The sequence below is a fragment of the Salvelinus sp. IW2-2015 genome, linkage group LG30 (genome assembly GCF_002910315.2).
Source record: "Salvelinus sp. IW2-2015 linkage group LG30, ASM291031v2, whole genome shotgun sequence".
Lineage (NCBI taxonomy): Eukaryota > Metazoa > Chordata > Actinopteri > Salmoniformes > Salmonidae > Salvelinus > Salvelinus sp. IW2-2015.
In genome coordinates this window covers 7721564-7787953 of record NC_036869.1, presented here as the reverse complement: position 1 = coordinate 7787953, position 66390 = coordinate 7721564, and the positions used below count along the sequence as shown (strand labels likewise).

General features: G+C 42.5%; 2 protein-coding genes across 2 annotated transcripts; one reads left to right on the top strand and one right to left on the bottom strand.

The window, feature by feature from the left end:
* Positions 1–14268: 14268 nt before the first annotated feature.
* Positions 14269–32498, bottom strand: LOC111955296 (mediator of RNA polymerase II transcription subunit 10). The gene is made up of 4 exons (XM_023975490.2): positions 32232–32498; positions 31024–31107; positions 15479–15581; positions 14269–15005 (listed from the first exon to the last, which is right to left on the bottom strand). The coding sequence occupies exons 1-4, from the start codon at positions 32351–32353 to the stop codon at positions 14910–14912; spliced, it is 405 nt and encodes a 134-aa protein (XP_023831258.1). The 5' UTR covers positions 32354–32498; the 3' UTR covers positions 14269–14909.
* Positions 32499–36825: 4327 nt separating this feature from the next.
* LOC111955116 (ubiquitin-conjugating enzyme E2Q-like protein 1) lies at positions 36826–51500 on the top strand. The gene is made up of 3 exons (XM_023975204.2): positions 36826–37096; positions 37411–38329; positions 50838–51500. Exons 2-3 carry the CDS (start codon positions 37598–37600, stop codon positions 50967–50969), a joined length of 864 nt encoding a protein of 287 aa, XP_023830972.1. The 5' UTR covers positions 36826–37096; positions 37411–37597; the 3' UTR covers positions 50970–51500.
* Positions 51501–66390: the final 14890 nt, after the last annotated feature.

Sequence of the window (66390 nt, the reverse complement as noted above, 5' to 3'; positions counted from 1 at the left end):
CAAAACAGTGAGCGACTGTTATGTTATCTTGTGATGTGTCGATGTGTGTGGTGTGTGTGTGTGTGTGTGTGTGTGTGTGTGATGTGTGTTGTGTGTGTGTGTGTGTGTGGCAGCAGGTGTCGGCACGACCTTGAAGAGGTTCAATTACAGCAGGCGGTTGTGTTGGGTAGTGTGTGAGATGGCTTATGGCTCTATTGCTCTTTTTTGGACAAGACGGTCAAATCTGTTATGTGTGACATGCTGAACACAAGCATTTCCTCTCTCCGACTGCTACCGCTCCTCCATTAAAGATCTGTGCTGTGTGTGTGTGTTGAAGCCGTGTGTTGTGTGTTTGTGTGTCCTAGCTAAAACATAGGGACACAAGCTGAACAACAGGGATCTATTTCCAAACACACCTCTTCAGGTCTGAGGTCAGATGTGAATGACAGTATTGTTAGCGGATGTGCCCTGGTAGAATACCAATTAGACGGAGACAGATGGTCAGACGGAGAGGCGAACACACACTGCATATACACTACAGTGTACGGTGCTTAGTATATCTCATCTGTAAAGCCCAGAATCAACAGTATTGTAATGAGATCTGGTAGAATAACTAAATCAATACTCATTACACAGACCTGGACAAATATCACCATCATCGTCATACATAGCAATACCACTGACCATAGGATTTAAACAGACATGGAAAGAGATAGGAAGAGAGAGAAAGAAGAAAAGACGTGGATGGGGAAGAGAGCGAAAGAGAGAGAGAGAATGGGAGCAGAGGTAGAGAGAGGAGAGAGAGAGAGGGGGGTGGAGATAGGGTGACTAAAAGGGTGGAGAGAGAGATGTGGAGCGAGGTTAGAGAGAGGGGAGGGAGAAGAGAGAGAGGGGGTGGAGATAGGCGTACTAATAAGGGAGGAGAGAGAGGGGGGTGGAGAATAGACGTATTAAAAGGGAGGAGAGAGAGAGGGGGGGTGGGAGATAGGTGGACTAAAAGGGAGGAGAGAGAGGGGGGGTGGAGATAGACGTACTAAAAGGAGAGAGAGAGAGGGAGGGGTGGAGATAGGCGTACTAAAAGGGGAGAGAGAGAGGGGGGTGGAGATAGACGTACTAAAAGGGGAGGAGAGAGAGAGGGGGGGGTTGGAGATAGGTGGACTATAAAGAGGGAGAGGGAGAGAGAGGGGGGGTGGAGATAGGCGTACTAAAAGGGGAGGGAGAGAGAGGGGGGTGGAGATAGAACGTACTAAAAGGGGAGAGAGAGAGAGGGGGGGTGGAGATAGACGTACTAAAAGGGGAGGAGAGAGAGAGGGGGGGTGGAGATAGACGTACTAAAAGGGGAGAGAGAAGAGAGGGGGTGGAGATAGACGTACTAAAGGGAGGAGAGAAGAGGTAGAATACCGTATAAAAGGGGAGGAGAGAAGAGGGGGGTGGAGATAGACGTACTAAAAGGGGAGGAGAGAGAGGGGTGGGGTGGAGATAGACGTACTAAAAGGGGAGGAGAGAGAGATGTGAGCGAGGTAGAGAGAGGGGAGGGAGAGAGAGAGAGAGGGTGGGTGGGATAGGCGTACTATAAGGGGAGGAGAGAGAGGGGGGGGTGGAGATAGACGTATAAAGGGGAGGAGAGAGAGAGAGAGGGGGGGGTGGAGATAGCGTGGACTAAAAGGGAGGAGAGAGAGAGGGGGGGTGGAGATAGACGTACTAAAAGGAGGAGAGAGAAGGGGGGGGGAGATAGACGTACTAAAAGGGAGGAGGAGAGAGAGGGGGGGGTGGAAGATAGGCGTACATACAAAGGGGAGGGAGAGGGGGGGGGTGGAGATAAACGTTACTAAAAGGAGGAGAGAGAAGAGAGGGGGTGGAGATAGGCGTACTAAAAGGCTGATCTCTCTCTTTTCGGGGGTGGAGATAGACGTACTAAAAGGGGAGGAGAGAGAGAGGTGTCTGTAGGAGAATAGAAGTACATGTAGGCCAATAAGACATGTGGGTTTGACGTCAAGCCTGTGGACACCTTTTTCATCCTCTTCTATAAAAATGGATTTGTGTATAGATCACAACTACAGCATATAGCCCACTGTATAGAACAGCGTGGGTTGGAATCATGAGTGGGCATTGCAGTGACTAGATGGTAGTTTATAGTATCTCAACAAAATCGCCAAAATAGACTAATAATAAAACTTTTCAAATGTATTCCCATCCTATGTTCTACCACGAGAAGAAAACTAAACAAATCCTGCTCCCAAACGGCAAATCCTTTTCCAACTTTTTTTCTCATGTCTTTTTACATTTTCCGAGCACCAGTACACAATTGTTGATGTGCGTTTTGCCTTTTGTCAAGTGTCCCCATGTCTGCCACACATGTAAGCCTTTATGAAGGCTTGGTGGTGTAAACTAGCACAGATACGTGTGCTATTAGTGCCTGAAGGCGTGGTGGTGACCCCTGCTTAGTGAATGGCTACTGCAGAGATAATGACTGGGGGAGGAGGTGGGAGAGGAGGTGAGGGGAAGAGAGAGGAGGATAGCCTCAGACTAGTAATGACCCTCCTGTGCCTTTTATGAGTGTGTGTGTGTGTGTGTGTGTGTGCGTGTCTTTTATAAGGGTGGGCTCACAACGGCCCCCTAGCTATGCTTTAAATTAGACTGCTGTTCCCTGTTACACCCCTTCAGTCCCGAGGGGGACAGATCTCTCTCTCTCTCACACACACACACACACTGCAATAACCAAAACCTGCTTTCAAAGATACAACTGGAATCACACATGGACACCCACACACAGTAGACAGTGATTAATGATGTTGTGTGTACCACCACATCTGCTGCCAGGGCCAGAGCACAGCATGAGCCGGAAACAATATGGCCATCACAGCCCCATTACACCAGGGGGTAAACCGCCCCTCACACACACAGACCCCGACACGACCCATACACACCCCACATGGCCCAACCCCCACCATCCCTGGTCTCTAACAGCCGATGGCGAGGTGTGTGACGTCCCTGAACACTTGCATGACCCTCGACCTACCTTGCACTCTTAGTGGCCTACATCCAACCCCAACCTTACTGCTAGCACACACCCCAGACAACAGTCGGCTCTCTCAATGTRTCTTTCTCTCTCTGTCCTGTCTGCCGTTCTCCTGGCCTGGGGAAAAGGTTGGCTCTTGGCGAAATGTGCATGTGCCTATGTGTTGCCGTCTCCCTTGTGTGTGTGTGATGTCCCTACCAAGGGCCACATATGAGCACAGCAGCAGGGGCCACATGGCCAGACAAAGCCTGGGCGTGGTGGGCAGTTTTGTGAGGCCTGACTGATGCGGGTGGCGCGCTGTGTGTATGTGTGTCCGTGTGTTTATGTTTTCTCTGAGGACAATAGTAGGCGGGGCTAACAGCTGACTATTGAGGAATTACTACTGAGACAATGTAACATTTTATTCAACCATTTGGGACGCCCCTCTATTCACCCCTTCTGTTCATGGGGAGGTCACCTACAGAGCAAAGCAGAGGCCTTTTTTCCCAAAAGGACCCACACATAGGCATCAGTGGAGGCTGCTGAGGGAAGGACAGCTCATAATAACAGATGAATAGAGTCAATGGAATGGTATCAAACAACTCAATGATGGGTTTCCCATGTGGTTGATACCATTCCATTGACTCTATTCCAGCCATTATTATGAGCCGTCCTCCCTTCAGCAGCTTCCACTGCTAGGCATAAAGTCATAAGAATCTCAAATCACATTTTATTCGTCACATGCACCGAATACAACCGGTGTAGACCTTGCAGTGAAATGCTTACTTACAAGCCCTTAACCAACAATGCAGTTAAGAAAATATGTTTTTTAAAAGTAAGAGATAAGAATAACAAATAATTAAAGAGCAGCAGTAAATAACAATAGTGGGGCTATATACAGGGGTACCGGTACAGAGTCAATGTGCGGGGGCACTGGTGTCGAGGTAATTGAGTTCATATGTAAATGTAGGTAGAGTTGTTAAAGTGTCTATGCATAGATAGTAACAGAGTAGCAGCAGCGTAGGGGGGGGCAATGCAAATAGTCTGGGTAGCCATGTAATTAGCTGTTCAGGAGTCGTATGGCTTGGGGGTAGAAGCTGTTTAGAAGCCTCTAGGACCTAGACTTGGCGCTCCGGTACCGCTTGCCGTGCGGTAGCAGAGAGAACAGTCTATGACTAGGGTGGCTGGAATCTTTGACAATTTGAATCTTCCTCTGACACCCCCTGGTATAGAGGTCCTGGATGGCAGGAAGCTTGGCCCCAGTGATGTACTGGGCTGTACTACCCTCTGTGGTGCCTTGCGATCGGACGCCGAGCAGTTGCCTTACCAGGCAGTAATGCAACCCGGTATGTAAATTGGAGTGGGTGTAGGGTGTCTGGGATAATGGTGTTGATGTGAGCCGTGACCAGCCTTTCAAAGCCCTTCATGGCCACAGACGTGATGTGGTTGTGTGGAATGGAAGGAGTATGGTGCCCCTCTGACAACCAATGTTCCTTTTTTTGGTGCACTGAGCAAATTTTAGGTATTGTGTGTGGAAACTTGAACATTGTGAGAATTTTGTGCAACTTCCGGCACGCGTTTACAGTACCCTTACAGTTTTAGACAGTAGCCAATAGGCTATTGTGGCTATTTGAGCATAATATAGGTCTACCAACAAAACCATTGGAGCAAATCCCATAACATTTTCACATGGAAATAGTTTTTGATTTCTACGATATAGCCTACAGTAACCTATATGTGGTGTTCAATGCAAGCCTACTTTGCATGAGACGTTTAAAAACGTTTTTACATTATGAAAGTCTTGACATTAATTATTTTTTACTTGGTCTGTAACACCATGGGCAAATAGGTGACTATAAATTGCCTTGTATTGTGTTGTATGATGCAAGAAACCACTTTACAAATTCAAATGAATTATTATTTCTATATAGAGAATAAGACAATGTAGCCTACCCCTCTGCCTATTGGCTTATATTCAAGCCTGTCTCAAAATACAACTCGGCCCCATTAATTAGGCTTTTTACCTGATCGGCTTTTCAAAGACAACGTGTAGGCTACATTTAAAGCTTTCTGCTCTTGTCGGAAGCAGTAACTCCTTTTCCATTGCTGACATATACTAATAACATGGTCTAATAACTCCCTAACTAACAAATAATATCCACAAATGTGCACACGCGCGGCTCTACCCTCTGATCTGAAAACTGCTCGTGGGCTACCCTGCCAATATAATTGTACTCCGTGGCGTTCTGGCTATGCCTAAAACAAAATCAGACTCAATTTCGCAAATTAAGATTGGTTTTGGATCTTTGCATTGAAAAGGAACTGATATAATGTTGATTCGATAACAGATAAAACGTTGATCTATGTAGTGCAAACTAATGGAGCGAACTCAGTGAAGTTCAATATCTTGCGTCTCTGCGCAATCTGGCATTTCTTCTGCGTAGCAGTCCTGCGCAGTTTAGAAGGAACAATGCTGTCAACTTACTTAGATGTGTATAGCTGTCCTAAAATGGACACCATAAAAGTAGAGACTACAGTACTTATCTGATTAACATCACGCAAAAACACATGTTCAAACAAAGAGTATTCCACACACACACACACACAGGCAAAAACAGTCTGAGCCAGAATGTCTGAGACAAAATAACAAGTAGAATTTGAGAATCATTGTTGCTATCATTCACAGCCATTGTTTAAATTCATGGAATTAACCTAGAGTTATTTTATGCATACCTACCACGTTTCCCCAGACATTATTACAGATAGATGATTACATATACATCATCAAAATGATGGTAATAGCATATTCGATCGCATCATCACAAAGCGCTGGAGCAGCATGAAAGTGATCTATCCTCTCCATTCATCCAGTCGTGTGTGTATGGTGGGATTGCAATGACAGGTTCTGTAAAACGCAGACCATTCAGTGTTATTAACACACACTTAATGCTAAGACGGGGAGCAGCGCTCTAACACCCACAAACACACACTTAACACTGAGATAGGGAGAGAGCAGAGCTGTCTACAAAGGTAGAGATTAAACAGAGGGAAATTAAAGGATTATTTTATACATTTCTCTTCTCTCTCCCCATCTTACAATCTGCTCCCTCTGTCTGTCTGTCTATCACTCCCCTCCTCCCTCTTCCTCTGGTCACCCTGCACCAACTGCTCCTCAGCAAATCTTGTCTGATTGTAGATTAAACGGGGACCCTTGGGCAGGGTGGAGAGAAGGAGGATGATGAATGGGGATTAGAGAGAGAGAAGAGTGGAGGAGAGAAAATAAAATTGTTAGAATATGAAAGCAGGCACAATCCTGAAAAAAAATAGAAATTATTCCATGTATTAATCCATTTATAACAATAAAGATGCAATCAGTCCTTTCTCCCTACACAGTATTGCTTAGTTTGAAAGTAATGTGGGTTATCAGTGGAGTCTGGGTGTGCAGATGACAGCAACTGGTAATTTAAGGTTTCATTTAGCATTTAGTGTCCCATCCTCCTCACTGGACAATGCTACACCCCTGTGTAGTTGCTCTCTCCCCCTTTCTCTCTGTCTACTCTCTCTCAATCCCCCTCGCATTCTCCCCCTCTCTTAACCCACTCTCTTTCCCTCTTCCATCTCCATTCTCTCTCAATCCCCTCTCTTTCCTTCCATTCCTTCTCTTTCCATCTCTCTCATCTCCTTTCTCTCAACCCGCCCCCCCCCCCCGGATAGTTATGTCTTCTTTCCCTTGGTGATTAATGTTACCAACCTGTGTGTAAATGGACCTACAGAGGTAATAGGTAACTGTCATCCATATCATTCTCTGACTACAAGCTTACTGAACAGGTAAAGTGATCCTAGAGATCCTCACTGCCTCTCAGGTGACCTGACAAAGTTCTGTTCTAAGGCTGGGGGAATTAATAGCAGTTTGTGTGTTTGTCGGTCTCATCCAAGCTGATTATATTGGCTGCCTCCATTGTCCTCTAGGGCTYTAATATGAATAACAAACACACACCACAGCTGGGCAACAGACACCTACTGCCTTCTCCCTGAATATGCATTAACACACACACACACAGCATGGGCTATTGTCTCTCCATCTAGCCAGGGACCGGAGAGAGGGAGAGGGGGAGGGGTGTTACCATAGTAACAGGAGTGACAGAAGGAAGAGGTGGCCTGGCTTGTGACTGCCTTCTGGCCCTTATTGAGGAGGTGATGGCTGTCACGTGTGTGTGTGAGGGGAGGGGGGCATTGTATTAACACACACACAGTATACTAATAACAAGATAACTAATGTAAAACATACTGTGTCCGTAAAACGTATATAGGGTAAAAAGTATAGAGGTTAAGAACTTTTGTGAAAGCGCACAGTTTGAAAGATATGGCAAATAGAAATCAAACCARATGGACATCCGAAATAGATGGGAGAGGTTGAGGAAGGACTGAAAACAAGCAAAATAAAACTATTGTAAAATAGACTATGTCCATAAAATGTATATAGTATGTATAAGCTGGAAATGCAGGCCTAAGCGTTGTTGTTCACTAGTTTGCTCCAATTGGGGGAGGGGTGATAGGGTTGGAGGGTAATAAAGGAAAATATACATTTAAAAAAATTATAAATATGCATGTATGTGTGTGTGTGTGTATATATATATACTGTATATGCCCAAAAATATATGGGCGATTGGAAGTGACGCAGACAATTACATTGATGGAAAAATATATAGTGCCTTCAGAAAATATTCACACCCCTTTACTTTTTCTACATCTGACGTGTTACAGCTTGAATTTAAAATGGGTTATTATTATGGAGATGTTGTGTCACTGATCTACTGTTTGTCCAGTATACAAAGTMTTATGTTTGGGTCAAATCCAATACAACACATTACTGAGTACCAATCTCCATATTTTCAAGCATAGTGGTGGCTGCATCATGTTATGGGTATGCTTGTAATCGTTAACGACTGGGGAGTTTTTCAGGATAACAAAAGAAACGGAATGGAGCTAAGCACAGGCAAAATTCTATAGGAAAACCTGGTTCAGTCTGCTTTCCACCAAACACTGGGAGATTAATTCCCCATTCAGCAGGAAAATAACCTAAAATACAAGGCCAAATCTACGCTGGAGTTGCTTATCAAGAAGGCAGAGAAAGTTCCTGAGTGACTGAATTAGTTTTGTCTTCAATTTACTTGAAAATCTATGGCAAGACCTGAAAATGGTTGTCTAGCAATGATCAACAAMCAATTTGACAAAGCTTGAAGAATAAAAAAAATATTAAATGGACAAATCTGCTCAATCCAGGTGTGGAAAGCTCTTGGAGACTTCCCCAGAAAGACTCACAGCTGCAGAGTATGCGAGTGGAGKGGAGCTGGAGCAGTGTAACCAATTTGACTGGAGCACAGAGTGGTATTTCCAAAGGCTGGAGCGTCAGCCTTCTTGCCCGCTCCAATGTTGTGTCAATAGCGCTCCAGTAGCACCCACTTCATGAACTCAGGGCATGCCCGTCCCAGCATGCATCTGTAGTCTACTTGTGTGCTGCTATAGCCCCWTGCTTTAGTTACTGTCATGGAGTTTACTACATATTTTCATAAAGAAGCTGATAAAACACACAGGTGCAAAATCAAGGTGACTTACAAAGATGACGACCAAGCGCAAGAGAGGGAGTGCGGTGATGTAGTGTCCACAAAGAATCATTGTGGAACCTGAAAAGACACATCCCGAAAGCATGATGGTGTACTTACTACATGCATATGCTAAAAGAAARGATCAAGGTCAGTAGCTAATTAAGTGTGTCCTTGTAGCAAAGTATTTATAAACAAAAACATCTGATCTCTTAAAAGTTTATTTAATTTCTGTTCTATTGTCTATACAATAGGTCATAATTGATTTTGGGCCAATATGCCTGGCATATTCCAATTTAACAAGGAGCTTTCCGTTTTGATTGGGTTATTTTGCGTAAAAACCTTTAGGCCTACAGTACCAGTCAAAAGTTTGGACACCTTCTCATTCAATGGTTTTTCTTTATTTTTACTATTTCCTACATTGTAGAATAATAGTGAAGACATCAAAACTATGAAATAACCCATGTGGAATCATGCAGTTACCAAAAAAAGTGTTAAACAAATCAAATTATATTTGATTTGAGAATCTTCAAAGTAGCCACCCTTTGCCTTGATAGCAGCTTTGCACACTCTTGGCATTCTCTCAACCAGCTTCATGAGGTAGTCACCTGGAATRCATTTCACTTAACAGGTGTGCCTTCTTAAATGTTAATTTGTGGAATTTCTTTCCTTCTGAAWTCGTTTGAACCAATCAGTTGTGTCCAGGTTGGAGTGATATACAGAAGATAGCCCTATTTGGTAAAAGACAAAGTCCATATTATGGCAAGAACAGCTCAAATAAGAAAAGAGAAATTACAGTCCATCAGTACTTTAAGACATGAAGGTCAGTCAATCCGGAAAATGGCAAGAACTTTGAAGGTTTCTTCAAGTGCAGTCACAAAACCGTCAAGCGCTATGATGAAACTGGCTCTCATGAGGACCGCCACAGGAAGGGAAGACCCAGTTACCTCTGCTGCAGAGGATAAGTTCATTAGAGTAACCAGAAATTACAGCCCAAATAAATGCTTCACYGAGTTCAAGTAACAGACACATCTCAACATCAACTGTTCAGAGGAGACTGTGTAAATCAGGCCTTCATGGTCCAGTTGCTGCAAAGAAACCACTACTAAAGGACACCAATAAGAAGAAGAGACTTGCGTGGGCCAAGAAACACGAGCAATGGACATTAGACCGGTGGAAATCTGTCCTTTGGTCTGATGAGTCCAAATTTGAGATTTTTGGTTACAAMCACCATGTCTTTGTGAGACGCAGARTAGGTGAACGGATGATCTCCGCATGTGTGGTTCCCACCGTGAAGCATGGAGGAGGTGTCATGGAGTGGGTGTGCTTTGCTGGTGACACTGTCTGTGATTTATTTAAAATTCAAGGCACACTTAACCAGCATGGCTACCACAGCATTCTGCAGCGATATGCCATCCCATCTGGTTTGCGCTTAGTTGGACTATCATTTGTTTTTCAACAGGACAATGACCCAACACACCTCCAGGCTGTGTAAGGGCTATTTGACCAGGAAGTAGAATGATGGAGTGCTGCATCAGATGACCTGGCTTCCACAATCACCCGGCCTCGTCCCAATTGAGATGGTTTAGGATGAGTTGGACCGCAGAGTGAAAGAAAAACAGCCAACAAGTATTCAGCATATGTGGGAACTCCTTCAAGACTGTTGGAAAAGTATTCCAGGTGAAGCTGGTTGAGAGAATGCCAAGAGTGTGCAAAGCTGTCATCAAGGCAAAGGGTGGCTACTTTGAAGAACCTAAAATATATTTGGATTTGTTTAACACTTTTTGGGTTACTACATGATTCCATATGTGTTATTTAATAGTGTTGATGTCTTCACTATTATCCTACAATGTAGAAAATAATAAAAAATAAAGAAAAACCCTTGAATGTGTCCAAACTTTTGACTGGTACTGTACACATACCGTGGGGAGAACAAGTATTTGATACACTGCCGATTTTGCAGGTTTTTCTACTTAGAAAGCATGTAGAGGTCTGTACTTTTTATCATAGGTACACTTCAACTGTGAGAGACGGAATCTAAAACAAAAATCCAGAAAATCATATTGTATGATTTTTAAGTAATTAATTTGCATTTTAWTGMCTCTCCGTTCCTTCTTAGGCTCCCTGTCTGGCTCCTGACCTATTTAGAGTGTTTAGATGCTGTTTAATATGACATGTAGGCTATTTGAAATTGTGAGCGGTTCTTACATTCACCTTTTCATGTTTATTCAAATACTTGTCATTCAAATCATATGGTTTGGTTTCCATACTTCAAAACCAAATGGTAGGTCCAGGTAGTCACAAAAATAGATGGGTGTTGGTTCAATTGTGAATGGAGCGAATTTGGAGCAGCAGTTTTTCCCTGTGAGTGCAGAGCGGTTGGAAAGGACATGGGGCACCAGAAGCACAGCTCCATGAGTAATGAGCTGGATTTCCTACAACTCCACTCACATACTCTGCCAAAGGTGCTTCTACAAAATATTGACTCAGGGGTGTACTTACGTAATACTAATGTAAATGTTTGTATTTCATTAGCAAGATTTTCTAAAAACATATTTTTACTTTCATTATGTGGTATTATGTGTACATGGGTGAGAACAAAACACTATTCAACCCATTTTGAATTCAGGCTGTAACAAAAACAGAGAGAGAAGATTTTGAATTATGTTGCTTTAATTACTTAACACTACTTTCTACATTTGCCATCTATAGTTTACAATAGGAATACGGTTTATACTTGATCTAATAAATGGAACTGTTTGGAACAACCATTATTATTTTCAGTACTCTCATTGAACTAGATAGCATTCAGTGTTATAAAAGTTACTCAAGGCCAGGAACTGCATATAACAAAGAGCAAGGGGATCCACCTCTAGCAGAAAGACTATTTCAATCAAGAAACCTCACATTCCCGCTCTCTTTCTGTCTCACTCCTAGGGGAATGCTGAAGACAGACAGAAAAAGGAATGTGGCCATCATAAAAGAGAGGAGGTAGGTAACCTAGGTAACGGTCGAGAATGTTTGATTCGGGGGCGACTAGCCTGCGTGCACACGAGGAGTGAAACAGAGGAAGAAAAACTGTTACCTCAAACAAGTAATTCACACATGCACAAAGCCAGCACCACTCACCCAGTGCATCACTGGGGCCAAGCTTCCTGCCATCCAGGACCTCTATACAAGGCGGTGTCAGCGGAAGGCCCTAAAAATTGTCAAAGACTCCAGCCACCCTAGTCATAGACTGTTCTCTCTGTTACCGCATGGCAAGCAGTACCGGAAGGCCAAGTCTAGGTCCAAGAGGCTTCTAAACAGCTTCTACCCTCAAGCCAAAAGACTCCTGAACTTCTATGCATAGTCACTTTAACAACTCTACCTACATGTACATATTACCTCGACTAACCGGTGCACCCGCACGCTGACTCTGTACGGGTACCCCTTGTATATAGTCTCAATATTGTTATTTTACTGCTGCTCTTTAATTATTATACTTTGATTTCTTATTCTTATTTTTTGTAGGTATTATTAAAAAAAATCTCAAACTGCACTGTTGGTTAGGGCTTGTAAGTAAGCATTTCACTATAAGGTCGACACTTGTTGACTGAAAGGTTTACGCTTGACCTATGATGCGTCATTGCAGGTGATTAAAAAAAACACCTGAAGAGAGGAGCGCGAAATGCTGACGGCATATAACAAGTATAGGACAAAGCGAGGTAGGGGAGGAAGATGAGGAGAAAGATAAGAGGAAGATAATTAAACAAAGATGCCCCCGCACATATGACACCACCKGTTCCCCTGAGGACAGATTGCATTGTCATGTCTGAAGACAGCACTGAGGTCTCTGTCACTAACGTGCCAATTACTAAGCAACCAGGCATCTACACTGAACAAAAATAAAAATGCAACATGTAAAGTGTTGGGCCCATGTGTAGGTCATGAGCTGAAATACAAGATCCCAGTCATTTTCCATACACACAAAAAGCTTCTCAAATTTTGTCCACAAATTTGTTTATATCCCTGTTAGTGAGCATTTCTCTTTTGCCAAGATAATCCATCCGCCTAACAGGTGTGGCATATAAAAAAGCTGATTAAATAGCATGAGGGGGACAATAAAAGGCAACTCTAAAATGTGCAGTTCTGTCACACAACAATGCCACAGATGTCTCAAGTTGAGGGAGCATGCAATTGGCATTCTGACTGCAGGAATGTCCAACAGAGCTGTTGCCAGAGAATTCAATGCTAATTTCTCTACCATAAGCCACCTCATTTTAAGAGAATTTGGCAGTGTCTCCAACCACAGACTACGTGTAAAGCATTGTGTGGGCAAGCGGTTTGCTGATGGTGGCAGTGGGGTTATGGTATGGGTGGGCATAAGCTACAGATAACGAACACAATTCCATTTTATTGAAGGCAATTTGAATGCACAAAGATACCGTGGCGAGATCCTGAGGCCCATTGTTGTGCAATTCAGCTGAAAACATCCGTTTGTCCATGGCCTGCATACTCACCAGACATGTCAACCATTGAGCATGTTTGGGATGCTCTGGATCGACATGTGAGACAGCGTGTTCCAGTTCCTGCCAATAATCAGCAACTTTGCACAGCCATTGAAGAGGAGTGGGACAACAACTCTTTGTGAAGGAGATGTGTCGTGTTACATGAGGCAAATGGTGGTCACACCAGACACTGACAGGTTCTGATCCACGCCCCTACCTTTTTTTTCAAGGTACTGTATCTGTGAGCAACAGATGCATATCTGTATTCTCAGTCATATGAAATCCATAGATTAGGGCCTAATGAAAGTATTTCAATTGACTGATTTCCTTATATTTACTGTAACTCAGTAAAATCTGACATTGTTGCATGTTGCATTTATATTTTTGCTCAGTGTACAACTGGGGTAAGGTGTTTAAGGTCAAACATATTACGTCCTTTTTTGGTGCAAAGTATTTCAAAAATAATGTATGCTTTGCTTTGTTTAATTGGATGCAAACATCTTGAAGCTACAGCATGCATGTTCAATCTTTCCTATTGTTTGCAGTGATTTGTCTTAAGGTCTTGTAGTTGACAATAAAGTCTCCATTCTATCCCGTTGTCTTCGTCTTTCTAATCCGGTGACCAGGCTCCCAGTCTTCAAGATGAATAAAACCCCCTGCTTCACTGGACATAATAATAGGGAACATCCTGCTCCCCCCCACCCCAGGGAGTTGGTCTTCAGGCTCAGGGGGAGTGTCCCTGTCTCTCTTCCCCAGCAGGAGGCGGCATGCTGGGCCATGACCTACCCGGATGACGGTTCCCTGGTCCTGAAGGCTCCACGCTTCTGGAGCATCTGTCTCAAAACAACTCCACACCACAGAAAGTATGCGCTCGCGTACCCCCTTCACCATGGTGATGGTCTGATTTGGCCACATACTGTAGGGAGAGAATGTTTCCAAATGGAAAAGAGAAATTGAAAAGCATTTCCATTTGACAAATTCTATTGGTTAAAAAGAAAAAATATCCCTTTTCCTTCTTTAATGCCCACTGAACACAACCTCTTACAATGTAACGTCCTTGGTGATTTGACCCTTGTGTGAAAGAATATAATGTGACATTGACGCCTTTACTTCTTATACATTGAACTTTAATTGTAAGTCTCTGTTCATGAATTGTGGTCTACAAGGCGCTAGCATGGCAGTAAATACCAGACTAATCTTTCAATCACAAGCCCATTTATTTGCAAAACAACAAAAACTAAAACTAACAAGATAAAATCAAAACAAATTGAGGGTTGCAAACCTCTGGGCTAGTTTCTTGCCCATGAACAAGACCCCTTTTGATACCTGAGCTTGATACAAAACGGAGTCACAGTCCAGGTCTGCAGTGTTGTACAATGATGTTTAAGTCTCTATAAAAAAGGTTCTGTATGAGTATAAACATTATGTACACCTTGTAGGTGGGATCTCAACACAGCATGAGGAAACAGTTTGCCAGATATCAGATTGAGAAAATGTCATATTTCCAATACAACTAAAAGAAACTCGAAAAAGGCAATACGTTCCTGGCTGACAGTTCTTCCTATCAAATCCTCAGCTCTAGCTCCTTTTATGATTTTTTGGAACCCATCCATAAAGCATCCTTGCCACATTACACTTCCCACCGGAACAAAGAATTGCTCCTCCAACTACCTCTACCACGCTCTCAATCTATTTCTCAACGTCAACCCACTTTTTTCATGAATATTCCCTGAATATTAATATATGTCATCAGGTTGACTCATTGATCCTGCTGAGTGAGACCCCACTGTGGCTTTAAGCAGGGGGTTAAGGGTCAGGGGGATTAAAGGTCAAGGGTCACTATGAGGGGGGGTCATCTCCGTGGATAGCCTTGTACTTGGTCATCTCTTCTGGAAACACCTTCCCCAGCTCAGAGATCAGCAGGCTCTTGAATTTCTGCAACCAAAGACAGAACAGAGGGGTCAGAGGTTGAAGCTGTAGATTATTTACTGTTATTTAGTCTGGATCTTTATGGTTCTGATGGTGTTATACTGTATATGCTTAGGACACATCTTAGAATGCATTATTACAAAAAAWAWATATATATATATATTTCTATTTAACTAGACAAGCCAGTTAAGAACTAATTGTTATTTACAATGACGGCCTACCGGGGAACAGTGGGTTAACTGCCTTGCTCAGGGGCAGAACGACAGATTTTTACCTTGTCAGCAATTAATTCCAGCAACCTTTTGGTTACTGGCCAAACACTCTAACCCACTAGGCTACCTTATAATCACACCCTAATGCATTGTACCAGAAGGCTTTGACTAAAGTGTAACCAAGACTATTTGTCATCAAGTAATTTCCTCAATGTACTGATCTTCAATTTCTAGGCCGTTATTAGGCTTGAATCTACTGCCACTTACCGTCATGGTGTCAATCTTTCCTTTGACCTGCTCGTTCTTGGCCAGGGCCCTTTCCAGACACTCCTTAGTGTACAGCTGGGGGTTACGCCCCTGGTCTATGTATCTGACAACACAAGACAAAACATTACATCAGCTGAGTTAGGCTGAGGGTCTGTGGCCAAGTGGAGATCTGAGGGAGAGAAAGTGCTGGTACATAGTTGACTGTCCTTCCGTTATGCTCACCGTAGTCTAGCGTGGCCATCCTCCGAAAACTAATCTCGTTGACTTGACTATTAGAAGTCTGGAGAAATTAACTATTGGATTTTGCATTTGAATGAGAGCAAGGGATGGGCATTTGAAACGCACTTCACTATTCAAATAATATATTTTTTGGGCTATCCGGATAGTCAAAATGCATGCCTTTCCCTAATGTCAATAAGCCTTGTCTATTGCTGTTTAGGTTAGTAATTTCTGTCTTATTTCACTGTAGAGCCTCCAGCCCTGCTCAATATGCCTTAGCTAGCCCTTATGTTCCACCCCCCACATTAGAGGTCGACCGATTAATCGGCAAGGTCAATTAATTAGGTCCGATTTCAAGTTTTCATAATCGGTATTTTTGGAGGCCGATTATGGCCAATTATATTGCAATCCACGAGGAGACTGCGTTGCAGGCTGACCACCTGTTACACGAGTGCAGCAAGGAGCCAAGGTAAGTTGCTAGCTAGCATTAAAATGATCTTATAAAAAACTATCAATCTTAACATAATCACTAGTTAACTGCACATGGTTGATGATATTACTAGTTTAACTAGCTTGTCCTGTGTTAAATATAATCAATGTGGTGCCTGTTAATTTATCATCGAATCACAGAATACTTAGCCAAATGGGTGATGTAACAAAAGTGCATTTGCGAAAAAAGCACAATCGTATCATCAATGTCACAAGTTATAACCATAAACATCAATGCCTTTCTTAAAATCAATACACAAGTATATATTTTTTTAAACCTGCATAATTCGTTTAAAAAAATTCATGTTTGCAGGCAATATTAACTAGGGAATTTGTGTCACTTTGCTTGCGTTCAGTGTAAGCAGAGTCACGGTATATGCAGCATTTAGGAACGACTGGCTCAATGCGAACTGTGTGAACCATTTCTTCCTAACAAAGACCGTAATTAATTTGCCAGAATTTTACATAATTATGACATAACATTGAAGGTTGTGCAATGTAACAGCAATATTTAGACTTAGGGTTGCAACCCGTTCGATAAAATACGGAACGATTCCGTATTTCACTGAAAGAATAAACGTTTTGTTTTTCGAAATGATAGTTTCCGGATTTGACCATATTAATGACCTAAGGCTTGTAATTTGTGGGTTTATTATATTATAATTAAGTCTATGATTTGATATTTGATAGAGAAGTCTGACTGAGCGGTGGTAGGCAGCAGCAAGCTCATAAGTGTAGCGTGGTTCGTTCTGCGTTGTGTACTTTTAATTAGGACACTGCCACAACTGGAGGTCTGCTGGTTGAATTATTTTTATTTGCCCTGCACACGAAGCAGCTCTCAGGCACCTTGCTAGCCAAAGGTCAGGCAAAAGAGAACAATAAGGGGGTACGGAAATACAGATAACCCGCGATGGGCCAAACCAAAATATACAAAACTTTTACAATCACGTGTTATGTACAAAATTGATATGAAAAAGTGTTTGTTCACCAAAAAATAACATTAGCTATGCAGCTGTAATTAAATTTAAAAAACACACAGAATTATTATTATTATCAAATTATTAACATCCCCTCTTGACCTGGACTATTTGAATTGGTCCTTGTGTGCAACTTGGTACATAATCTAGGGGAACAACATCACACTGATACATAAGCATTCATTCAAACAGCACTTTCCTGCATTTGAGAGCAGCTCTTCGCAATGCTTGAAGCACAGCTCTGTTAATGACTTCAAGCCTATCAACGCCCAAGATTAGGCTGGCAATACTATAGTGCCTATAAGAACATCCAATAGTCAAAGGTATATGAAATACAAATGGTATAGAGAGAAATAGTCCTATAAATTCCTATAATAACTACAACCTAAAACTTCTTACCTGGGAATATTGAAGACTCATGTTAAAAGGAACCACCAGCTTTCATATGTTCTCATGTTCTGAGCAAGGAATTTAAATGTTTTTAAATGGAATTTAACCTTTTTTACATGGCACATATTGCACTTTTACTTTCTTCTCCAAAACGGTTTTGCATTATTTAAACCAAATTGAACATGTTTCATTATTTATTTGAGACTAAATAGATTTTACTTATGTATTAAGTTAAAATAAGTTTTCATTCAGTATTGTTGTAATTGTCATTATTACAAATACATATATAAAAATCGTCCGATTAATCGGTATCGGTTATTTTTGGTCCTCCAATAATCTGTATCGGCGTAAAAAAATCATAAATCGGTCAACCTCTACCCCAACTCTACCGCACCTGGCTTAAAATGGTGCCTCTAGAGACCTCTAGAAACCTCTCTCATCATCACTCAATGCCTAGGATTACCTACTCACATCCTACCATACCCTTGTCTGTACAGTATGTCTTGAATCTATTCTACCGCGCCCAGAAAGCTGCTCCTTTTACTCTCTGTTCCGAAACCCACGAGACAACCAGTTCTTTWAGGCTTTAGCCGTTCTCTTATCCTACTTAACCAGGATCTCTATCTTCCTCTGGTGATGTAGAACTTAACCCAGGCCCTGCAGCCCCCAGCATCACTCCCATTCCCCAGGCGCTCTCATTTGTTGACTTCTGTAACCGTAAAAGCATTGGTTTCATGCATTTTACCACGGCTGGCCATGCTTTTCACCTGGCTACCCCTACCCCAGCCAACATCTTCACACCCCCTTCCAGGATACCTGCTTCTCCACCCAAATCCAGACAGTTGATGTTCTGAAAGAACTGCAAAATCTGGATCCCTACAAATCAGCTGGGCTAGACAATCTGGACCCGCTCTAAAATTATCTGCCGAAATTGTTGCAACCCCTATTACTAACCTATGCAACCTCTCTTTCGTATCGTCTGAGATCCACAAAGATTGGAAAGCTGCCGCGGTCATCCCCCTCTTCAAAGGGGGAGACACTCTAGACCCAAACTGTTATAGACCTAAATCCATCCTGCCCTGCCTTTCTAAAATCTTCGAAAGCCAAGTTAATAAACAGATCACCGACCATTTTGAATCCCACCGTACCTTCTCCACTATGCAATCTGGTTTCCAAGCTGGTCATGGGTGCACCTCAGCCATGCTCAAGGTCCTAAACAATATCATAACGGCCATCGATAAAAGACAGTACTGTGCAGCAGTCTTCATCGACCTGGCCAAGGCTTTCGACTCTGTCAATCACCGCATTCTTATCGGCAGACTCAATAGCCTTGGCTTCTCAAATGACTGCTTCGCCTGGTTCATCAACTACTTCTCAGAGAGAGTTCAGTGTGTCAAATCGGAGGGCCTGTTGTCCGGACCTCTGGCAATCTCTATGGGGGTGCCACAGGGTTCAATTCTCGGGCCGACTCTTTTCTCTGTATATATCAATGATGTCGCTCTTGCTGCTGGTGATTCTCTGATCCACCTCTACGCAGACGACACCATTCTGTATACATCTGGCCCTTTTTTGGACACTGTGCTAACAAWCCTCCAAACGAGCTTCAACGCCATACAACACTCCTTCCGTGGCCTCCAACTGCTTTTAAATGCTAGTAAAACTAAGTGCATGCTCTTCAACCGATTGCTGCCCGCACCCTCCCGCATCACTACTCTGGACGGTTCTGACCTAGAATATGTGGACAACTACAAATACCTAGGTGACTGGTTAGACTGTAAACTCTCCTTCCAGACTCACATTATGCATCTCCAATCCAAAATTAAATCTAGAATCGGCTTCCTATTTCGCAACAAAGCCTGCTTCACTCATGCCGCCAAACATASCCTCGAAAAACGGACTATCCTACCAACACTGGACTTCGGCGATGTCATTTTACAAAATTACAAAATAACACTCTACTCAGCAAACTGGATGAAGTCTATCACAGTGCCATCCGTTTTATCACCAAAGCTCCATATACTACCCACCACTGCGACCTGTATGTTCTCGTTGGCTGGCCCTCACTACATATCCGTCGCCAAACCCACTGGCTCCAGGTCATCTATAAGTCCTTGCTAGGTAAAGCCCCGCCTTATCTCAGCTCACTGGTCACCATAGCAACACCCCCCCCTCCCCCGTAGCACGCGCTCCAGCAGGTATATTGCACTGGTCATCCCCAAAGCCAACACTTCCTTTGGCCACCTTTCCTTCCTGTTCTCTGCTGCCAATGACTGGAACGAATTGCAAAAATCTCTGAAGCTGGAGTCCGATATCTCCCTCTCTAACTTTAAGAATCAGCTGTCAGAGTAGCTTACCGATCACTGTACCTGTACACAGCCCATCTGTAAATAGCACACCCGACTACCTCATCCCTATATTATTACTTACCCTCTTGCGCTTTTGCACCCCAGTATCTCCACTTGCACATCATCATCTGCACATCTATCACTCCAGTGTTAATGCTAAATTGTAATTATTTTCACCTCTATGGCCTATTTATTGCCCTACCTCCCTACATTTGCACACACTTTCTACTGTGCTATTGACTGTAAATTTGTTTATGTGTAACTCAATGTTGTTGTTTTTGTTGCACTTCTTTGCTCTATCTTGGCCAGGTCGCAGTTGTAAATGAGAACTTGTTCTCAACTGGCCTACCTGGTTAAATAAAGGTGAAATAAAAATAAATAAATAAATGTTTAAAACTTCAATGGAGATTTGCTTGCGACGCTCTGCTTGTTTCTGCTGGTGGGAGAGGGGCGAGAGAGGAGAGGAACCGGTGTGTGCGGCACCAAGGGAGGGAGAGGAAAAAAGTTGCCAAATCCAACTCCCGCTAATTATAGAAACGTATTGCTTGTAAAGAAGCTAGCAAACTACAGTAATAGTAGTTACTAATATACTTGTCTTCTTGCTCAGTTGTGCACCGGGGCCTCCCACTCCTTTCTATTCTGGTTAGAGCCCGTTTGTGCTGTTCTGTGAAGGGATTAGTACACAGCATTGCCAAGAAACTGAAGATCTCGTTCAATTTCTCGCATGGAATAGCCTTCAATTCTCAGAACAAGAATAGACTGACGAGTTTCAGAAGAAAGTTCTTTGTTTCTGGCCATTTTGAGCCTGTAATCAAACCCACAAATGCTGATGCTCCAGATACTCAACTAGTCTAAAGGAGGCCAGTTTTATTGTTTCTTTAAATCAGCACAACAGTTTTTAGCTGTGCTAACATAATTGCAAAAGGGTTTTCTAATGATAAATTAGCCTTTTAAAATTATAAACTTAGATTAGCATACAATGTGCCATTGGAACACAGGAGTGATGGTTGCTGATAATGGGCCTCCGTACACCTATAAGCCATAAATTCAGCCGTTTCCAGCTACAATAGTMATTTACAACATTAACAATGTCTACATTGTATTTCKGATCAATTTGATGTTATTGTATAGGACAAAAATGTGTTTTCTTTCAWAAACAAGGACATTTCTCAGTGACCCCAAACTTTTGAACGGTAGTGTATGTAAATAAAGGAATTTATTTACATTTTTTATAAATTGGAAAACATTTATAAAAACCTGTTTCCGCTTTGTCATTGTGGGGAATTGTGTGTAGATTGATGAGGTGAAAAGAAATACTTTCATCCAATTTAGAATAAGGCTGTAACGTAACAAAATGTGGAAAAAGTCAAGGGGTCTGAATACTTTCCGAATGCACTGTAGCCATATAATGTGTAGGCTATTGTTATTTAATCTTAAATCATCTGGGTAAGTGCATTTGCTTAGTAAGGGTTAAATTAAATAAAACTAAGTGACATACTTTCTCCAATTAGGCTACTTTCAAACAGTTTCAGACTGAAAAAAAATAAGGAAGTGACGGGATTTCACGATAGCATAGCCTGCAATACAATAAATCAGAAAAAACTATGGCTGACTTGGTGGGAAAGAAAAGCACATCTTCGCCTGTTTGGCAGTTCTTCAGATGTAGGTTGAATGATAAAAGGTGAGCAAGCACACCTGACCCAAGTCACTTACAGAATAGCCAACAGATCATCAGGGTAAAGGGTACATTCCCTAGGTGGCAAAGGTCCGGATGGATATTTTCATYTATCGGCGTAGTAACAAACCCCTACCTCCCAACATTACAGTTTTAAAGCTAATTTCCAGCAATTCTACACATTTACCAATGTCTCTAAACAGGATCAAATAAAATAAAAAATCCTCAGCAATCTAACGTAAACTCACTCACTTTTGTACATCGCCTTGGTCCGTACAATTGCCCTTATTTTAGCGGCCCAAAAACGTAATACTTCCAGATCAACTGTAATGTCAATACCATTGTAAGGCACAATTTCTCCCCTTTCCAACACAATCAATGGCATGAGCTCCACGTTGCCCGTTTCTGCATAATTCAACAAGGTAATGAGCTCCGTCAGGTCTTTTTAAAAATGGCGGGTGGGGAAGCGAAACTAATGCGTGATAGTGAGAAGGACAGATGTGGGAAAAATGCTTTTTTCCCCACTCGATCTGTCCAACTTATCACCTTATCGCCTCTAAAATGTAAATAAAACACTATAAAGAGTGTATATAATGTGTCATTACATACCTATTTGAAGGTTTGTGTCGAATTTGAATCAGGTTTTTAGTGCGGTGCTAAAGTGATCTTCAGAAGTAAAYAGCGGCTTTGAGAGTCATGATCACATGCAGTGATGACGCAAAAAATGACTAGGTATCCCCCCCTTCCCCCGTCACTGTCCATTTATTGTTTTTAAATGATGAGAGAAGTGCTACACCTGGTGGAGAGAGATTGTAAGACAGAAATACTTGCTTTATGCGTGCTGTACGTTACGGCATGACACGTCATGATGTAACGGAGGGTCAGTTTTTTCAACTCCAATACTAGAGACATTACCATGTCGATCAACGCTTGATAGAAACGTAGTTCACACCCTAGATTTTGAAGTCAACACAGTCGCTACAGTCCCATTAGTTTTCTTTGCAACCTCGTTTGAATGTCGCGGTTACGCACATTTGTACGGAATGGGGTGAGTTTACRTTACACACAATAGCCCATAATGACAAAGCGAAAACAGATTTTTAGAATTTTTTGTWTTCAGCCCCTTTGCTATGAGACTTGAAATTAAGCTCAGGTTCATCCTGTTTCAATTGAAAATCCTTGAGATGTTTCTACAACTGGATTGGAGTCCACCTGTGGAAAATTACATTGATTGGACATGATTTGGAAAAGCCCACAACTGTCTACACTACCGGTCAAAAGTTTAAGTTTACTCATTTAATTTTTTTCCCTTTTGACTATTTTCTACATTGTAGAATAATAGTGAAGGCACCACAACTATGAAATAACATATGGAATAATGTAGTAACCCAAAAAGTGTAAAACAAATCAAAATATATTTGAGATTCTTCAAATAGCCACCCTTTGCTTTGATGACAGCTTTGCACACTCTTGGCACTCTCAACCAGCTTCACCTGGAATGCTTTTCCAACAGTCTTGAAGGAGTTCCCACATATGCTGAACACTTGATGGCTGCATTTWCTTCACTCTGCAGTCCGACTTWTCCCAAACCACCTCAATTTGGTTGAGGTCGGGGGATTGTGGAGGCCAGGCACTCCATCACTCTCCTTCTTGATCAAATAGCCCTTACACAGCCTGGAAGTGTGTTGGGTCATTGTTCTGTTGAAAACAAATGATGGTCCCACTAAGCCCAAACCAGCTGTGATGGCGTATCGCTGCAGAATGCTGTGGTAGTCATGCTGGTTAAGTGTGCCTTGAATTCTAAATAAATCCCAGACAGTGTCACCAGCAAAGCACCCCACATCATCACACCTCCTCCTCCATGCTTCAAGGTGGGAACTATACACGAGGAGATCATCTGTTCAACCACACCACATCTCACAAAGACAGTGGTTGGAACCGAAAATCTAAAGTTTCGACTCCAGACCAAAGGCTAAATTTCCACAGGTCTAATGTCCATTGCTCATGTTTCTTGGCCAAAGCAAGTATCTTCTTCTTATTGGTGTCCTTTAGTAGTGGTTTCAATTGGATAATTGGACCATGAAGGCCTGATTTACGCAGTCTCCTCTGAACAGTTGATGTTGAGATGTGTCTGTTACTTGAACTCGGTGAAGAATTTATTTGGGCTGCAATTTCTGAGGCTGGTAACTCTAATGAACTTATCCACTGCAGCAGAGGTAACTCTGGGTCTTCCTTTCCTGTGACGGTCTTCACAAGAGCCAGTTTCATCATAGCACTTGATGGTTTTTGCGACTGCACTTGAAGAAACTTTCAAAGTTCTTGACATTTTCTGTATTGACATTTTCTGTATGTCTTAAAGTAATGATGGACTGTCGTTTCTCTTTGCTTATTTGAGCTTTTCTTGCCATAATATGTACTTGGTCTTTTACCAAATTGGGCTATCTTCTGTATACCCCCCATACCTTGTCACAACACAACTGATTGGCTCAAACGCCTTAAGAAGTAAATAAATGTTTAACACTTTTTTTGGTTCCTACATTATTCCATATGTATTATTTCATAGTTTTGATGTTTTCACTATTATTMTACAATGTAGAAAATTGTAAAAATAAAAACAGTTGACAGTGCATGTCAGAGCAAAAACCAAGCCATGAGGTCGAAGGAATTGTCTGTAGAGCTCCGAGACAAGACTGTGTCGAGGCACAGATCTGGGGAAGGGTCCCAAAACATTTCTGAAGGTCCCCAAGAACACAGTGATCTAGTGAACTAATCCCCAGTTTACAATTGGCTCATTCATCCCCCTCCTCTCCCCTGTAACTATTCCCCAGGTCGTTGCTGCAAATGAGAACGTGTTCTCAGTCAACTTACCTGGTAAAATAACTGTAAAATAAAAAAATAAAAAAAATCATTCTTAAATCGAAGAAGTTTGGAACCTCTAAGACTCCTCCTAGAGCTGGCCTCCCGGCCAAACTGAACAATCGTGTGACAAGGGCTTTGGTAAGGGAGGTGACCAAGAACCTGATGGTCAGTATGACAGAGCTCTAGAGTTCCACTGTGGAAATGGAAGAAACATTTAGAAGGACAACCATCTCTACAGCACTGCACCAATCAGGCCTTTATGGTAGTGCGGCCAGAAGGTAGCCACTCCTCAGTAAAAGGCACATGGCAGCCCGCTTGGAGTTTGCCAAAAGGCACCTAAAGACTCTCAGATCATGAGAAACAAGATCATCTGGGCTGAAGAAAACAAGATTTCAGCCCAAAGACTTAAGGCCAAGCGTCATGTCTGGAGGAAACCTGGCAACGTCCCTACGGTGAAGCATGGTAGTGGCAGCATCATGCTGTAGGGATGTTTTTCAGCGGCAGGGTCTGTTAGTCAGGTTCGAGGGAAAGATGAATGGAGCAAAGTACAGATCATTGATGAAAACCTGCTCCAGAGAGCTCAGGACCTCAGAATGGGGCAAAGGTTCAGCTTCCAACAGGACAACAACCCTAAGCACACAGCCAAGACAACGCAGGAGTGGCTTCGGTACAAGTCTCTGAATTTCCTCGAGTGGCCCAGCCAGAGCCCAGACTTGAACCCCATCAAACTTCTCTGAAGAGAACTGAAAATAGCTGTGCAGSAACACTCTCCATCCAACCTGAGAGAGCTTGAGATGATCAGCAGAGAAGAATGGGAGAAACTCCCCAAATACAGGTGTGCCAAGCTTGTAGCATCATACCCAAGAAGACTTGATGCTGTAGTCGCTGCTTCAACAAAGTACTGGGTCTGAATACCTGGGTAAATGTAATTGCATTTGATATATATATATATTAGCAAAAAAAATCTAAAAAMCAGTTTTTGCTTCGTCATTATGGGGTATTGTGTGTAGATGTATGAGGGAAAAAATTATTTAATACATTTCTGAATACTTAATGAAGGCAATGCAGGATAAGCAAAAAAAATCTGTCAAACCTTGAAAGACTTTTGCTTGTACAAATGTAGGTTATTTTCATACTTATTTTGTTTAGGCTATTTAACAGCTTTCAGAAAGTATTCATACCCCTTGACTTTTTCCACATTCAAAATTGATTACAATTGAGATTTTGTGTCACTGGCCTACACACAATACCCCATAATGTCAAAGTGGAATTGTGTTTTTGGAAATGTTTACAAATTAATWACAAATCAAAAGCTGAAATGTATTGGGTCAAGTATTCAACCCCTTTGTTATGGCAAGCCTAATGAGTTCAGGAGTAAACATTTGCTTAACAAGCCACATAATAAACTGCATGGACTCACTCTGTGTGCAATTGTGTTTAACAGCTTTTTTTACTTCCTCATCTCTGTACCCCACACTTACAATTGTGTGTAAGGTCTCTCAGTTGAGCACTGAATTTCAAACACTGATCCAACCACAAAGACCAGGGCGGTTTTCCAATGACTCGCAAAGGGCACCTATTGGTAGATRGGTAAACATCTTAAAAAGCAGACATTGAATATATCTGAGCATGGTGAAGTTATTAAATGACCATTTCGATGGTCTATAAATACACTCAGTTACTAGAAAGATACAGGCRTCCTTCCTAACTTAGTTGTGTCATGATGTTGTTGGCCTGAGTGGGGGAGGTTTATGACCCCCATAAATACCTTTCCCCTTTTTCCTCTCTCTACTCTACCGATGTGACTATTGAAAATCCCTTGGTTAACGTTGAGAGAGAGTCCGGTGACATCAAAAGATGGGAACGGAACCATATTTCGGTAATCCAACCAGCTGAAAATATGCGTTGGTACTAAATGAATATGATGCCAGATCAGTTGGCGTCTGAGACATTACTGATGATAGGACGACAAACTGTATCTTGGAAAATCTACACATTCAAGTTTATCAGATTCACATGGAATTGTTGTGCAATTTAAATGTTTAAATATGAAACTATTTGTGAAAAGATTAAATGTAATTTTAGCTTCCAAATGAGAGAATTGGGTTTTCATGAGTGAACTATGCTCAACTCAGTGGCCCTGCCCATGTGAACAGACATTGGTTATAAACTATGAAACRCGCTCTTCTCTCCCCTCCTATATATAAAGCCCTAGACGAAAATTTAACTTTCTGTTCCGAGGACGTTAGGGCGACAGTCCTACGTTAAAAGGGCTCAGATAATAAGCTGTTCCAAGGACGTGTGGACTTGAGGTCCCCACGTTGAAAGGACAAAGACAACCTACAGAACTAAGCCAACCTTAGAGAACTTAACAAAATTAGCATCGAATTTCAATGTGAAGGTGACGACCTACATGCCGGAAGGATGAATTTCGATTATACCAGCCAGAATATAGCATGAGCATATAGCATGSCAACTTGGTATGAACTTTGAACTCTTATTCATAATTAAACCAAATTTTGTATTGCTGATTCAACTTGTTAGCCAGGGTTTGTGAAGATAACCAAGAATTTACAACTTTCAGATGAAACKAAATAAGGTGAGGATTAAATATTGACTGCTACAGAYGTAAAAGATTACTAGGTCTTTAAGAGTTTATTCGGAAGATAACAGCTCTATAAACATTCTTTCGGRRTGCCCCGACTTTCTAGTTAATTATCTACCTGATTAGCTTAAATCAGGTAATATTAATTACAGAGAAATGATTTTATAGAATAGCATGTCATATCACTTAATCCGGCATAGCCAGACACGACAGTTGCCAGAGAGGAAGGAAACCGCTTAAGGATTTCACCATGAAGCCAATGGTGACTTTAAAACAGTTAARGTATTATGAGTGTGATAGSGGAAAACTGAGGAAACTGTAGTTACTCSACAATACTAAGAATGACAAGGAAGCCTGTACATAATACAATTATTCAAAACATGCATCCCGTTTGCAATAAGGCACTAAAGTAAAACTGCAAAAAATGTGGCAAAGAAATGAACTTTATGTCCTGAATAAAAGCGTTATGTTTGGGGGCAAATCCAACTCATCACTGAGTATCACACGTCATACTTCCGGAGACACCTGAAACCCCACCTCTTTAAGGAATACCTAGGATAAAGTAATCCTCCTAACCCCACCCCTCCCCCTTAAAAGAGTTAGATGCACTATTGTAAAGTGGTTGTTCCACTGGATTTCATAAGGTGAATGCACCAATTTGTAAGTCGCTCTGGATAAGAGCGTCTGCTAAATGACTTAAATGTAAATGTAAATGTCATATTTTCAAGCATGATTGTCGGCTGCATCATGTTATGGATATGCTTTAAAATCGGCAAGAACTAGGGAGTTTAAGATAAAAAATAAACTGAATAGAGCTAAGCAAAGGCAAAACCCTGGAGAAAAACCTGGTTCAGTCCATTTTCCAACACACTGAGAAATTCATCTTTCAGCAGGACAATAACCTAAAACAAGGCCAAATCTACACTGGAGTTGCCTACCAAGACGACATTGAATGTTCCTGAGTGGCCTAGTTACAGTTTTGACTTAAAATTGGCTTGAAAMTATAAGGCAAGAYGAGAAAATGGCTGTCTAACAACGATCAACTTGACAGAGCTTGAAAAAATGTTTAATGAATAATGTGCAAATATCACACAATGCAGGTGTGCAAACCTCTTAGAGACTTACCCAGAAAGACTCAACTGTAATCGCTGATTCTAACATGTATTGACACAGGGGTGTGAATACTTATGTAAATTAGATATTKCATTTTCAATACATTTWWWAAAAATCTAAAAACATGTTTTCACTGTCATTATGGGGTATTGTGTGTAGATGGCGGAGAAAAAAAAGGTGTATATTTAGGATTTTTACAGTTCGATAGGGAAAAAGGCATAGCCTAAAGATAATAGGCTCATTCATTTTTAGCCTAAGCCAATGTTCATTCAAGTGCTAGAAAGAATGTTACARGCAAAACGTCAGTATAGGGACAAAGTGGAGTCGCAATTCAACAGCTCAAACACGAGACTTGTGGCAGGGTCTACCGACAATCACGGACTACAAAAGGAAAACCAACCATGTTGCGGACACTGACATCTTGCTTCCGKWGAAGCTAAACACCTTTTTCGCCTGCTTTGAGGATAACACAGTGCCACCGACGCAGCCTGCTACCAAGACCTGTGGGCTCTCCTTCTCCGTGACCGATGTGAGTAAGACATTTAACACGATGCAATCGCCATCGCACTCTGCCCTATCCCATCTGGACAAGAGGAATACCAWTGTAAGAATGCTGCTCATTGACTACAGCTCAGCATTCAACACCATAGTACCCTCCAAGCTCATCATTAAACTCGAGGCCCTGGGTCCTGGACCTGACAAGCCACCCCCAGGTGGTGAGGGTAGGAAACAACACCTCCACGTCGCTGATCCTCAACACTGGGGCCCCACAAGGGTGCGTGCTCARCCCCCTCCTGTATTCCCTGTTCACCCATGACTGTGTGGCCACGCACGCCTCCAACTCGATCATCAAGTTTGCAGATGACACAACAGTAGTAGGTTTGATTACCAACAATGACGAAACAGCCTACAGGGAAGAGGTGAGTGCTCTGGGAGTGTGGTGCCAGGGAAAAACCTCTCACTCAACATCAACAAAACAAAGGAGATGATCGTAGACTTCAGGAAACAGCTGAGGGAGCACCCCCCTAATCCACATTGACGGGGCCGCAGTGGAGAAGGTGGAAAGCTTCAAGTTCCTCGGCGTACACATCACTGACAAGTTGAAATGGTCCACCCACACAGACAGTGTGGTGAGAAGGTGCAACAGCGCCTCTTCAACCTCAGGAGGCTGAAGAAATTTGTCTGGGCACCTAAAACCCCTTACAAACTTTTACAGATGCATAATTGAGAGCATCCTGCCGGGCTGTATCACCGCCTGGTACAGCAACTGCACCGCTCGCAACCGCAGGGCTCTCCAGAGGGTGGTGAGGTCTGCCCAACGCATCCCTGGGGGCAAACTACCCGCCCTCCAGGACGTTTACAGCACCAGATGTCACAGGAAGGCAAAAAAATCATCAAGGGCAACAACCACCCGAGCCACTGCCCGTTCACCCCACTATCATCCAGAAGGCGGGGGTCAGTACAGGTGCATCAAAACTGGGATCGGAAGACTGAAAAACTGCTTCTATCTCAAGGCCATCAGACTGTTAAATAGCCATCAGTTACACATTAGAGGCTGCTGCCCATACACATAGACTTGAAATCACTGGCCACTTTAATAAATGGAACACTAGTCACTTTAATAATGTTCACATATTTTGCATTATTCATCTCATACTGTATTCTATTCTAATGTATCTTAGTCTATGCCGTTCTGACTGCTCGTCCATATATTTATAGATTCTTAATTCCATTCCTTTACTTAGATGTGTGTATTGTTGTGAAATTGTTAGATATTACTGCACTGTTGGAGCTAGAGACGCAAGCACTTCGCTACACCCGCAATAACATTTGCTAAACGTGTATGTGACCAATAAAATTTGATTTTGAGCTAAATAATAATTTGTTTATCTTTTATATGAATGCACAATTCATAAGTTATTGAAAATAATGTTTGAGACAACTCAGACACTGACTCATCATTCATTTATTTTTTGTTYGCACTTTTTGAAAGTGCTGCTGCGGGAGCTTATGTCTGATTGCCTGTTGCGCAATTCAAGGACATTAATAAACACTGACAATATTTCTATAATAAACACTGACAATATTACAAATATTAGTTTATAATTTTAACTTGTCAAAGTAACATTTACTGCAACTTATTGACAGTAGCCTGTGTGTTGGCATATATGGCTGTTTGGTTTGCAAGGAGGGATTTTCTGACGGCACAATTTACTTTGCAAACACTTTGGTCAAGTAACGCAGAAACGTACCATGTGTGTTTATACTTCCTATTCGATTAGTCTATCTTGCAATTATTTGTTCTCTCTYTCATAACTATASTATGTTTTTATTTAGGCTATTTTCAAACAACTGTCTGAGTTGGAACTCTGTTAGGCCTATAGGTTAATTTGATGGTTGATCATGAAAGAGTAGGTTATGCCTAWGCCAAAAAGTCATATTCAAATCGAATGGGGATTGGGGAGAAAAAGGGAAATTACAATTTTAAAACAATAAGCCAGACAACGGAGTGTCCGCTGTAAAAGGCCCATGATTATCAGACATTGGAGGGGGRAAAAACCACTGTAGGCCCCGTCTGACAATTTGCACTGCTTTGGATCTCTCCTCTCTTTGTACAATCTACATTGTCCTCTTGCATTATGCTAAWATTCTAACTACCTCATATGTATTGAACATTTAGGCTATGGGAAAAAGGGAATAGGCCAATTGGCATGTCGCCCTGCTGTGTGCTCGTTGGTAAAATCGTCCAACCCTAGTGGCAATGTGTCACTAGTTTCCATCATCTTCCTGAGTGAGAACTTCCCCAGGCTTTCAAAAGTAAACTAGAGATCTAGACAAGGAAAGTGTATGTTTAAGTTGGAACATCTACTCACTCAAAAGCCTCGAGAGGAACGTTAATCTCATGTAGCTGCTGGCGACATTTCTCAATGTCCTGCAGTCCCGTGATCATGTAGTTTCTGAAATGCACAGGAGTAGAGACGTTTCAACAACTAGCAGGCAAAATCGTCAACCACAACTACCATACAACTAACTTCCTACCTCAACATGACTGTCAGCATTTAACCTGTTCTGTAAACTGGTCATCTCTGTATACCMGTCGCAAGACCCACTGGKGGATGCTTATTTATAAAACCCTCTTAGACCTCACACCTCCCTATCTGAGATACCTACTGCAGCCCTCATCCTCCACCTGTTCTGACAGCCACATTCTGTTAAAGGTCCCCAAAGCACACACATCCCTTGGTCGCTCCTCTTTTCAGTTGACTGCAGCTAGCGACTGGAACGAGCTGCAACAAACACTCAAACTGGACAGTTCTCTCTCTTCATTCAAAGACTCAATCCTGGACACTCTTACTGACAGTTGTGGCTGCTTTGCGTTATGTATTGTTGTCTCTACTTTCTTGCCCTTTGTGCTGTTGTCTGTGCCCAATAATGTTTGTACCATGTTTTCTGCTGCTGCCATGTTGTGTTGCTGCTACCATGTTGTTGTCATGTGTTGCTATCACGCGATGTTGTCTTAGGTCTCTCTTTATGTAGTGTTGTGGTGTCTCTTGTCGTGATGCGTTTTTTAATCCCAGTCCCTGTCCCAGCAGGAGACCTTTTGCCTTTTGGTAGGCAGTCATTGTAAATAATAATTTGTTCTTAACCGACTTGCCTAGTTAAATAAACGTAAAAGAGAAAAACTATGTGCAGTCTTTTATACCCTTTTGTGTGTCTATGACCGCGATGTGCAACTTTAGTCCTCGGGGGCYTGGTGTCACTTTTTCCCCAGTCCCAACTAACACGCCTGACTCCATTTAATCAACTAATTATGATCTTCCGTTTTTTAAATAAAGTGTGACACCACTCCGGCCCCSGAGGACTGGAGTTGCCCATCCCTGGTCTATGACATTGACTGTACTAACTAGCTAGCTAACTTAACTATGTGGAGGCTAGCTAGCATTGGTTAACCATCATTTTACTTTTGTAAACAACTCTAGTGTATTGATAACTTGGGGAGTTAGTAGTAACATATTTAAGTGGCTAGCTATGATGGCTAGTAATACTAGAAACACCTAGCTAGCTAACTGGCATCACTTACAGTTTTTGGTTGAGTCCTGTTTGACTGCTAGGTTGAAAGTCGCTAACGATAATTCCCATCTGTCGAATATTTTCAACGAACTTCTCGAGATGCTCCTCGAGGTTATCAAATTTCTCAGCCATGTCTCCAACAAAACGTTATGTGTTCATTTCTCATAAACATAAAATATTTGTGGAAATATAAAATACCAGACAAAGCCTTTTGTCAATTCATCACAATGTTAATCACTTCCCAGACCCCCATGGGTCGTCACTAGTTACCACAGCCACAAGGTGATCATTAAGGCTAAACCCCGCCTATTTCTAAAATGTATCTTCTTAAAATCTGATTTTAAAACTAACCTTARCCCCAACATTACCCACACTGATAACCTCATGTCTAACCTTAAATGAATARCAAAAAGCACATTTTGTTTTCATACATTTTTACGATAACGCCAATTTTGACTTTGTGGCTGTGGTAACTAGTGACAAACACTCCCATGACATACTGCTTTCCGCAAGGGTGAGAACCAATCATTGGCGAATGTGTAGTTGCCGTAGCGACAGACTGCCGTCTGCAGCTCAAGATTATCGCAAAGCGTCGTGTTCTGAAATATCGATACATTGTTGCAACTAACATTAATTTTTAAATGTATCATCCTCACCGTGCATGTGTAATACAGTGAATGTGCCTGCATTTATGTATAGTTTGGTGGACAATGTTATGTAAATGTTTTCAATTAATAAAAGCAGTGCAGTGAAACATTAAAATATACAAAATATAAAATAGAGTAAGATAYTTTGTAGGCTACTTAAGACAGCCTGTTTGAAGCCACTTTGTAATATAATAGCCTTAACATTAGGCTATAGGCTACACTAAATATATCCCCACCTCTCTTGTCCTGTTAGGATAGAACATAGACATGAATAAGCTACAAAATAATTTAGAGGACCAGTTATTTCAGTTTTGGAATTGGAATTTGGTTTAGGGTAAAGTAGGCATGAGTGGRACACTTTTTGGTAGATCGCTATGAAGACAATCAAAATCAGTTTACCCCTACTCTAGTGATGCTAATTTCAATTAAGGTCTTATCTAAATGTTTATCAAACAACTTGAAAATGTATTATTCAGTGGATGCTACAACCACTAAAAGAACATCAGACCCATACTTTTGCTAAAGCATGGCTTTCAGTGTTAGTGGGACACTTTAGTAAATTAACTGGGACACTATTTTTCTCATTGGAAATACATTAGTCTTCCACTTGACCTCACACTTGTCATGAACTCATCAATAAGACTTTGTAGAAGCKTGTAGATAACACACTCTGTTTTTACAATTTTGTGACAATAACCGTTTAAAACAAACCTCTCCATGCCATTAGAAAATGTATTTGGAGACATTCAAAGCTCTTGGTGAAAATCTACCTAAAGGAGTCTGTACAGCTTTTACTTGATCCTGAAACACCTCTACTATCCCCCAAATCTGTCAACGTTCATAGATGTAGACTCTTTTCTGTCCACCATTTCTTACATGTCAGGTGCTTGCTTCCTTTCTTTCTTTTCCTACCCTTATTATATCCCCTGATTCCTTCAACCGTCATCATATGATGTTTATTTACTATATAGCATCTAAAATCGATTCAGAGATTTTATGAACAACTAAAACAACATATTTCAGTGTATTTATAGAATATCTAATGAAGGGAAATACATTTAAATTGATTAAAGGTTTGTTTTGTAGCTGAAATTCAAGCACAATTCAGGGGAAGTGGAACAGCACTATAAATCTAATTTCATAAAATATAATAACTGTTTACATGAATGGTTATTATATACTGAACAAAAATATAAACACAACATGCAACAATTTCAACAATTTTACTAAGTTACAGTTCATAAGGAAATCAGTCAATTGAAATAAATAAATTAGGCCCTAATTTATGGATTTCACATGCCTGGGCATAGGTCCACCCACTTGGGAACCAAGGCCTACCCACTGGGGAGCCAGGCCCAACCAATCGGAATACGTTTTTCCCCACAAAAGGGATTCATTACAGACAGAAATACTTCTCAGTTTCATCAGCTGTCCGAGTGGCTGGTATCAGACGATTCCACAGGTGAAGAAGTCGGATGTGGCGGCTTATGGTAGATAAATGAACATTCAACTCTCTGGCAACAACTCTGGTGGACATTCCTGCAGTCAGCAAGCCAATTGCACGCTCCCTCAAAACATGAGACATCTGTGGCATTGTGTTGTGTGACAAAACTGCATATTTTAGAGTGGCCTTTTATTTTTTCTGTGTATGGATCATAAAAGACCACTGGGATCTTTTATTTCAGCTCATGAAACATGGGATTAACACTTTACATTTTGCGTTTATATTTTTATTCAGTATATMATTTTAAACACTACAAATAACTACTAATTTAACACAAAAAGCTAGATTGTTGAATTATAATTGAAAAAATCACAGCCTTGTCAATCTAGCGCAAGGTTTCATAAAGTGCCTTGCAAAAGTATTCATCCCTCTTGGCGTTTTTCCAATTTTGTTGCATTACAGCCTGTAATTTAAATTGATTTTATGTAATGGACATACTCAAAATAGTGGAGTAATTGGTGGAGTAAAATGAAAAAAAGAATCTGTTTTAAAAAATTATAAAAAAWWTWAAAAACGGAAAAGAGGTGCATGCATATGTATTCAACCCCTTTGCTATGAAGCCCCTAAATAAGATCTGGTGCAACCAATTACCTTCAGAAGTCACATAATTAGTTCAATAAAGTCCACCTGTGTGCAATCTAAGCATCACATGATCTGTCACATGATCTCAGTATATATACACCTGTTCTGAAAGGCCCCAGAGTCTGCAACACCACTAAGCAAGGGGCACCACCAAGCAAGCAGCACCATGAAGACCAAGGAGCTCTCCAAACAGGCCAGGGACAAAGTTGTGGAGAAGTACAGATCAGGGTTGGGTTAAAAAAAAAAATATCAGAAACTTCGAACATCCCACGGAGCACCATTAAATCCATTATAAAAAAAATGGAAAGAATATGACACCACAACAAACCTGCCATGAGAGGGCAGCCCACCAAAACTCATGGACCAGGCAAGGAGGGCATTAATCAGAGAAGCAACAAGGAGACCAAAGATAACTCTGAAGGAGGTGCAAAGCTCCAAAGCGGAGATTGGAGTATCTGTCCATAGGACCACTTCAAGCCATACACACCACAGAGCTGGGCTTTATGGAAGAGTGGTCAGAAAAAAATCCATTGCTTAAAGAAAAAAATAAGCAAACACGTTTGGTGTCCGCCAAAAGGCATGTGGGAGACTCCCCAAACATATGGAAGAAGGTACTCTGGTCACATGAGACAAAAMTTTTGCTTAATGGCAATCAAAGAAAACACTATGTCTGGAGCAAACCCAACACCTCTCATCACCCCGAGAACACCATCCCCACAGTGAAGCATGGTGGTGGYAGTATCATGCTGTGGGGATGTTTTTCATCTGCAGAGACTGGGAAACTGGTCAGAATTGAAGGAATGTTGGATGGCGCTAAATACAGGGACATTCTTGAGGGAAAGTCTTCCAGAGATTTGAGACTGGGACGGAGGTTCACCTTCCAGCAGGACAATGACCCTAAGCATACTGCTAAAGCAACACTTGAATTGTTTAAGGGGAAACATTTAAATGTCTTGCAATGGCCTAGTCAAAGCCCAGACCTCAATCCAATTGAGAATCTGTGGTATGACTTTAAGATTGCTGTACACCAGCAGGACCCATCCAACTTGAAGGAGCTGGAGCAGTTTTGCCTTGAAGAWTGGGMAAAAATCCCAGTGGCTAGATGTGYCAAGCTTATAGASACATACCCCAAGAGACTTTCAGCTGAAATTGCTGCAAAAGGTGTCTCTACAAAGTATTGACTTTGGTGGAGTGAATAGTTATGCACGCTCAAGTTTTCAGTTTTTTTGTCTTATTTCTTGTTTGTTTCACAATAAAAAATATTTTGCATCTTCAAAGTGGTAGGTATGTTGTGTAAATCAAAAATCCATTTTAATTCCAGGTTGTAAGGCAACAAAATAGGAAAAATGTCAAGCAGGGTGAATACTTTCGCAAGCCACTGTATGTATGGCGGTGTTTCATGAGTTTTAATGGGTCAACCCATCTAGGAAACCTGACCACACACACTACAATGACGTCACACTAACCCACAACTATTTGTTCATACACAGAACACACTCAGGAAAAACCAAAAAGCTTTTGTTGTGCATGGGTTGCAAAATTACCATAGTTCAGTACAATCTAACGAAAATGTACCACTACACCTGATGTCCCACTAATGCTGACATCACCCTGCTTTCTGAATTGACTGGAATTTAAATGGAATTGGCCCCAGCCCTGAGGCATATAGGCCTCTATTACGGGAGTGGGAAAAGCTCTTACGTATCGGCTATGATAGGATGACATTGGCTGAAAAGCCCAGCCCACTTTCACTCTCTCCTCTTTCGTCCACATCTAGCCCCCTCTCTCCACATCATTAACCATTCAAACCAGGTAGAGCAGCGGAAGCCAACCCACGTCTGGCCGGTCATCCCTTTCCGCTGCTATTTGTGTGTGTGTGTGAGCGCAGCGAGCTAACGAGGATTGTGTGATTCCTCGCCAAGGATTAGCGGGGTTGGTTCGTCCTCAGTAACATTAGAGACAGTGTCGCGGCAGCTGCAGTTAAATCAAAGGCTTTAACTCGCTTTGTTGGATGGTAACCGTTTAATATCCCTCTCTCTCCACTGTAATAGCTGATGTCAGTGCAGCTGAAGACTCGCCTTTTCGTCGCATAGGTTACACGAGAACATTGGGGTTTCATTTTTCCGAACGGAATTATAAATGGTAAATCGATGTGTATATTAAAATAGAGGTGGTGTGCTATGTGTGAATTATAACCGTTTATAAGAGTAATAACAGTGTAAATGCATATTTCAAAGCGGCTATCTATTCTGTACCCTATGTAGTTTATTGGATAATAGCATAGATATTCAGCAGCCATTGATCGCCACTAGGAATGCAGTCAATTRCCACAACACAGTCAGTCCACTACGCTACTATTGAATAGGATTATTTTATTTTCAGTGGCAGATTCATTAAACTGCAAATCGAATAGACAGCAGTTCATCGGTTTATTAATGGCGTGTGTGTTTTTTCAGTCGGACCTCGTCAGAATGATGCACTGAAGAAGGACTAGGCTACATGCAAGCGTCTGTCCAGAGGCTGCAGTATAGCTGAGGGATTGCGGCGCAAAGTTTTTTTTTACGGTTTCACCGTCTAACATCAGTGGTTGGCTATAAAGGGAGAATCGTGAATCTCGATCGCCCTGCGCTCGGCGGAGACATAATGGCCACTCTACTGCGTAAAATCGGTCTGATTCGTCTTCACGACCGGGACACAGAGGACCCCAAGCATCACCAGGGCTCGCTAAAGGGGACCAAGGGGAACACCAAGAATACCAAGCAGCACTGTCAGACCACCAACGAGACCAACAACCTCCTCAGCACCCCCGAGATCAAAGCGAAGAAGCTGGACCAGCACAGCAGCAAGGACAAACCGTCCGTAAAGGATAAGCAACAGGGCAAGGACACCAAGGAGAAACAGCAGATGGGAGGCGGAGGAGGAGGAGGTGGGATCGGGGTTGGGAAATCAGCGACCAGTGCCTCGATACCACCACTAGCCCCTCACCGGCAGCACTGCACCCAAGTCCGGACGAGAAGACTCATGAAGGAACTCCAGGAGATCCGGCGGTTGGGAGACAACTTTATAACTGTCGAGCTGGTCGACGACAACCTATTTGACTGGAACGTCAAGCTCCACCAGGTAGACAAAGACTCGGCGCTGTGGCAGGACATGAAAGAAACGAACACCGAGTTCATACTGCTGAATGTCTCTTTCCCCGACAATTTCCCCTTCTCCCCGCCTTTCATGCGGGTGCTCACCCCCCGGTTGGAAAACGGGTACGTGCTGGATGGCGGAGCGATATGTATGGAGCTGTTAACCCCCCGCGGATGGTCCAGCGCCTACACAGTGGAAGCCGTGATGAGGCAATTTGCCGCAAGTCTCGTAAAAGGACAGGTGAGGATCTATTTGTTTTATTAATGCATGGGTCTCTATCCCCCAGTCCCTTGTGCGTGTTGTTTTGAAACACGAGACGCAGTGGACGGTAAAGTCTTGGTGTTGAATGTTGACACTTGACACTCATGCGCCATGCGCAATGTTTAGTGTAACCGTACTGCGTAAAAGCTGTCAATGTAGTAGCTTACCCCTGTTCATATCTGCCAAACTGTGTTGAATCGGAATGGGGTTTTATTGTGATACAGATCTCATATTGGGAGACCTATTTCTCTCCCCCATCTCAGAGAGAGAGCGAAGGAGAGAGAAGCAGAAATCTATCTACACATTTTAGATGTGATTAATCTTTAGCTGTGACATTACAGCCGCCATTTCGCAGCTGTGCTCTGAATGTTCTCTACTCTGTGTGAGATTCATATTCATCCTCCTACCTCCTCATCGGAATGCATCATCCTTTATCACCTMCAGAAATCCTCATCGTTAGTGAGGAAAATAAATGTCTAACATAGAATGACAAGGTCACTCCATATCATTTGATAAATGGCGAGATATGGAATAGGTGAGCATGGGAGTTTAACTTCGTAATTTATCTTGTTTGGTAATATAAATTATAATTTTTTGTGGTTCATTTTAGTCATAACATTTCTCAATTGACAGTAGGTCAACCAATCAGCTAAGCAGCCTGACTTGCTAGCCACCTTTGTTGCATCATGTCTTTGAACCATACCATTTTTTAATTCATCATCGATCCAGGGAGCTCTAACAGTTCTCACGGGTACTTTCTTAACAGGTGCATGTTTGTGCATGACAAGAGGAACTTATGTCAAAATGTCAACGGACCCCCCCCCCCCCCCNGGGAAAAATAGCCTACATGAAATGAACAAACCGTAACAGTCCCGTATGGTGCGACAAACACTGACACAGGAGACAACCACCCACAAACAAACACTGTGAACAGCCTACCTAAATATGACTCTTAATCAGAGGAACGCAAAACACCTGCCTCTAATTAAGAGCCATACCAGGCAACCCTAAACCAACATAGAAACAGATAACATAGAATGCCCACCCAAACTCACGTCCTGACCAACTAACACACAAAACTAAACAGAAAACAGGTCAGGAACGTGACAGTCTCTCCTCTACCTGTCCTGTCCTCTTTGACAGAAACAGACTGAGCAGAACTTATGTAAATCAGACACTACTACATTCTCACCCCCTCTGTCATCAAATATGATCATTTCCCTATAATTGATCATGTTTGTTGACCTGATCCTATTCAATCAGTACGCTGATGCATGAAATACACCACAAGTAGAGCATTTCATGCATTAGAACGGTATTGCTTGTCATTCCTTGAATCTAGCTGCTTTGACTGACGGTTCGGGTTTGCCCGTCACATCTGACGTCATTGTTATGATAGCGTTATGACAGGAGGAATTTATGTAAGCATGTCACCAGATTTCCCTCCAGTGACCTAAGAGTGGTAGTTTATCCCTTTTCTCTTTGATGATGTAACGGAATTTCAGTTGAATTCCAGTTGACATTGGGACATGCAGCTGTTATTATAGGCCTACTAATTGTATGAATTATGAGAGAGGAAGAAAAATATGCTTAGTCTAATGGACAATGTAAGGCTGGGGTTAGACAAAGCAACTTTCAAGCAATTTTAGTTGCTGTAGAAGGTTGCAAGTGACATCATCAAGCAACTTTGCTGTTACATGAAGCAACTCAAACCCGATTAAAATTGCATGCAACAGCCAATCAAATTGAAGCTGCTTGTTTGAGAATTCTAAACTCACACCATGTCATCTGCTGCATTACATTGTGGTTTCACAAATKATTTGTTTATCCAACCATTTGGTTATTGTAACAGCAAGCATATAAAATAACTGCACCCTGTATAATTTAGCTAGCTAGCCAAAATGACATTGCAAACACCATCACAGCTCGCTAGCTTGCAATGAGCTAACCAGGCAAGCAATGAAATAAGCTAGCTATCACAGTTAATGGTGGACAATTTCAGTTGAAATTGATTCACTTAGAAATTGCATTTATTGACTGCTAAACCATGTACAATAATTTGTATACATCTCCTGTTGTGCTAGTGTCTTGATCTGTCAATCATGATCATGGGTTGTGCTGCTCAGCACTGACAGCTGTGTTGACATGACAACCGGGTCGGAATCCCAAACCTTCGAATGGATCATGTGACAAAAGTGTTGTTGTTTTTTATTTTTGTAATAATTTTTACCCCTTTTTCTCCCCAATTTCATGATATCCAATTGGTAATTATAATATTGTCTTATCACTGCAACTCCCCAACGGGCTCGGGAGAGGTGAAGGTCAAGTCATGCATCCGATATCGGGACATAAAGAGACACCTAATCATGATGTCAATATAAATTACTGCATTGAGACAGCACTTGCTAGAAAGTAACAAAAAGTTAAACCAACAACCACACAAACTGAAATTGGAGGAAAATGAGGGGGRAAACATTTTATTGCTGCCAATTTAGCGAATTGTTGCTAGATTTAGCAAGTTTCCAGACCCCTCCAGCGACTTGTATTGGTAAAATAGTATAGTGACAAAGTTAGCAACTTTCTAAGGCTGCCCCAGCAACTTTTGTTTGATTTAGTGACTTTCTTGTTGGTGTGTGTGCCTGCTCGGCTGAGCTCAGCTGTGCCGCTTGCGGCTCCGCCTTAGCCAGCTGCAGCGTGTGTGTGCACCCGTCACTTGAGCCCCTTCCCCCGCCTCTCGGTCCTCTCCAGCCTCTCGGTCTTCAGCAGCGAGTGAAGTGAATGTATTAAATCGGTTCCTTGTTGTTCTCCTTCAAATATTATATTTTACGTTGGATAATTTATCATTGCATGAGCTCGGGCTCCCGAGTGGCACAGCGGTCTAAGGCACTGCATCTCAGTGCTAGAGGCGTCACTACAGACCCTGGTGCAATTCCAGGCTGTATCACAACCGGCCGTGATTGGGAGTCCCATAGGGCGGCGCACAAYTGGCCCAGCGTCGTCCGGGTTAGTGTTTGGCCGGGGTAGGCCGTCATTGTAAATAATCATTTGTTTTTAACTGACTTACTTAGTTAAATTAAATAAATTGTCACGGGTGTGCGTACTGGTAGCGAAGTCAGGTGCAGGAGAGCAGAGWGTTGTGAACAGGCGCACACTTTATTATTGCAGGAGTAAACTGCAAACGGACGCAGCTGCATCAAAAACCTCCAGCAAAAATGGCAAAAGTGCAAAGCGCGAAAACAGTCACAAAAGCTATAGTTTACCAAATAAACATACTTCATGAAAATAAACACGGAACATGGAAAACCAGCCTGGCGTGTCACATAAAACACGTAACACAAGGACATGGGGGGAACAGAGGAATATATATACACAATGTGATTAGGGAATGTAAACCAGGTGTGCAGGGAACAAGACAAAACAAATGAAAAATGAAAAATGGAGCGGCGATGGCTACAAGGAGAGGAGCCGACTTCGGTGGAAGTCGTGACAGTACCCCCCCTTGACGTGCGGCTCCAGCAGCGCGCCGACACCGGCCTCGGGGACGACCCGGAGGGCGAGGCGCAGGGCGATTTGCCGGAGACGGTGGAACTCCCGCAGCAGTTCAGGGTCCAACATGTCCGCAGCCGGAACCCAGCACCTCTCCTCCGGACCGTACCCCTCCCACTCCACGAGGTACTGAAGGCCCCTCGCCCGACGCCTCGAATCCAGAATGGAACGCACGGAGTATGCCGGGGCCCCTTCGATGTCCAGAGGGGGCGGAGGAACCTCCCGCACCTCAGACTCCTGGAGCGGACCAACCACCACCGGCCTGAGGAGAGACACATGGAACGAGGGGTTAATACGGTAATCAGGAAGCTGTAACCTGTAACACACCTCGTTCACTCTCCTCAGGACTTTGAATGGCCCCACAAACCGCGGGCCCAGCTCCCGGCAGGGCAGGCGGAGGGGCAGGTTTCGGGTCGAGAGCCAGACCCGGTCCCCCGGTGTTCGCACCTCACTGCGGTGACGGTCTGTGCCCACTTTCTGGCGCAGCACGGCGCGCTGAAGGTGGACATGGGCGGTGTCCCATGTTTCCTCCGCGCRCCGGAACCAGTCGTCCACCGCAGGAGCCTCAGTCTGACTCTGATGCCAAGGAGCCAGAACTGGCTGATACCCCAATACACACTGGAAGGGGGTGAGGTTAATGGAGGAGTGGCGGAGCAAGTTCTGGGCCATCTCTGCCCAGGGCACGAACGCTGCCCACTCCCCCGGCCGGTCCTGGCAATAGAAACCTACCCACATCCTGGTTTACTCTCTCCACCTGCCCGTTACTCTCGGGGTGAAAACCTGAGGTAAGGCTGACCGAGACCCCCAGACWTTCCATGAATGCGTTCCAGACCCTCGACGTGAACTGGGGACCCCGATCAGACACTATATCCTCAGGCACCCCGTAGTGCCGGAAGATGTGTGTAAACAAGGCCTCCGCAGTCTGTAGGGCCGTAGGGAGACCGGGCAAAGGGAGGAGACGATAAGACTTAGAAAAACAATACCACACAATGACATGGGGGGAACAGAGGAATATATATACACAATGTGATTAGGGAATGTAAACCAGGTGTGCGGGGAACAAGACAAAATAAATGAAAAATGGAGTGGCGATGGCTAGAAGGCCGGTGAACGCCGCCCGAACAAGGAGATGAGCCAACTTCGGTGGAAGTCGTGACATAAATAGAAAACATGAGAGACTGAGGGACAGCATAAATTGGCGTCAACTAGCGACAAATGCAGCAACCAACAGCTAYTTTCCTTGAAAAATTGTTGGCAACACTGGCAGCCTCTTCTGACGACGTAACGTGATAAACATTAATTTCTCTGGTCCTTCAATAATGTTGCAGTCATGTTGCATGTGGTGCTATGCTGTCAAATCGTCCTACATGTTTCTAGTTTAACCAGCTGTTTTCAGCAACTGATACTGTTGAATTTGGTTGTTATATTGGCAGATTTGCTAGCAACAAACTATTTCACTTTAGCTAGCTTCTACTTTAGCTAGCTTCTGCTAAGTGTTTCATTTGCAATGCGATCTCCTCAACTACTGTAATGAACAGTGTCCTGACGAGGTAGCAAATGTTCAAAACCAGGCATTGTTATGGTCAGATGTATCCAAATAGATGTCGCTACAAAACAGCTTAAACAAACGCGAATGCTGCTACTTAGCTGTTATTCTGGCTCAGGTTGACGTAACTGTGTTAGCGGAGTTGGCTAGTTAGCAAGCAACCGTTGGCTGGCAACGGAACATAAAAAACGAACGACGTACATAGAGAAATAACAAAAATAATTAACAACTGGTGATAGAACAAAGTGGAAAGAGGAGAAAGTATAAATTCATTATCAAAATGAAAATATACCCGAAAACATGTTATTTTTACAGGTATACTGTCACGCCCTGGCCTTAGTTATCTTTGTTTTCTGTAATATTTTGGTTAGGTCAGGGTGTGACAGGGGGGATGTTTGTGTGTATTTGTCTCGTCTTGGGTGGTTGTATTGTATAGGGGGTTTTGTAGAGGTTATGGGGTTGTGTTTAGTGTAGGTGTCTAGGTATGTCTATGGTTGCCTGAATGGTTCTCAATCAGAGACAGCTGTCTATCATTGTCTCTGATTGGGAGCCATATTTAAGGCAGCCATAGGCATTAGGCTGTTGTGGGTAATTGTCTATGTCTATGTTGCATGTGTGCACGTAGTTTGTTTAGCTTCACGATCATTTTTTWWWWWAAATTTTGTAAGTGTTTTGTTTGTCTTCATTAAAGAAGATGTATCATTATCACGCTGCGCCTTGGTCCACTCTTCCTCAAAGTTACGACGATCGTGACATATACTGTATGTGTGCTTTAGTATTGTTTTCTTGGGCAACTGTGGTATAAGCGGGATAAACGCCTCCGTTCTGTACATTACCTTGGAAAAATTGCGTTGTCTATTATTTACAAGGTAATGTACAGAACATCGGCATTTATCCCTTACTCTGTGTGTACAAAACATTAAGAACACCTTCCTAATATTGAGTTGCACCCCCTTTGCCCTCAGAACAGCCTCAATTCGTCAGGGCATGTATTCTACAAGGTGTCGAAAGCATTCTACAGGGATGCTGGCCCATGTTGACTCCAATGCATCCCACAGTTGTGTCAAGTTGGCTGGATGTACTTTGGGTGGTGGACCATTCTTTATACACACAGGAAACGGTTGAGCGTGAAAAACCCAGCAGCATTGCCGTTCTTGACATACTTAAAACTGTGCACCTGACACCTACTACCACCCTCTGAATGGCACATATACACAATCCATGTCTCATCAACAAACAAAAAAATCTTTAACCGGTCCCCTCCCCTTAATCTACACTGATTGAAGTGGATTTACAAGTGATATCAAGAAGGGATCATAGCTTTCACCTGGATTCACCTGGTCAGTCTATGTCATGGAAAGAGCCAGTGTTCTTATTGTTTTGTACACTCAGTGTAGTACATATCATTTCAAATTATTCAGTTACATTGACACATATGATGTGGTCACAATCGTAAATGTATGGGCAATGTAAGGAAGAACACCCAAAGAGATCCATAGCAAAGACATCAATAATCTAGATTGGTGTTGGTCACATCATCTCAAATATTTAATTTTACTTAATATATTTGACCCTAATGATGCATTGTGAGCAGCAGGCCCACTGCCTGAGGCCTGAGGCCTGTGAAGGAGACTCAACTAACATGGCTGCTACTGGAAATGCTCTCCTGGGGAATTGGTGATCATTATTCAGCTTCAAGGGGGAAATCTTTGCCTTCAGAATGCAGTTAAATGCTGATCAATCAATCACATGCACAAACACAGTAGCCCACACACACACACACACACACACACACACACACACACACACACACACACACACACACACACACACACACACACACACACACACATGCATCTTGATTAGCAGTTAGTTTTTTCCATNACATGCATCTTGATTAGCAGTTAGTTTTTTCCATCTTATCTGTGATTACACTCTGATGGGGGGTGATATAAAAAGGGTGAGAGAGCGTGTGAGAGAGAGTGAGAAAGAGAGCGAGAGCAGCTCTGCAGTCAGTGTACACTAATTACTTCCCAGTGCCTTCCTCCTCCAGTTTGCTAATGAAAACAATATTGATAAATTATGCAAGTGTGTGCGCGCACATGCGTCTTTGGTTGTGCGTTTGTATGTGTATCCTGATTTCCCATGTGATTGGTTTGCCACATACCAAATGTGAAACTAACACCGTAATTCCTACTTGAATGCTACTAGTGCTGCTACTCTGTGGTTCCCTGTGGTGGTTCTGCTTGAGATAGAAATAATCACATCCAATAATAACCATCTCCTGCATGGGAGGATGATAGAATTACTGAATAGAAAGACAATAGATTCCTATGGTTTCCCCATTGCTGTGTACTAGACTAGATTGAAGTTGTATGAAAAAAGTGCTGGTTCTTTAATTTTACAGTACCAGAGTTAATATCTTCAAGTGATTATTCTATAAGCGGTACTCAAGCAGTAGAACATGTGAGGTGCACCACTCCAATTCAAGTACTGCATGGTCTTTAGGAGCGGTTTGGCCTTGTCTGATTATCAGTGTTATCGTACATGTTATCACAGCTATTTGGGTCAGTGGTCATGACCATGAACATAACCACATCCAGAGAGGACCATTATTGAATTAAGACCAAATTTACTCTGAAATGTTTTACCTTTCTACACTTCATCTTTTGTCAGGAAGAGATTAGTAAAAGTCTATAAACAGTTTATAAACACATACCCTCTATACATTTATTTGTATGTTGCGCAACTATAGAAAATTAACTATAATAGGTATAAACTACTTATAAACCTATTACAACCCCTTTATAAATACAGTACCAGTCAAAAGTTTGGACAGACCTACTCATTCAAGGATTTTTCTTTATTTTTACTATTATCTACATTGTAGAATAAAGTGAATACATCAACATTATGAAATAATACATATGGAATCATGTAGTAACCAAAAAAGTGTTAAACACATTTTCAATTTTCTTTTCGAAATAGCAACACTTTGCCTTCATGACAGCTTTGCACACTCTTGGCATTCTCTCAACCAGCTTCACCTGGAATGGTTTTCCAACAGTCTTGAAGGGGTTCCTACATATGCTGAACACTTGTTGGTTGCTTTTCCTTCACTCTGCGGTCCAACTCATCCTAAACCATCTCAATTGGGTTGAGGTTGGGTGATTGTGGAGGCCAGGTTATCTGATGCAGCACTCCATCACTCTCCTGGAGGTGTGTTGGGTCATTGTCCTGTTGAAAAACAAATGATAGTCTCACTAAGCGCAAACCAGATGGGATGGTGTATCAATGCAGAATGCTGTGGTAGCCATGCTGGTTAAATGTGCCTTGAATTCTAAATAAATCACTGACAGTGTCACCAGCAAAGCACCCCCACAACATCACACCTCCTCCTCCATGCTGCACGGTGGAAACCACACATGCGGAGATCATCCGTTCACCTACTCTGCGTCTCACACAGACACGGCGGTTGGAACCAAAAATCTCAAATTTGGACTCATCAGATCAAAGGACAGATTTCCACTGGTCTAATGTCCATTGCTTGTGTTTCTTGGCTCAAGAAAGTCTCTTCTTATTGGTGTCCTTTAGTAGTGGTTTCTTTGCAGCAATTCGACCATGAAGGTCTGATTTACACATTCTTCTCTGAACAGTTGATGTTAAGATGTGTCTGTTACTTGAACTCTGTGAAGCATTTATTTGGGCCTCAATTTCTGAGGAAGGTAACTCTAATGAACTCTGGGTCCTCCTTTCCTGTGTCGGTCCTCATGAGAGCCATTTTCATCATTGCGCTTGATGGTTTTTGCGACTGCACTTGAAGAAACTTTCAAAGTTCTTGAAATGTTCCACATTGACTGACCTTCTTGTCTTAAAGTAATGATGGACTGTCGTTTCTCTTTGCTTATTTGAGCTGTTCTTGCCATAATATGGACTTGGTCTTTTACCAAATAGGCCTATCTTCTGTATTCCACCCCTACTTTGTCAAAACACAACTGATTGGCTCAAACGCATTAAGAAGGAAAGAAATTCTACAAATTAACTTTTAACAATTGTTAATTGAAATGCATTCCTGRTGACTACCTCGTGAAGCTGGTTGAGCGGATGCCAAGAGTGTGCAAAGCTGTCATCAAGGCAAAGGGTGGCTACTTTGAGGAATCGCAAATAAAAAATACTTTTAGATTTATTTAATACTTTCTTGGTTACTGCATGATTCCATATGTGTTATTTCATAGTTGTGACGTTTTCACTATTATTATACAATTTAGAAAATAGTAAAAATAAAGAAAGACCCTTGAATGAGTAGGTGTGCAAACTTTTGACTGGTACTGTATATTTGCATGTTGCACAAGCTACACACAATCAGACATGATGTGTTGACATCACACCACGTCATATTGCAATTCCAGTATATCTGTTTGCATATTGCACATTAATCTCCACAGTCAACAACAAGTCTTCAGTGATATGTTGTTGTGTTGATAAGATGTCCACCTCTCCAGTCCCATAGCATGTTTATTCATCTTGATCCTGTTCTCTGGCACATGTAGCCAGGTGTTATGCAATCATCCCAAGTTCAAATCCTCTTCCCAAGATGCACTGGGGCACTGAGCGGAGCGCTGCCTGGCCCATTGACTGATCTCCATTCACAAGATTACCCATCAACCACTTCACTTCACACAACGGACAAGTGTGTGTCCCACTGGACGTGAGCAAGCGAGGGAGGGAAGGCTTAAGTGAACTAGATAAACAATGACAGACTACTGCGGTGTACAGCCTCAACACACTCTGGATGTAAATACAACCTCACCAAGACGTCCGCACGTCTGCACGCACACACACACACACACACCTGTCCTCTCTCTGACTCTCTCCCTCCCCTCTCCTCCCTCCTAACACTAGAGAGTTAATTAAAGCTCAATTTCCTCTTTTTAATTCTCAAATCAAAGAGCTTGTAGAAAGGCTGCACTTTTACCTCACTGAGCTCATGAGTGCTTGCTCTCTTTCGACCTCTCTGTCTCTCTCTCTCTCTCTCTCGGTCTCTCTCTCACACTCCCATTCTCTCTCTCTCTCTGTGTTCTCTCTCTCCTCTCTCTCTCGTCATCTCTTTCCTGCTCCCCTCTCTCTCTCTCTATCTCTCTCGCTGTTATTTCGGTCTCGTTAAGCGTCAGTCTGCCCGGACATGCCCTAAGGCAGGAATGAGTTATTTCAGTCCCTAGTCTGTCCACACACACCACCACTGCAGCCTGTCCCCTGGCAAACATAGGCACCCTGGCAAGGGGGAAAGAAATACCCAGTGCACAGGTCAGACAGGGGACGGAAATAATCGTCACACAGCTAAGTGGAAGGAAATAACCGCTGTGGTGGCTAGAGGGACGAAAATAATCGTCGCACGTTAATGGAGTGTGCTGACCGATGGAGTGATATTGTTGATTGATGTAATGTAAACCACATGGTAGTCAGTCTCTACATTGCTCTCTTCCAGGCAAGGTGGATTAGGGGAAATAAGGCCTAGCTCTTAAATGGCTGTGATATCCAGTTTAATTCAATCAGTGCAAGACAATTCAGGAAATTGGTTCAAATTTAATTGGTTAATTGGTCATAATTGATGCGATTTTAAAGTTTCTGCTGTGCATACGTGTGTGTATGTGTGTGTGTATTGTAATTGGTCTAATAATGGGTGTGTGTTAATCCACTGGCCAGTCTCCCTGTCAGTCATCTATGTATATATAAATCCGTGGTTGTAACAGCGGCAACTGGCACATAATATAATATTATTCAGACATGGACAGGATTATACCAAGCTAACGATTAGGTAGGCAAGCAGTTGACCTTTCCCGCTCAGGAATGGGTCCTAGGTTTCAGGAACTCAACGATTAATTCATAAGAAGGTTGTGTCTGTCTCGAAGACAGAATTATTTTCTGGATTCCTCTGCCTGGTAAAATACCAAACATTTCTTTCACTTTTCGAGTCATTGTAGTCGTTTTGAGAGAAAGGGTGGCCATTACTGCTGACACAGTGTCTTGAGTGAGCATATCAATAGTCTATGGGAGAATCTCAATTGCATACTCATTGCGTCCTCTCTCCTCTCAAAAACATTGGATGAGAAAGCCAGAGGTCCCTCCCCTCTGACCTTCTCCTCCAATGGGTTTTGAGAAAGAGGCGAAGAGAGAGGAGAGAGGACGCGAGGAGCATGCATTTGAGATACTCCCTATAGTGGGCCTACCACTCTAACTTTTGAGACACAGCCTTAGTCCTGAGCTGATGATCCTCCTGTTCTTATTATGTTCCTGTTCTAATCTGTCTGAGTCACTTAGTCTCATTAACCAGCTCAGTCAGACATGGAAACTGTGTTGCTAATCACCTGACCACTCAGCATTACGACCTCATCCTACTCATCCCCAGCATCCTCAACACACAAAATGGCCGACCAGACACACAAGCCCTTAATTTGACACAAAAATGGCTGTATCTGAAACAATCTCAAGTTCTACATGTAGTGCAACACTTCTGGCCAGAAATGACATCCTAAGGTAATGCACAATATAAGGAATAGGGTGCCATTTCAGATGCAGACAGAGTCAGCATCGTGCACTACTTTTCACCAGAGCCTTAAGGAGATTTCTTGATCCCTATGACCCAAAATGACGTCTAGACACAGGAGCCGCTCGTTTAATACATTACTTTTTAATGTGGTTTGAGTGTGACCAATGGAAACTGATTTACCATTGTGGTGGCAAGGAGCCATTCTGGCCTGTGTTTCCTCAGCACCTCTCTCTCTCTCTCTCTCTCTCTCTCTCTCTCTCTCTTTCTCCATGCATGTGTGTACGTGGGTGTGTGAGTTGACTCTCCGATACGTTATGCTCCAGAGGTGAATCATAAATTAGATGATGTAATTTAAGACAACACACGATGCCTCCAAAGGCAGAATCAGCCGTGCATCTTATATTAGCTTTAGTACGCCCCTTATTGTGCCACTGAGGCTAAATATTCACATTTTTAAGATAAAGTCAGGGACTTTTTGTTGTGTTATTTTGTTCTCCCACCCACACAATGCTCTTTAGAGAAGACTGAGCCACTGTTGCTAAGAGATCAATGAGCTTTAGTGTCACATGCACCGCCTACACTCTCTTTTCTTTTTCTTCTCTCCCACATATATTATTAGCCTTTGTGTGCGAGGAAAATACAGTTGTTGCTTTTTTATTAGCAAGATGGAAGATGGTGGTTGGGGTGAAAATACTTGAGTTGTTGAATGCAGATGTAATGTACTCATTATCTATCTCTCTTTCTCTATAGTATCAGTGATTGGTTGAGGCAATGATATATGTAAATACTGTACTAATTATGTCTCTCCCTCTCTCTCTCTCTCTCTCTCTCCCTTTCTCTCTCTGTAGGGGCGTATCTGCAGGAAAGCAGGGAAGTCCAAGAAGGCGTTTAGCCGCAAAGAGGCGGAGGCCACCTTTAAGAGTCTGGTGAAGACYCACGAGAAGTACGGCTGGGTTTCCCCCCCTGTGTCTGACGGCTAAGGAAAGAGGTTGGCCATGACGCTAGCTAGCCATGCTAACCACGACACACCACGCTAATTCAACTCCTCCTCCTTCTCGACCCTACAGCTCCAACGCTCCAGTTGTTTTGTTTTTAGTTTTTGTTGTTTCAATCACCTCACTGAAACTCTTCAGAAAAATGAACAAACGAACGCTTGTCATCGAGGTCTACTTCTTCACTTTGCCGATCATTGCCATCATCAAGTCGTCATTTCTCCACATCCCTCCAGCGCTGCACTCCTCTGTCCTTCGTTCCCGTTCCCTCCCTCCTTCACTTTCTCTTTCTCTCCCTTCGGCTGAGTAGAGGGTTCAGAGTGAGGTGTGTCTGTCAGTGGAGGGTGTGTCAGTGGAGTGTGTGTCACAGCGGGCCATGGATTGGGTTTCCGACACGCACACACACACACCCACACACACTGAGGGACATTCAGACAAACTGTGTGTGGATCTGCGGGTAAAGACTGTGAAAGACTACTGCAAAGAGGGCGATGTATTCTCCTCTCCAACCTTTACCCCACCCTCCCTGCTCACCTTCCCTCCACTACTCTCCTCCTCTCATCCTTCTCTCCAAGCTGACACCACACTGCACTGAACTGTAGTCAAACTTTCCATCCCCTCTGCCTGCTTGATCATTTACATACAAACCAGCCTGTTGATGTTTAATAGACTGGCTGTGCAGGACGGCAACTCACGCATTCACCCCTTCTTTATCTCTTCTTTATCTCTTATTTATCTCTTATTTATCTCTTTTTCTCTTATTTTTCTCTCTGTTCCTTTCTTTTCCTTTTGACTGTGCTGTTTTTCACAGTTCAATGCAACATGAAGATTGTAATGTATGCAGAGCTGTGTTCTCTATCTCTCTTTCTATCGTTCGTTCTCCTCACTCTCATTCTCTCCCTCTTTGTGGCTAAATTTAGACCTCACTGTGTTGCGTACATGGTTATTGATTTCTAATGGAGAAAAAACATTACTTGTTTTATACCCAGAGACTGTACGATGAAGAGAATGGCAGAACTACAGAACTCTCTCTCTCTCCACTCTCTCTTTCCTCTCTCTCTCTAATCTTTCTAGCTCTCTCTCTCTCTCTCTCCACTCTCTCTTTCCCCTCTCTCTCTAATCTTTCTAGCCCCCCCCCCTCTCTCTCTCTCTCGTCATATTATCATGTGTAGGAGAAGACCAGCAGCTATAATTCCCATGATTTAGATACCAGATGGTCGAGCTAATAACCAGGCACATGAAGGGTGTGTGTGCTTTCATGCATGTGTGTGTCTCAACATGGCTTTTCATTGTGTTCCTGTGTGATGGTAACTGTACTATGCTGATCTCTTTACCGTCAGTATGCCAGTAATGGTATTAGTACATTATTACTGTATGGAGATGTTGTTACAATGGTGATGATGATGATGTCCTGACCAGAGGAAATTATCATCTCTACTAGTTCCCCATGGGATTGTACACCACACACTTCAGAGTGGCTATTTTGAATTGGCACATCACACACACACTCCTCAACATTTAGCGCTGATATTCATACATGTGCACGCACACACACACGATACCCCTAAATGAGGATGGACAAAGCAGAGCCCTGGTGAGGATGGAGTGGTGGAATAATAAACGAGTGTCCTCTGAGAGATGAGCGTGTCTCAGTGAGCTCCTGATTGATGTCTGGATTAGAGGGAGGAAGAGAGGGAACATGGGAGGAAGAGGAAGAGAGAAGGGTGCGTGGCAAGCTTTGATGTTTCCCGCCGGCTTCTCAAAATGTCAGCTGGAATCCAAAATGGCTGAAGAGAAGCTTGTGTGTGTGTGTTTCATAACAATTACACACACACACACACACAAACACACACACACACACACACCACACACACACACACACACACACACACACACACATACAACTCTGCTCTGACATTCTGTCATTCTCACTTCCCGGAGCTCCGCACATATAATCTTTTGCTTTACATTGTGTGTAAGGCAATGTTCATACAGCATGTTATACAGTATGTTCATCATCAGGGGGGATGATCATGTGTGTGAGAGGGGTTGTTGTGTCTGTGATGCTCCCTTAGGAAAGTTACAGAAATCGCCATCTGGTATCTAATCATGGGAAAGGGTAGGTTTCAAAATGGTACCCTACTGTATTACCCATCTAGTGCATTACTTTTGACCAGAGCCCTATGTAGGGAATAGGGTGCCATTTGGGATGAGGCATAAGTCAATGCTGATGATGGTCTTCTCTCTTCTTTGTGGGCAGTGAAGTCAGGGTTGGCTGTGGGTGTTTCACTGGGCGTTACGATGAGAGGAGAAATCTGTAAAGTGAACAATTAATAGAAGATGAAATATCTCCAAATTGGGTGTTTGCTGGTTTAAAAAGTATCATTTTGTGATATAGTTTAGATCGGTAGTTTGCAGACACTAACTGAGTGAATCGATTCTGTTGTATTATATCTGCATGTGGTAAGTGATTGGTAGCTAGCTATCTTTTTTTCAAGAAAAGCAACGAAAAAAATGAAGTCGGGGTAAAAAGCGAACAGTAAAATGCTTCTCTTCTCTTGTTCTCTTGATTTCTGTTTTCTGTATGTATATTTTTCTTTCCGACTACCCTAAAAAATACTGTCACGTTGTGGTCTCTGAATGTTTGTGTTTTAATTTATTTGTGGTTTGCCAAAATGAAGATTTTGAAGCATGTCGCAGGTATTGTCACAGAAAAAGAGAAAAATAAATCCGAACTAAGAATGATGATGTGTATCTGTGTCAGAAGGGTGTTCAGGTGTATATTTTGTGGGAGACTTTCAAGGAACCAGATTAAGAAGGACTAGATAATGATGTCATAAAGCCTCAACATTCTCCAGGAAGTAATCTGTCACAAGGAGCAGAACTCTATGGAGCTCAATGGAACTGAAGGATCAGTCAACTCTTGGCTCTCACATGTATTTCCTACTCTCCTCTGTGATATCACCGATGTCCATCCTTCTTTCTCTGGTTCCGGACTGCGTTACTGCTTGGGTAGAAGTTGCCCTTAGGCACAGATCTAGGATCAGCTTACCCTGCCTAAACCCTAACCTTAACCATTAGAGTGGAATGCGCAAATCTGTTCCTAGATCAGTTTCTATGAGCAACTTCACCCTACTCCCGACGGAAGTGTCAGACCGAGGTCAACAGTTCAAAAGGTGAAAGGTCGTTGCAAGACCAAACAGGAATGTGCAATAAAAGTTACGGCTTATTGAAACTGACGAATGGACCTGGTTTTTTTTGCATTCACTCACATGATACACAAACATTTATCTATTTATCTCTTCTCTATCCAAGATCTTTGCTGTTTTTCATGTCATCATGACCAAACTAGAGTTGTGAGACTCAATGTCCAAGATCTTAGTTTTTTTCTTCCCCTTCCCCCTTCCCCTGGAGTAGTTTCGGTACATTGAATGAATAGTGGTTAACTGAGGCACAGCAAACAGTTTCCAATGTTAGGGTCTCTTTACCGAGCAATACTACACATTTATTAAACATTGACTTACTATTTTGAAACGTTTTCACCTTTTTCAGAGTGGAAGGTTCTTCCTTAAGAAGTCAACTGTTACTTAGTGCTACATACATTTTCTGTGTTATCTCTTGGCTTCTGTTGTGCTCCAGTTTCATATGAAAACACAGTATCTTTCTCCATTGTCTCAGATTCCATTAGCTAGCTCCAGTCTGAAGTGTTATCAGGTCTAGTTCAAGTGATATCAGAAGAGAACAGAACGTTCTCTATGATCTCTACTTGTCCTCTACTTGAGTGGGCACATTATTCTGTTCACGTTACTGTCTGTCCGTGTTTTCATCCTCTCTATGTGTGTGTGTGTGTGTGTGTGTGTGTGTGTGTGTGTGTGTGTGTGTGTGTGTGTGTGTTGTGTGTGTGTGTGTGTGTGTGTGTGTGTGTGTGTGTGTGTGTGTGTGTGTGTACGCATGTGTGTGTGTGCATGCACACGCTATGTCTCTTCAGTCACTCAGACACTGTAGCCATTAATACCACTTCATCATCTCACTATTGAGGAGGAAATAGATGTGACAGAGTGGTGTTTATATCCCAATCTGGGCACCGATTCACCACCCTCTACAACACAACACTTAGAAGTACTGTCAATTACCTTGACCCAGAAAAGACAAGAAGGAACCACTAATTAGGGGTAAAACATTTAGTAAAAAGACAAAAGGCTATCATGGAAATATTGCAGTTTTTCAATGGTTCTCTATCTAAGGGCCTTGGGCATGCCTTGTAAGGTAATGGTGCCATACCAAAACTTCAGAATACATACACAAACAGTGAAGTAGCTCAGGTCTATAGCTGACCCAGTGGACTGAGAGGGTGTTGAGTTAGGGAGGTTGAGAACAGGAGGGAGAGGAGGACGAGGTGCAGCACAGGGAGATAGTTTGGACAGAGTGGATGAGTAATAGCTTCGTACTGCAATAATACATCATTTTTATGGATGACTATCTGGAATGGATGACTATATCTTAAGGACTGCTGGTGTTGGACTGCCTTTATGTGTGTGTGTGTGAGACTCATTTGTGGGTTACGCAGAGTTCAGCACATCAAGGTCTAACTGATATAGTGTTAATTGATCCCTGAGCACACTTGTTTTTGTCTTTCTATCACCACTTAATTATATACAGTACCAGTCAATAGTTTGGACACAACTACTGAAGGGGTTTTCTTTATTTTTGCTATTTTCTACATTGTAGAATAATAGTGAAGACATCAAAACTATGTAATAACACATATGGAATCATGTACTAACCAAAAAGGTGTTAAACAAATTCAAAAATATTTTATATTTCAGATTCTTCAAAGTAGCCACCATTTGCCTTGATGACAGCTTTGTGCACTCTAGGCATTCTCTCAACCAGCTTCACCTGGAATGATTTTTCAACAGTCTTGTAAGAGTTCCCACTTACAGTACGCTGAGCACTTGTTGGCTACTTTTCCTACACTCTGCGGTCCAACTCATCCTAAACCTATCAATTAGGTTGAGGTCGGGGGATTGTGGAGGCCAGGTCATCTGATGCAGCACTCCATCACTCTCCTTCTTGATCAAATAGCCCTTACACAGCCTGGAGGTCTGTTGGGTCATTGTCCTGTTGAAAAACAAATTATAGTCCCACTAAGCCCAAACCAGAAGGGATGGCAAATCACTGCAGAATGCTGTGGTAGCCATGCTGGTTAAGTGTGCCTTGAATTCCAAAGAAATCCCAGACAGTGTCACCAGCAAAGCACCACCACACCATCATACCTCCTCCTCCATGGTTCACAGTGGGAACCACACATGCAGAGATCATCCGTTCACCTACTCTGTCTCACAAAGACATGGCGGTTGGAACCATCTAGAAGAAAAAGAAACGTACACCTATTAAGGCGAGGTGCTGGCTAGCAGAGTAGAAAACTTGAAAATAAAGGAGAGCCAAACATCTCAATTTGGACTCATCAGACCGAAGGACATGTTTCCACAGGTCTAATGTCMATTGCTTGTGTTTCTTCAAGCAAGTCTCTACTTCTTATTGGTGTCCTTTAGTAGTGGTTTCTTTGCAGCAATTGGACCATGAAGGCCTGATTCACACAGTCTCCTCTGAAAAGTTGATGTTGAGATGTGTCTGTTACTTGAACTCTATGAAGCGTTTATTTACGCTACAATTTCTGAGACTGGTAACTGTAATGAACGTATCCTCTGCAGCAGAGGTAACACTGGGTCTTCCATTCCTGTGGCGGTTCTCACGAGAGCCAGTTTCATCATAGCGCTTGATGGTTTTTGCGACTGCACTTGAAGAAACTTTCAAAGTTCTTGACATTTTCTGTATTGACATTTTCTGTATGTCTTAAAGTAATGATGGACTGTCGTTTCTCTTTGCTTATTTGAGCTGTTCTTGCCATAATATGGACTAGGTCTTTAACCAAATAGGGCTATCTTCTGTATACCACCCTACCTTGTCACAACCCAACTGATTGGCTCAAACGCATTAAGAAGGAAAGAAATTCCACAAATTAACTTTTAACAAGGCACACCTGTTAAATTGAAATGCATTCCTGGTGACTACATCATGAAGCTGGTTGAGAGAATGCCAAGCGTGTGCAAAGCTCTCATCAAGGAAAAGGGTGGCTACTTTGAAGAATCTCAAATATATTTTGATTTGTTTAACACTTTTTCGGTTACTACATGATTCCATATGTGTTATTTATATTGTGATGTATTCACTGTATTCTACAATGTAGAAAATAGCAAATATAAAGAAAAAAAAACCTTGAATGAGAACGTGTGTCCAAACTTTTGACTGGTACTGTATATATATAAGAGAGAGAGAGAGAGAGAGAGAGAGAGGAAGGAGAGAGAGAGGAGAGAGAGAGAGAGAGAGAGAGAGAGAAGAGAGAGAGAGAGAGAGAGAGAGAGAGAGAGAAGAGAGAGAGAGAGAGAGAGAGGAGAGAGAGAGAGAGAGAGAGAGAGAGAGAGAGAGAGAAGAGAGAGAGAGAGAGAGAGACGACAGACAGACAGACAGACAGACAGACAGACAGAGACAGACAGACAGACAGACGACAGACAGACAGACAGACAGACAGACAGACAGACAGACAGACAGACAGACAGAACAGACAGAAGACAGACAGACAGACAGACAGACAGACAGACAGAAGACAGACAGACAGACAGACAGACAGACAGACAGACAGACAGACAGACAGACAGACAGACAGACAGACAGACAGACAATTCATTAAAAGTAAAACAGTAACAGTAGAATTGCAATTGCAAGCTTGCTAAGGTATATCCAACCACCTTCCATATCACAAATCAAGCTAATTGGCTTCAATCTGTGATCAATTGTAGTGACTTTGATTAGTTCAGAATAAAAGCAGTTGTTCATAGAGGACCACTGCTTAGTAGAGCAATTCAAAGCAAAGAATCCACTATGGGCGGAAATGTTCTTTCAAAAGATCTACGAGATAAAGTTGCTGAAAGGCACAAGTCAGGGGATGGAAATAAAAACATTTCAAATGCTTTGTCTATCCCTCGGAGCACAGTTAAGACTATTAAGAAGTGGAAGGCGTATGGCGACGCCCAGACCCTGCATTGATCAGGCCGTCCCTCCAAACTGGATGACCAGGCAAGGAGGAAACTGATCAGAGAGGCTACCAATAAGCCAACGACGAGTTTGAAGGYGCTTTAGGCCTTTATGGCAAAGACTGGTCAATGTGTGCATGTGACTACAATACCTCAAGTGCTCCACAAATCTGGCCTCTGTGGGAGGGTGGAAAGAAAAAAAACACTCCTCAAAAAAGCCACATCAAGTCTCATTTGAGCTTTGCCAAAAAGCACATTGTAGATTCCAAGGCCAAGTGGCAAAAGGTGCTATGGTCAGATAAGACCAAAATTGAACTTTTTGGCCTGAATGCAAMACGATATGTCTAGCAAAAACCCAATACATCTTTCCACCTGAAGAACACCATGTCTACAGTAAAGAACACCAMATCTACAGTAAAGAACACCATGCCTACAGTAAAGAACACCATGCCTACAGTAAAGAACACAATGTCTACAGTAAAGAACACCATGCCTACAGTAAAGAACACCATGCCTACAGTAAAGAACATCATGCCTACAGTAAAGAACACCATGCCTACAGTAAAGCATGGTGTTCTTTAACTGTAGGCATGGTTGCTTTACTTGTAAGCATGGTGTCTCTTTATGTAGACATGGTGTTCTTTAACTGTAGGCATGGTGTTCTTTACTGTAGACATGGTGTTTCTTTACTGTAGGCATGGTGTTCTTTACTGTAGGCATGGTGTGCTTTTGTAGGCATGTGTTTTTACTGTAGACATGGTGTTCTTTACTGTAGGCATGGTGTTCTTTACTGTAGACATGGTGTTCTTTACTGTATGGCATGGGTGTTCTTTACTGTAGGCATGGGTGTTCTTTACTGTAGGATGGTGTGTTTTACTGTAGACATGGTGTTCTTTACTGTAGGCATGGTGTTTTTACTGTTTAAGCCATGGTGTTCTTTACTGTAGGCATGGTGTTCTTTACTGTAGGGATGGTGTTCTTTACTGTGGCATGTGTTATTAACTGTAGGCATGGTGTTCTTTACTGTAGGCATGTGTCTTTTACTGTAGGCATGGGTGGTTCTTACTGTAGGATGGTGTTCTTTACTGTAGACTTGTGTTCTTTACTGTAGGATGGTGTTCTTTACTGTAGGCATGGTGTTTCTTTCTGTAGATGTGGTGTTCTTTACTGTAGACATGGTGTTTCAGGTGGAAAGATGTATTGGGTTTTTGCTAGACATATCGTTTGCATTCAGGCCAAAAAAGTTAATTTTGGTCTTATCTGACCAGAGCCTTTTGCCACTGCGCCTTGGAATCTACAATGTGCTTTTTGGCAAAGCTCAAATGAACTTGATGTGGCTTTTTTGAGGAGTGTTTTTTTTCTTTCCACCCTCCCACAGAGGCCAGATTGTGGAGCACTTGAGGTATTGTAGTCACATGCACATTGACCAGCTCTTTGCCATAAAGCCTAAAGGCCTTCAAACTCGTCGTTGGCTTATTGGTAGCCTTCTGATCAGTTCCTCCTGCCTGGTCATCCAGTTTGGAGGACGGCCTGATCAATGCAGGGTGCTGGGCGCGCCATTAACGCCTTCCACTTCTTAATAGTCTTAACTGTGCTCCGAGGGATAGACAAAGCATTTGAAATGTTTTTATTTCCATCCCCGGACTTGTGCTTTCAGCAACTTTATCTCGTAGATCTTTTGAAAGAACATTTCCGCCCATAGTGGATTCTTTGCTTTGAATTGCCTACTAAGCAGTGGTCCTCTATGAACAACTGCTTTTATTCTGAACTAATCAAATCACTACAATTGATCACAGATTGAAGCCAATTAGCTTGATTTGTGATATGGAAGGTGGTTGGATATACCTTAGCAAGCTTGCAATTGCATTCTACTGTTACTGTTTTACTTTTAATGAATTTTGTCTGTCTGTCTCTGTCTGTCTGTTTCTGTCTGTCTGTCTGTCTGTCTGTCCTGTCTGTCTGTTGTCTGTCTGTCTGTCTGTCTGTCTGTCTGTCTGTCTGTCTGTCGTCTGTCTGTCTGTCTGTCTGTCGTCGTCTGTCTGCTGTCTCTGTCTTCTCTGCTCTCCCTCTCTCTCTCTCTCTCTCTGTCTCTCTCTCTCTCTCTCTCTCTCCTTCCTCTTTCTCTCTCTCTCTCTTCTCTCTCTCTCTCTCTCTCTCTCATCTCTCACTCCTCTCTCTTCTCTCTTCTCTCTTCCTCCTCTCTCTCTCTCTCTCTCTCTCTCTCTCTCTCTCATCTCTCTTCTCTCTGTCTCTCTCTCTCTCTTCTTATACCTACTTTATTATATATATCAGTATCTCAGTCATAAACGAATAAACATAAAACATAGACGTTACAACTAAATAAACGCTTCACTAGAGTTGGAAGTAATCATGACACATTGCTCAACATTGACACTATTTGGCAGAAAGCGACGACTCCATTCGTAGAATGAGGAGAATTATCTAGGCGTCGCAAATTCATGTGATGCTCAGACATAAACCATGTTACTGCAAAGTCAACATTCACTAAAGGACAACACACATAACTTTGAAACTGTTAAAGCTTACGAAAGACTCTAAGGACCTAATAGAGAGAAACACAAGCAATGGCATTAGACCTGTGGAAACATGTCTTCGGTCTGATGAGTCCAAATTGAGATGTTTGGCCTCTCCTTTATTTTCAAGTTTTCTACTCTGTCTAGCCAGCACCTCGCCTTATAGGTGTACGTTTCTTTTTCTTCTAGATGGTTCCAACCGCCATGTTCTTGTGAGACAGAGTGGTGAACGGATGATCTCTGCATGTGTGGTTCCCATGTGAACCATGGAGGAGGAGGTATGATGGTGTGGTGGTGTCTTTGCTGGTGACACTGTCTGGATTTCTTTGGAATTCAAGGCACACTTACCAGCATGGCTACCACAGCATTTGCAGTGATTTTGCCATCCCTTCTGGTTTGGGCTTAGTGGGACTATAATTGTTTTTCAACAGGACAATGACCCAACACGACCTCCAGGCGTGTAAGGGCTATTTGATCAAGAAGGAGAGTGATGGAGTGCTGCATCAGATGACCTGCCTCCACAATCCCCGACCTCAACCTAATTGATAGGTTTAGGATGAGTTGGACCGCAGAGTGTAGGGAAAAGTAGCCAACAATGCTCAGCGTACTGTAAGTGGAACTCTTACAAGACTTGTGAAAAATCATTCCAGGTGAAGCTGGTTTGAGAGACTGCCTAGAGTGCCACAAAGCTGTCATCAAGGCAAATGGTGGCTACTTTGAAGAATCTGAAAATATAAAATATTTTTGAATTTGTTTAACACCTTTTTGGTTACGTACATGATTCCATATGTGTTAATTACATATTTGATGTCTTCAACTCTTATTCTACAATGTGAAAATAGCAAAAATAAAGAAAACCCCTTCAGTAGTTTGTGTCCAAACTATTGACTGTACTGTATATAATTAAGTGGTATAGAAAGACAAAAACAAGTGTGCTCAGGATCAATTAACACTATATCAGTTAGACCTTGATGTGCTGAACTCTGCGTAACCCCAAATGAGTCTCACACACACACACATAAAGGCAGTCCAACACCAGCAGTCCTTAAATATAGTCATCCATTCCAGATAGTCATCCATAAAAATGATGTTATTATTGCAGTACGAAGCTATTACTCATCCACTCTGTCCAAACTATCTCCCTGTGCTGCACCTCGGTCCTCCTCTCCCTCCTGTTCTCAACCTCCTAACTCAACACCCTCTCAGTCCATCTGGGTCAGCTATAGACCTGAGCTACTTCACGTGTTTGTGTATGTATTCTGAAGTTTTGGTATGGCACCATTACCTTACAAGGCATGCCCAAGGCCTTAGATAGAGAGACCATTGAAAAACTGCAATATTTCATGATAGCCTTTTGTCTTTTTACTAAATGTTTTACCCCTAATTGTGGTTCCTTCTTGTCTTTTCTGGTCAAGGTAATTGACAGTACTTCTAAGTGTTGTGTTGTAGAGGGTGGTGAATCGGTGCCCAGATTGGGATATAAACACACTCTGTCACATCTATTTCCTCCTCAATAGTGAGATGATGAAGTGGTATTAATGGCTACAGTGTCTGAGTGACTGAAGAGACATAGCGTGTGCATGCACACACACACATGCGTACACACACACACCACACACACACACACACACACACACACACACACACACACACACACACACACAACACACACACACACACACACACACACACACAACACCACACACACACACACACACAACACACACACACACAACACACACACACACATAGAGAGGATGAAAACACGGACAGACAGTAACGTGAACAGAATAATGTGCCCACTCAAGTAGAGGACAAGTAGAGATCATAGAGACGTTCTGTTCTCTTCTGATATCACTTGAACTAGACCTGATAACACTTCAGACTGGAGCTAGCTAATGGAATCTTGAGAAATGGAGAAAGATACTGTGTTTCATATGAAATGGAGCACAACAGAAGCCAAGAGATAACACAGAAAATGTATGTACACTAAGAACAGTTGATTCTTAAGGAAGAACTTCCACTCTGAAAAAGGTGAAAACGTTTCAAAATGTAGTCAATGTTTTAATAAATGTTGTATATGCTCGGTAAAGAGCCCTAAATTGGAAACTGTTTGCTGTGCCTCAGTTAACCACTATTCATTCAATTACCGAAACTACTCCAGGGGAAGGGGAAGGGGAAGAAAAAAACTAAGATCTTGGACATTGAGTCTCACAACTCTAGTTTGTCATGATGACATGAAAAACAGCAAAGATCTTGGATAGAGAAGAGATAAATAGATAAATGTTTGTGTATCATGCTGAGTGAATGCAAAAAAAACCAGGTCCATTCGTCAGTTTCAATAAGCCGTAACTTTTATTGCACATTCCTGTTTGTCTTGCACGACCTTTCACCTTTGAACTGTTGACCTCGGTCTGACACTTCCGTGGAGTAGGGTGAAGTTGCGTCATAGAAACTGATCCTAGGAACAGATTTGCGCATTCCACTCTAATGGTTAAGGTAGGGTTAGGCAGGGTAAGCTGATCCTAGATCGTGCCTAAGGGCAACTTCTACCCAAGCAAGTACGCAGTCCGGAACCAGAGAAAGAAGGATGGACATCGGTGATATCACAGAGGAGCAGTAGGAAATACATGTGAGAGCCAAGAGTTGACTGATCCTTCAGTTCCATTGAGCTCCATAGAGTTCTGCTCCTTTGTGACAGATTACTTCCCTGGAGAATGTTGAGGCTTTATGACATCATTATCTAGTCCTTTTAATCTGGTTCCTTGAAAGTCTCCCACAAAATATACACCTGAACACCCTTCTGACACAGATACACCCTCACATTCTTAGTTCGGATTTATTTTTCTCTTTTTCTGTGACAATACCTGCGACATGCTTCAAAATCTTCATTTTGGCAAACCACAAATAAATTAAAACACAACATTCAGAGACCACAAGCGGTGACAGTATTTTTAGGGTAGTCGGAAGAAAAATATACATCAGAAAACAGAAATAGAGAACAAGAGAAAGAAGCATTTACTGTTCGCTTTTTACCCGACTTCATTTTTTTCGTTGCTTTTCTTGAAAAAAAGATAGCTAGCTACCAAACACACTTAACCACATGCAGATATAATACATAACAGAATGATTCACGCAGTAGTGTCTGCAAACTACCGTCTAAACTATAATCACAAAATGATACACTTTTAAACCAGCAAACACCAATTTGGAATATTTCATCTTCTATTAATTGTTCACTTTGACAGATTTTCCTCTCATGTAACGCCAGTGGAAACAACCACAGCCAACCCTGACTTCACTGCCCAAAAGAAGAGAGAAGACCATCATCAGCATTGACTTATGCTCCATCCCAAATGGCAACCCTATTCCCTACATAGGGCTCTGTGCCCAAGAAGTAATGCACTAGATGGGTAATACGTAGGTACCATTTGAAACCACCCTTTCCATGAGTTAGATCCAGATGGCGATTTCTGTAACTTTCCTAAGAGGACATACAACAAACAACCCCTTCACACACATGATTTCATCCCGTTGATGAACATACTGTAATAACATGCTGTATGAACATTGCCTTACACACAATTAAAGCAAAAAGATTTATGTGCGGAGCTCCGGGAAGTAGAATGACGAATGTCCAGAGCAGAGTTTGTGTTGAGTGTGTTTGTGTGTGTGTTTGGTGTGTTGTTGTGTGTTGTGTGGTTGTGCCTTGTGTGTGTTTGTGTGTGTGTGTGTGGTGTATTGTTATGAACACACACACACGAAGCTTCTCGTTCAGCCATTGGATTCCACTGACTTTTGAGAAGCGGCGGGAAACATCAAAGTCTGCCACGCACCCTTCTTCTCTTCCTCTTCTCCCATGTTCCCTCTCTTTCTCCCTCTAATCCAGACATCAATCAGGAGCTCACTGAGACACGCTCATCTCTCAGCAGGACACTCGTTTATCTATTTCCCACCACTCATCCTCACCAGGGCTCTGCTTTGTCCATCCTCATTAGGGGTATCGTGTTGTGTGCGTGCACATGTCAATGATATCTAGCGCTAAATGGTTGAGGAGTGTGTGTGTGATGTGCCAATCAAAATAGCCACTCTGAAAGTTGGTGGTGTACAATCCCATGGGGAAACTAGTAGAGATGATAGTTTCTCTGGTCAGGACATCATCATCATCACCATGTGTAAACACTCTCCATAAGTAATATGTACTAATACATTACTGGGCAATACTGACGGTAAAGAGATCAGCAGTAGTACAGTTTACCGATCCAGCACAGGACACAAATGAAAAAGCCAGTATGAGACACACACATGCATGAAAGCACACACACCTCTTCATCGTGCGCTGGTATTAGCGTCGACCATCTGGTATCTAAATCATGGAATATAGCTGCTGGCTTCTCCTACACATGATAATATGACGAGAGAGAGAGAGGGGGGGGGGGCTAGAAAAATTAGAGAAGAGGGGAAGAGAGGTGGAGAGAGAGAGAGAGAGCTAGAAAGATTAGGATGAAGAGGAAGAAGAGAGGTGGAGAGAGAAGAGTTCGTAGTTCTGCATCTCTCTTCATCGTACAGTCTCTTGTATAAAACAAAGTAATGTTTTTTTCTCCATTAGAAATCATAAACGTACGCAACACAGTGAGGTTCTAAATTTAGCCACCAAAGAGGGAGAGAACTGCATGACGTGGAAGAACGAAGATAGAAAGAGAGATAGAGAAACAGCTCTGCATACATTACAATCTTCATGTGCATTGAACTGTAAAACAGCGCAGTCAAAAGGAAAAGAAAGGAAACAGAGAGAAATACAGAGAAAAAGGAGATAAATAAGAGTAATAAGAAGATAAAGAAGAGATAAAAGAAGGTGGTATGCGTGAGTTGCCGTCTGCACAGCCGTCTAATTAAACATTCAACAGGCTGGTTTGTATGTAAATGATCAAGGCAGGCAGATGGGGGGGATGAAAGTTTTGACTACGATCAGTGAGTGTGGTGTCCAGCTTTGGAGAGAAGGCATGAGAGGGAGGCATGTAGTGGAGGGAAGGTGAGCAGGAGGGGGGGTAAAGGTGGAGAGGAGAATACATCGCACCTCTTTCAGTAGTCTTTCACATCTTTACGCCGCAATTCCACACATCAGTTTGTTCTGAATGTCCGGCAGTGTGTGTGGGTGTGTGTGTGTGCGTGTCGGAAAAATCCATGGCCCTGTGACACACCTCCACTGACAACCTCCACTGACGACACACCTCATCTGACCTCTACTCAGCCGAAGGGGAAGAGAAAGAAAAGTGAGAGAGGGAGGGAACGAGGGAACGAAGGACAGAGGAGTTGGCATGGCGCTGGAGGGATTGGAGAAGATGACGACTTATGGATGCGAATGATCGGCATAAGTGAAGAAGTAGACCTCGATGACAAGCGTTCGTTTGTTCATTTTTCTGAAGAGTTTCAGTGGGTGATTGAAACAACAAAAACTAAAAAAAACAACTGGAGCGTTTGGGGCCTTGAGGGGTCGAGAAGGAGGAGAGTTGATTAGCGTGGTGTGTCGTGGTTAGCATGGGTAGCTAGCGTCATGGCCAACTCGTTTCCTAAGCCGTTCAGACACAGGGGGGAAACCCAGCCGTACTTCTCGTGAGTCTTCCCAGACCTAAAGGTGCCTCCGCCTCTTTGCGGCTAGCCGCCTTCTTTGGACTTCCCTCTTCTGCAGATACGCCCCTACAGAGAGAGAAGGGAGAGAGGAGAGAGAGAGAGAAGAGGGAAGCAGACATAATTAGGCTCACAGCTAATTGTACATTACTC

Coding starts and splice junctions, on each gene's coding strand:
- LOC111955296 (XM_023975490.2), bottom strand. CDS start 32,353: ATGGCTGAGAAATTTGATAACCTCGAGGAGCATCTCGAGAAGTTCGTT. Junction 15,582..31,023: donor GTTCCTCTCGAGGCTTTTGA/GTGAGTAGATGT, acceptor TTGTGTTGTCAG/ATACATAGACCAGGGGCGTA. Junction 15,006..15,478: donor GAAAGATTGACACCATGACG/GTAAGTGGCAGT, acceptor CTTTGGTTGCAG/AAATTCAAGAGCCTGCTGAT.